This window comes from Nicotiana tomentosiformis, chromosome 2 (genome assembly GCF_000390325.3).
Source record: "Nicotiana tomentosiformis chromosome 2, ASM39032v3, whole genome shotgun sequence".
Classification (NCBI taxonomy): Eukaryota; Viridiplantae; Streptophyta; class Magnoliopsida; order Solanales; family Solanaceae; genus Nicotiana; species Nicotiana tomentosiformis.
The window spans coordinates 149,003,036-149,075,124 of record NC_090813.1 but is presented as its reverse complement, the minus strand read 5'-3'; the positions used below and the strand labels follow the sequence as shown (position 1 = coordinate 149,075,124).

General features: G+C 39.8%; 2 protein-coding genes across 2 annotated transcripts; one reads left to right on the top strand and one right to left on the bottom strand.

Annotated features, from left to right (window-relative positions):
* The first annotated feature begins 10,576 nt into the window (after nucleotides 1-10,576).
* Nucleotides 10,577-14,218, top strand: LOC138905843 (uncharacterized). Its single transcript, XM_070194359.1, has 3 exons — nucleotides 10,577-10,658; nucleotides 13,378-13,604; nucleotides 14,033-14,218. Exons 1-3 carry the CDS (start codon nucleotides 10,577-10,579, stop codon nucleotides 14,216-14,218), a joined length of 495 nt encoding a protein of 164 aa, XP_070050460.1.
* Nucleotides 14,219-34,018: 19,800 nt separating this feature from the next.
* LOC138905842 (uncharacterized) lies at nucleotides 34,019-34,357 on the bottom strand. Its single transcript, XM_070194358.1, has one exon. The coding sequence runs from the start codon at nucleotides 34,355-34,357 to the stop codon at nucleotides 34,019-34,021; it is 339 nt and encodes a 112-aa protein (XP_070050459.1).
* Between the last annotated feature and the right edge of the window lie 37,732 nt (nucleotides 34,358-72,089).

The window sequence follows — 72,089 nt, the reverse complement described above, 5'->3', positions numbered from 1 at the left end:
AAGGCAAAACAAGCTCTTATTCCAAATAATATTCTCTACTTTGTTCTTCATATTATTCTTGTTATTGTTCTCGGAGAAGTTCAACCCACAATCAGGCTTGTGTTTATTTTTAATTTATTTTCATTAACTAATTATTGTTCTTGATTATCTTATATTCTTGGATTAAATTAATTCACATGTCTATAAACCACATTACAAATTCAATTGTAGCATTTTACGGGTAAACAAGTACGTCGGGAAAGGAGAGAGGGGCACTCGAGGTGTTATTTTACTTTAATTAGTGAGTAATAATTGATGATATCAAATAGGTAAAATTTCCATGCGCACTTAAAAAAATTAAGTGATTCCCAATTTATGGAACATACACTTTTCTCTTCTTCTTTCCTGTTGTTTTCTTCTTTTTATGCTTAAAATTTCTTCTTTTTCTTAGTTGCAAAATGAGTTTGTTAAATTTATTATTTTTTTGACAATTTGATGATTGATTTGTTCTTTATGATATCTTAAAGTTGTGTTTCAAATTTGAGCTCATTTGGAGTAGATTTAGGCATTGAATCGTGTATTGGATTGTTAAAATTCGAAGAACAAGTTTATGTTTTACTACTTAAGATTAGAAATCTAAAGTTGCCTTAAATAGATTCATATTTGATTTTTGAAATTGCATTGAAGAGATTGAAGTACTTCAGATTCGAATTTCTGAAGTTGCATTTGAAAGATACAAGAATTTCAGATTTGATTTCTGACGTTACACTGTAGAGATTGAACTACTTCAGATTCGAGCGGGTATAATTTGCAAAATTTTATGCACTACAAGTATAACTTCAATGGTGACTCCAAAAGTGGGTATATATGATAATGCCCATCAAATAGGAGCTGATGAGTCATTTTATAGGGCCAGCTATTATAACCTACTTTTCGCTGTCAATTGAAATCTTAAACTAATGAAGAAAATATATTGACATCTTAAAATTGAATAGATTTTCAAATTCAATGTTTTGTTAAGCTTGTCTAATTCAAGGATCTTAAGTTTTTCAAAGTCAACAACAATAATAACAATTAAGGTAACAATTCGTAAGAATCACATGTCTCTACTGTCAAATAACACCCATGTGGAATATAATATTCCAAATAACCCTCTCGAATTTTAGATGACTCTTGACTCAATAGGATCCATTGATTGAGAGTAAAGGAATGCCAAGTTCCTTCGCAAGTCAGAAATTAAGAAAAGTAGCATTTAAGCATGAGATCATGGTCATCCAATATGCTTTAAGTGCTCTCTTTTTCCATGCCCTTTTGTTTACTAAGGTTTTTATAAGACGAAAAGTAATCTTATTAATCATCATGAGTACAATTTGATTTTTTCCTTTGATTTTCCTCTTCGGATTGTTCTTCACATGAAGTGTTCGGCCACATTTCGAGTTGATTTTGAGGAAGAATATTTCTTGATCACTTCGGCTTTGAGAAAGATATTATTTTTATGTGTTGATCTCTTTGTGACTATTTCAAATTTATTAAATTTTTGACATGAATATCTTTGTAAATATTCAAAAAGTTTATGGGAAGGTAACTGTTTATTCATTTGATTGTTGAAAGCCAATTTGGTTTGAGGAAATTACACAAACTACCTATGCCCAAATATATTATCTTTTTTTTTACCCATTTGAAAAATAGTTAAAAAAATACACCTATGTCACGACCCGAAATCCCAACCACGGGGCCGTGATGGTGCCTAACGTCTACTTGCTAGGCAAGCCAACATTAGCTACACTATTTATTTTAGCAATTTTAAAACCAGATTAATGAGAAGGTAAAGCTGTAAAACTTCAAAAGATATGATAAACTCCAAACACGCTGTCTAGTCCAATCTCAGAATTATGTGTCACAAGTACATCAACTACTAAAACTGCTACAAGCAGGGTCCGAAATAAAATACAACTGTCTGAATAAAGTAAACAGTACAAAGATAAGAAGGGGACTTCAGAGTCTGCGAACACCGAGTAGCTCTACCTCAAGTCTCCGAGTAAGGATAGTCCGAGCAAGCCTCCATTAAACGCCGTTGGGACCAACACCAGAATCTGTACAAGAAGTGCAGAAGTATAGTATAACTACAATCGACCTCATGAACTCTGTAAGTGCCGAGCCTAACCTCGACGAAATAGTGACGAGGCTATAATAAGACATTAACTATAAACCTGTACGAATATAAGTGACAACAATATAAAAATAGAGAAACAAGAATTAACATGAAAATCAGAAAAAAAAAAAAAAAGTACATAGCAGAGGACCCCAAAATATTACCTATGCTCAAATTATAATACAACCACGGATATGAAACCAACAATCAAGAACAGTCATAATATATCTTCTCTGTTGCGGCACGCAACCCGATCTAAAATAACATATCAATATTTTTTGCGGCGTGCAACCCGATCCCAAGCAATAATATCAACATTCGTTGCGGCGTGCAACCCGATTCCACACAACAATATCAATATCCGTTGTGGTGTAAAATCTGATCCCAAATAACAACATCACTATCCGTTGCAGCGTGAAACCCGATCCCAAAGAATAATATCAATACCACAACAACTACAACGTAGCTCTCAACATATGAGAAAGGAACCAAAACAAGTAAATACTCTAAGGCAAACCAATATAACAAACTAAAGCGAAATAGAAGCAAGTAAAGGCAAATAGACAATTAAAGGCATAGAAAAGGTAAAAACAGACAATAAGTAAAAATATGGGTACACGAAACATGTAGAAAAAGAGGGAATATAACAAGGAAGACATGTATTTAACAAATAAGGGCAAGTAGAAATGAAGGCATAATATGAATAGTAGCACGTGGTAAAAGAAGGCATGATGTAGTTAAAATACACAGTTACAAACCCGTCCCTTATGATTAACCCATGACAACTTATGTACACTCGTCAACCTGCATATACGCCATTCCCTCACATAAAATAAAGTAGCAAATAAACAAGTCCTAATTCCCTCAAGTCAAAGTTAACCACGACACTTACCTCTTCCCGGAATCAATTCAACAATCAACCACGACTTTTCTCTTGGAACAAGCCTCCAAACCAATAGAATCTAGCCAATTATCAATCAAACAATCCAAAATAAGCTTTAGAAACCCCTAATTTCTACCTTGGAATTTATGGATTTGATGATAAAACTCATGGAAAAGTACTTGAAATTGATTAAAAACTAGTTAAAGTTGGTTACCAATTAATTTGGGAAGAAAATCCTCTTCAAAAATCGCCTCTAGAGTGTTTAGGGTTGAAAATTGGTGTAAAATGAGCTAAGTCTAGACTTTACCATCTTTTACCCAGTTGCAGATGCCGCAATTGCAAACTCTTGTTTGAAATTGTGACCATCGCAAAAGCGAACCACTGATCGCAAAAGAGATTAGTGTCCCAGCCATCAGTGGTCGCAAAAGCAACACAATATTTGCATTTGTGAACCTCCCCCATTCGCATTTGCAATTCTACCTTTGCATTTGCGAAGGTTGCCCGATTAAGCTCCAGTCGCATTTGCGACACGTTAACCGCAAAAGCGGAGGCCACACATTTGTGATTCCATCTTCGCAAATGCGAAGCCAATAGTCCCACCCTAGTTATCGCATTTGCGAGCCCAACTTCGAAAAAGCAGGACTCGTAATTACGAATAGGTCATCGCAATTGCGAGACCCGCAGACCTAAAGCACCAGATAAAGTATCAACAGTTCAAAGTTTTCCCAAAACACATCCGATCATGCAAACAAGTGTAATTACATCATACAAACTCATTCGCTACCTCAAATCATCCAAATAATATCAAATAACAAGAATCGATCATCAAACTCAAGATTTCAACTTAAAACTCATTTTTTACAATCTTTTACATAATGCCTCGAAACGTCCAACGCTAGAAATCCCATGGTACTTGCTAGATCGTAGTTCTTCCTCTTGTGGCGGTTTTGGAGGGTTCTTCAAAGGTAAGTAACCTCAGATTTCATATTTTTCTTGTTGATTAAGCTAAGAATCAGTCCCTCCTTAATATATATTGGAGTTTAAAGTCGAAATAAAAGTGTTTACACACCAACTTGAATACAAAAGTTTATTCAAGAAAAGAATACAACTCTTATAGTGTTGTGGTGTGACTGAGGATTGTTGTGTGCTACACTAGCTCAGGATTTCATGTTGTATATACTTCCTAAGTTAATTAAATCATGTTCATTTTTGTGCTTAAGGTTAATCATGTGTTGGTTTAGTTATTTGAGTGAAACTCTACAAGATAGTAATTGACATGTCATAAGGAATGGTTATCTTTTATTGTGGGCTGTGTTGAGGCTATATATGTAGTTTGTTATGGCTGGAAATTGTTATAAATAGCTTGATTATGTTATGTCTGCTGTTTTTAAGCTTATCTATGTGCTAATTAAGTTGATTGAAGAAGATAACATGAAAAATAAGAGGTTGACGATAAAGATTAAAGTGTTAGGCATGTGGACTATATTTGAAGATAATTCTTATGATATTTTGGGTTGAAAATGATATGGTAAGATTAAGTATAATGCTGTGGATATTGTAGGAAGATTCATGGAAAAGTAATTGGATTATACCAAAAATATTGACCGTGGTCAACTCAAATCTCATTTTAAGCCAAAAATCATTTTTTCTTCAAAACGTTATGTAAAAACTTTCCAGGAAATGTCACGGACCATGCATGCAAACCAATAAACATCAAATGAAGCTACGGGAGGTCTCAGGACATGGAAATTAAGTCTAGTACTCAAAATGATCATATCGGGTCGTCATATTCTCCACCTCTAAAAGAAACATTCGTCCTCGAACGGACATAGAAATATACGTCGACTAGTAAAACGGTGGGGGTATCTATTCCGCATATCGATGTCGGATTCCCAAGTAGCCTCCTCAATTGATAGAGCTCTCCATTGCACTTTCACAGAAGGAAAACTCTTAGATCTCAATTTACGAACCTACCGGTCTAGGATAGCCACCGACTCTTCCTTATAGTACAAATTCTCGTCGAGATGCACTATGATGAAGTCTAAACATGTGACATGTCCTCACGGTACTTCCGAAGCATGGAAACATGGAATACCATATGTAACCCTACTAGGCTAGGAGGCAATGCAAGCCTATAATCAACCTCCTCAACTCTCTCCAAGATCTCGAACGGCCCAATAAACCTTGGGCTTAACTTACCCTTCTTCCCAAACTGCATCACACCCTTCATAGGCGACACTCGGAGAAGAACTTTCTCACCCTCCATGTAGGGCACATCTCAAACCTTTCGGTTTGCATAACTCTTTTGCCTGGAGTGAGTTGTCCGAAGTCGCTCTTAAATCACCTTAACCTTATCCAAAGCATCATAGACCAAATAAAGTGCCCAACAATCTAGCCTCACCGGGCTCAAACCAACCAATCGATGAACAATATCGCCTCTCATATAAGGCCTCGTACAAAGCTATTTGGATGATCGACTGATAGCTGTTGTTGTAGGCGAACTGCGCTAGAGGTACAAAATTGTCCCACTTACCCCCGAAATCCATAGAGCATGCCCATAACCTGAATAGTGCGCTCAAACTGTCCGTCGGTCAGACCATGAAATGTGGCACTCTACTCAACACCCGTGCCCAACTCACACTGCACGACTCTTCAAAAATGCGATGTGAACTGCGTGCCTCAGTCTGAAATGATGGAAATAGGCACGCCGTGCAGGCGAAAATCTGAGCCAACCGCTCTGAAGAATAGGAAGTCATCACCGGAATGAAGTGTGCGGACTTAGTCAACTGATCTACAATAACCCAAACTGCTTCATATTTCCTCAAGGTCCATGGTAAGCCTACCACAAACTATATAGTGATGCGTTCCTACTTCCACTCGAGTATGTCCAATCTCTTAGTCAATCCACTCTGTTTCTGGTGCTCATACTTCACCTGTTGACAATTCAAACGCCTGGAGATATAATCCACAATATCTTTCTTCATCCTCCACCACCAATAGTGTTGTTTCAAGTCATAGTACATCTTTGTGACACCTGGGTGAATGGAATAGCATGAACTGTGAGCCTTCTCAAGTATCGGTTCTCTCATCCCATCAACATTTGGAACATAAATTCGGTCTTGAAGCCGCATAACACCATCATCTCCAATCATAACCTCCTTAGGACCACTCCACTGCCTTGTGTCTTTTCACACTGTATATAGGTAAAATCGGACCGATAAGCTGGCCCAGTTCACGATAAAATAAATCGAGTAAGGAATGCAATGACAAGGAACCTGAATCAAGATAAGGGACTCATCGAGTTCGGCATCGGGGGCACGACGCCCACCCTCGAGTATATCGAGGCCATGACCCTGGATCGGTCCAAATCACAAGAGACTTTGGAGAGCATTATTAGGCGATCGAACAAGAATAACGGAAGGCCGTGATATCCTCGATCAACCGGGTATCATGGCGCAGATCTAGGCATGTATCAACGGGAATTTAGTAATTAGTTAAACGGGAGATTTTTACCTTTTATAAAATTGTACTTAGGGTAAAACTCCCATACTATATAAAGGGGAGTCTGATTATTCATTGGGGACATGGTAACACGCATCCCAAAGCAATATACTATTTTTTTCACTATTATTCATAGTTCTTATTCTCGTTTATTAGTGCTGGCCATGTGAGTCCGAATCGAGGGTGGATATTTCATCAAGGCTGGAATTATCCTCCTCACATGGTTTGAATTTACTATACCTTTATTTGTTTAATCTAATATAATTTATCGTTCGTATCATAATAATCCACGTATCCTTAAAACCACTTACAAATTTAACTGTTATCCATTTTTTAGGGTAAACAGTTTGGCAACTACCGCGGGGATAAGGATAATAATGGCAATTTGATAAGAATTTCCATAACGCATCCTACTTTACACTTGTTCTTTGAATTGTCTTCAATTTTAGGTCAAAGTTCAAAATGTCGAACTCCCAATCTGCACCTCTAAACGTGGATGCTGAATTCGGTCACCACGACTAGAACAACAATATGGTACCCAGTAACGAGGTGCTCTATGTCGATCCCAGCGGAGTCCCAATCGCGGACCCGATCGACGCTAACTCATATGTGACAATCAATGTGAATCTGCCTACTGATCCAGAGAATAATGTCCGTGAGGGAGTCCGATTGATAGCCTAAAATACACACGATGGTGAAAGAGGTGAGATCAACTTGTGAGTGATCTTCGAAATGCTGCAGTCCCGGCAGGCAGCGATAGCCCAACTGCAGAACCAAAGCCGCGCCCCCGGCAGAATTGAGCCTGAGCTGTCCCGAAAAATCACTCGCATAAACGAATCAATTACAGAGAGACCGAGAGAAGCTGGACCCGGGACTAACCCCGAGATCATAAAAATGCTCGAGGAACTGACTAAACGGGTAGAATCGGGAGTAAAGAAAATCGAGGCCAATGACAAAAAGGTAGAAAGCTACAATTCCAGGGTACAAATCCCAGGAGCATCACCGATATTTCAGGGTCTGGCTTCCAAGAAGTTTGTTCAGAAACCTTTCCCTCCGAGCGCGACTCCGAAGCCAATTCCAAAGAAGTTCCGCATGCCCGAAATTCTTAAGTACAACGGAACAACCGACCCAAATGAGCATGTAACCTCCCACATGTGCGCCATCGAAGGGAATGACTTGGAGGATGATGAGATCGAGTCCATCCTGCTGAAAACATTCAGGGAAACTTTGTCGAAGGGAGCTATGATATGGTTTCACAACTTACCCCCTAATTCTATTGACTCGTTTGCTATGCTTGTAGACTCCTTTGTGAAACCACACGCCAGGGCCATCAAGGTCGATATCAGGAAGTCAGACCTTTTCAAAGTGAAACAGAGATATAATGAGATGCTCAAGGAATTCGTGTCCCGATTTCAAATAGAACGAATGGACCTGCCTCCGGTTGCGGACGATTGGGCCGTACAGTGCTTCACCCAAGGACTCAATACTCGAAGCTCATTGGCTTCACAACAGTTGAAGCAAAATCTGATAGAATATCCGGTTTTGACTTGGGCTGAAGTACATAACCGGTATCAGTTAAAAATTAGGGTCAAAGATTGTTACATTTCGCGTTTTCGTATGTTAATATTTCGTCGTCAGTTAATCGACGTAGACTCGGGGATGAGATTATCTTGAGGTTATAAGCATTTATGCTATTTATAACAGGCGATAAGTAAGTGCCGTGAAGGTTAAAGAGTAAACGAATCAAGAAAATGAATTTCGTTGAAAGTTGTCAATTTGGAATATAATATGATCCGAGCCATAATACCCGGTAATTATGGACTAATGTCATACAAGGTACCCCATGACCATAATAGTAGAGTACATAAAGTGTGTTAAAAGTGAATAGTATTTTAAGTAATTTGAGATAATTCTTAATTAGGTGGGTAATTAGTTAATTATTGGTTAATGGGAGATTAACTAGTTAATTAAGGAATTGGTGGGTGATTAACTAAGGCTTTTGGGTAAGCCTTAACATTGCAGCCAAATTGTGACTCCTAAGTCCACATTATAAGGTGGCACATTAAGAGAGATTGGTGGCTTAGTCATCTTATGAAAGTGGGGCCCACCTAAAGGTTAAAGGTAACCTTTCTAATTCACAAAATCAATTGCTCACATCTTAAGAAAAAGCTTCAGCAAAGATAATTTTGCAATAGCAACGTTATTGCATTGCTCACATCTTAAGAAAAAAGCTTCAACAAAGATAATTTTGCAATAGCAACATTACTGCTTCAAGCATTTCATACGAAGACTACTTATTATTATAGCAACATGGGATTTGCGATTATAAGGTGGTACGGTACAATCTTTTTCAAGAATATCATATGGATTGTTCCCTATTTCGATCTCGTTGTTACGTGTTTCATCGCGATTGGCGTGTGTTAGAAGGATTGTTGAGAGAATCGGTTCAGGTATGTTAAGGGTATCCCTTCTTTCTTTTTGGCATGATTCATACTATACAAATGAAACGAGCAAAAGCACAGCTTTCATAAATGACTCTATTCATAGAAGTACTAGGAATGCCTATGTTCTTGATTCCCCATGTGAATTATTATTACATCTTCTGTTCATGGGTCTCAAAAAAATATGTAGTTGATAAAATTTATCCGAAGGCATATTGATCTTATGACATACCGAGAAATCTTATTAACATATTTCTTATGCATTTCATTCATTTATACATGAACATTGACCCATGACCATATGGCGTTATATACATGTATATTATATGTATATGGGATATGGGAAAAGCTTACGGCATTATATATGCACCACCACCTGATCATCTGGTGTATGTTGATGACTTTTCCCACAGTGGCCGAGATGATATGATGGGATGCCCTCAGAGGCTTGATGATGTAATGTACACCTATACCACGACATTTATATGCACGTGCATGATATTATAAATGTTTCAGGATTTACAAAGTTATTTAGACTTACAGGTGGAATTCTTTATTCCATGCTTCATTTATGTCTTTTATGCACTGACTTTCATGCCTTGCATACTCAGTACATTATTCGTACTGACGCCTTATTTCCCGGGGACTGCGTTTCATGCCCACAGGTGCAGGTAGACAAGATGACGGTCCCCCTTCTTAGGATCTTTGATCAGCGAGAGTTGGTGTGCTCTATTTGATCCGGAGCTGCTTTTGATTTTGGTACGATATGTTTGTATACATATATGGGTATGACGGGGCCCAATCACGTCCTTGTATAGTTGTATATTCTATTAGAGGTCTGTAGACAGTATGTATAATTGCCTATAGCAGCCTTGTCGGCTCGCCCTACGTATTCTACACGTATATGTATATATGTCTTTTGGACAAGTTTCCCTCACGCATGTTATTCATGTTTATATCTTAGACTCGTGCTTAAGGGCGTTCGATAGGTAGGACTCGGGCACTCGTCATGACCCATCGGTTTGGGTCATGACAAAAGTGGTATCAGAGCAGTTCTGTCCTAGGATTATCTACAGACCGTGTCTCGTAGAGTCTTATTTATGGGTGTGTTGTGCACCACACTTATAAACAGGAGGCTTCAGGATATTTAGGATGGTTACTTTTCTTTCTTATCTAGATTGTGCGATAGAACTGAGTTGTAAGTATCCACCCTTAATCTTTACCTTATTTATGTTTTTAGTGTTGCCTATTACTACTAGACGACAGGCGCAAGCCGCTAGCACAGGTCAAAAGGCTACAAAGGTGTTATAAGGAGATATAAGTTACACTATGGAGTCAGACCCATCAGAGATCATGTGTTCTATCGAGGAGGATCCATCCGAGGATCCATATGAGTCATCCGTTCGAGTAGTTTTGATCTCGCCGACCTCACCAAGGCCCTTAGTTTCATTATCAAAGCCTGTTGATCAGGGTATAAAGGGAGTGGTGCACGGATTGGCACAACCGGGTTCCCCTCAGGCTCAAAACTATGTCAGGGTATTTTCGGACACTAGCTCTTCTGAGGTTCCAGATAGTCCACAGTCTTAGGAGTCCGTTAATCAAGGTTCGTCTGTATATGTTATGGGATATGCAGTGGAAGAGGATAGTAGTCGGGCTAAGAGGAGGAAGGTAGCTGATAAGGATATGAAGATTCCACTTCGAAGTGTGTCTGATCGAGGCTCTCATATAGGACGGGGCGAGGACCCTCTACCCTAGGCTTCCTCCAGATATCAGTTTTTGGTTGGTGAGCTCCTCCTCTTCTTGGAATATTACCAAGTCAGGATTCTATATATGTTATGTTGCTTTATGAGGACATAGGGAGCCCTGTCCCGACTTACATATATTATGGTCATGTTTTCTTAGAGGTTTTGTAGACATTATCATGTGTATAATTTTGGGTATGACATGTCTACGGCCTTGTCGGCCCTTATGCATCTATATAAACCTTTGTTTTGAATGAGTTCTACGAGTTAAGTCCTAATATTGTTACGTATATATATATAGATATGGCCCGTGATAAGTTTGATAACAAATAAGGATATGGTACGTGGCGCTTGGTTGGGTAGAATTTGATGTTATAATGGTTATGGATGGTTGGCTTCTTGTTATGCTAACGTTTATTATAGATCAAAGATGGTTCGATTCTAATTCCTAGGAGAGCTTGTTTTGGAATGGAAAGATAATACGGCATCGCCGAGAGGTAGATTTATTTCCTATCTCAAGGCAAGGAAGATGATCAGAAAGAGCTAAATTTATTACTCAGTTCGGGTACAGGATGTGAAAGTAGAGTCACCAACCATTCAATCTACCCCTGTGGTTAATGAGTTTTCCGATGAACTTCCAGGTCTTTCGCCTGAGCAAGAAATTGAGTTTGCTACTGACCTACTACCAGATACCCAACCAATATCTATTCCTCCCTATTGAATGGCCCCCACAGAGCTGAAGGAGTTGAAGGAACAACTAAAAGACTTGCTTGAAAACAGCTTTATCAGACCTAGTACATCACCGTGGGGAGCACCTGTGGTATTTGTGAGGAAGAAAGACGGTTCCTTGCGGATGTATATTGATTATAGACAGTTGAATAAGGTGATGATCAAGAATAAGTACCCGCTCCCGAGGATTGATGATTTATTTGATCAGTTGAAAAGTGCCAAGTGTTTCTAAAAAAATAGACTTGAGGTCCGGGTACCATCAGGTAAGGGTTAAGGAGAAAGATATTCCGAAGACAGCATTAAGGATCAGATATGGGCATTTTGAGTTTCGTGTTATGTCATTCGGTTTGACCAGTGCCCCATCAGTATTCATGGATTTGATGAACCGTGTGTTCAGACCATTTTTTTAGATCTGTTCGTGATTGCATTTATCGACGATATATTGGTGTATTCTCGTTTAGAGACTGAGCACGCAAATTATTTGCATATTGTGCTCAAAGTTCTACAAAAAGGGAAGTTGTATGCAAAATTCTCTAAAAGTGAATTCTGGTTGAATTCTGTAACTTTCCTTGGGCATATTATTTCAGGTGAAGGTATCCGGGTTGATACCCAAAAGATTGAGGCATTAAAGACTTGGCCTAGACCCATGACACCGACAGAGGTTCGTAGCTTTCTCGGTTTGGCAGGTTATTACAGGAAACTTGTAAAGGGATTTTCTTCTCTTTCAGCACCTTTGGCAAAAGTGGTGATGATGTGATGTCTCGCTTAATGTTCCATAATAACATAAGAAAATCTATGGTACAAGCAAGTTGAAGGAAGGTTGCGAATAAGTATAAATAGATAGGTGTAGGTCGCAAGCTAAAGTATGGTAGAGCGACAAGGTTTTAGGAAGACAGGAGTAAGGATAAGAAAAGGTGAGTGAGAAAATGACGAGAATGGATAAGTCCTCGGGATTAAGCCCATGAAAACAAGAGAGCTAATGGTTTCTCTAAGTTATAGAAAGCTCAGTATAGCCTGAATGAACTCAAAGGAGTCTAAGACTAGTAGTATTTAGAAGGGATGGAATGTTGTCCTGGTAGTGGAATAAGGGCATAATTGTGATAGATAAAGGATGACGTTTGGGCCTTCGATCGAGTAATGATTTGAAGGGGGGGGGGATTTAATGAATTGTAAAAGATTAGAATACCCATGTAAGGTGACTTAGAAGGAAGCTAAGTTTCAATGGACTGATGCTTGCAAAGGGAGTTTCCAGGCATTGAAGGATGGACTAACTTCAACACCAGTTCTAATACTCCCAGAGGGAACCGATGGTTATGTTATATATTGTGACGCTTCGGGCGTGGGATTGGGTTGTGTACTGATGCAGCATGGTAAGGTTGTAGCTTATGCTTCTATACAACTAAGAAAGCACGAGAAGACTTTCTCGACCCACAATATAGAGTTAGCTGCGGTGATTCATGCACTAAAGATGTGAAGTCACTATTTGTATGGCATTCGTTCTGATATCTATACGGATCATAAGAGCCTTCAGTATATCTTCAAGCAAAAGGACTTGAATTTATGCCAAAATAGATGGTTGGAGCTACTTAAAGACTATGACGTTGATATTTTATATCATCCGGGGAAGGTGAATGTAGTAGCCGACGCCCTCAGCCGTAGATCTATGGGTAGCCTGTCATATTTACAACCAGATAAGAGGGGAATAGCCCATGAGATTCATCAGCTAGCTAGTCTTGGAGTTCGATCATTGGATTCAGTTGATACCTAAAATTACTATTTAGGACACGACAACATCTTCTTTAGTAACTGAAGAGAAGGAACGACAATACGAGGATCCTGTGTTAGCTCATTATAGGGATACAACCCCTTAGAAGGAGAAGACGCCGTTTGAGATTACAGAAGATAGGGTCCTCAGATATCAATGACGATTATGTGTCCCTAATGTTGCAGGGCTGCGTCGGCAGGTTATGGGAGAAACTCACTATTCTCGTTATTCTATCCATCCAAGGCCAACAAATATGTATCATGATATCAGGGAAATATATTGGTGGGACGCAATGAAAAAGGACGTAGCAGAGTTTGTTGCTCAGTGCCCTAACTGCCAGCAGGTTAAGATTGAGCATCAAAAACCTAGTGGATTATTGCAGGCTATAGAGATTTCGACTTGTAAGTGGAAAGTAATCAATATGGATTTCATTGTAGGCTTACCTCGTACCCAACGTAAGTTCGATTCTATATGGGTGATTGTTGATAGACTTAAAAAATCAGCCCATTTTCTGCCTGTTAGGACTACATATTCCGCAGAGGATTATGCAAGGCTTTACATTAAGGAGATAGTACGACTCATGGTGTCCCTATATCTATTATCTCGGATAGAGGAGCTCAGTTTACAGCTAATTTCTGGAGGTCTTTCCAAAAAGGATTGGGGACTCAGGTAAGTCTTAGTACGACATTTCATCCCCAAACAGACGGACAGACTGAGCGTACTATTCAGACACTTGAGGATATGTTACGGGCCTGTGTGATAGACTTCAAGGGTAGATAGGATGATCATCTTCCGCTTATTGAGTTCGCGTATAATAATAGCTATCATTCCAATATTCAGATGGCTCCATACGAAGCTCTTTACGGACGGAAGTGTAGGTCGTCTATAGGATGGTTCGATGTTGGGAAAACTGAATTAGTAGGACCAGAATTGGTACAACACGCAATTCAGAAGATTAAGATTATACAGGAAAGGCTGTTAGCAGCTCAAAGCTGTCAAAAGTCTTATGCGGATAATCGACAATGAGACTTGAAGTTCCAGGTTGACGATTGGGTATTCCTAAAGGTATCACCAATGAAAGGCATTATGAGGTTTGGAACGAAAGGAAAGCTTAGCCCTCGGTACATTGGACCATATAAGATCATACGCAAGGTAGGCCAGGTATCATATGAGTTAGACTTGCCTTCTGACTTGGAATCTGTACATCCACTCTTTCATGTGTCTTTGCTCCGTAAATGTATCAGAGATCCTTCCAGAGTTGTGTCAGTTGACGATGATCAGGTCAAAGAATAACTATCATATGAGGAAACTCCCATTGCTATACGAGATAGACATGTTCGAAGATTGAGGACTAAAGACGTACCTTCGGTGAAAGTACTTTGGAGAAACAATAATGTGGAAGAAATGACTTGGGAAGCCGAAGAAGACACAAAGTCTAGGTATCCTCACTTATTTCCTCTTCCAGAGAAGGATCCAACTGAGACATCACACCCCTAAGGTACGAGTATGGTTTCTTGTGTTATTTATTTTCACTAGTCGTGTGAGGCCGTTGTCGTGATAGATGATTGTGGCAAAATGTGGCGTTGAATTATTGAGTTCTATACATGAAGGATTGATAATATTACTGCTACAAAGTTGACTCTGCCAAAATTCATATAGATCAAGGGGAGTTAAACATTCGAGGACGAATGTTTCTAGGGGGGAGGGATGTTACATTTAGCGTTTTCGTACGTTAAAGGTTCGTCGTCAGTTAATCGACGTAGACTCGGGGATGAGATTATCTTGAGGTTATAAGCATTTATGCTATTTATAACAGGCGATAAGTAAGTGCCGTAAAGGTTAAAGGGTAAACGAATAAAAAAAAATGAATTTCGTTGAAAGTTATCAATTTGGGATACAATACGATCCGAGCCATATTACCCGATAATTATGGACTAGTGCCATACAAAGTACTCCATGACCACGATAGTAGGGTACATAAAGTGTGTTAAAAGTGAGTAATATTTTAAGTAATTTGAGATAATTCTTAATTAGGTGGGTAATTAGTTAATTATTGGTTAATGGAAGATTAACTAGTTAATTAAGGAATTGGTAGGTGATTAATTAAGGCTTTTGGATAAGCCTTAACGTGGCAGCCAAATTGTGACTCCTAAGTCCATATTATAAGGTGGAACATTAAGAGAGATTGGTGGCTTAGTCATCTTATCAAAGTGGGGCTCACCTAAAGGTTAAAGGTAACCTTTCTAATTCACAAAATCAATTGCTCACATCATAAGAAAAAGCTTCAGCAAAGATAATTTTGCAATAGCAACGTTAGAGAATTGCTCACATCTTAAGAAGAAAGCTTCAACAAAGTTGATTTTGCAACAACAATGTTACCGCTTCAAGCATTTCATACAAAAACTACTTAATATTATAGAATCATGGGATTTGCGATTCTAAGGGGGTACGGTGCAATCTTTCTCAAGAATATCATACAGATTGTTTCCTATTTCTATCTCGCTGTTACGTGTTTCATCGTGATTGGCATGTGTTTGAAGGATTGTCGAGAGAATCGGTTCAGGTATATTAAGGCTATCCCTTCTTTCTTTTTGGCATGATTCATACGATACAAACGAAACGAGCAAAAACACAGCTTTCATAAATATCCCTTCTTTCTGTTCATGGGTCTCAGAAAAATACGTAGTTGATAAAATTTATCTGAAGGCATATTGATCTTATGACATACCGAGAAGTCTTATTAATGTATTTCTTATGCATTTCATTCATTTATACATGTACATTGACCCATGACCAGATGTCGTTATATATATGTATATTATATGTATATGGGATATGGGAAAAGGATACAGCGTTATATACGCACCACCACCTGATCAGTTGGTATATGTTGATGATTTTGCCCACAGTAGCTGATATGATATGATGGGATGCCCTCAGAGGCTTGATGATGTCATGTATACCTATACCTATGCATAACACGAGATTTATACGTACGTGAATGACATTATAAATGTTTCAGGATTTACAAAGTTATTTAGACTTACAGGCAGAATTCTTTATTTCATGCTTCATCTATGTCTTTTATGCACTGGCTTTCATGCCTTACATACTCAATATATTATTCGTACTGACGCCCTATTTCCCGGGGCCTACGTTTCATGCCCATAGGTGCAGGTAGACAAGCTGACGGTCCCCCTCCTTAGGATCTTTGATCAACGAGAGTTGGTGTGCTCCATTTGATCCGGAGCTACTTTTGATTTTGGTACGATATGTTTGTTTACATATATGGGTATGACGGGGCCCAGTCTCGTCCTTGTACAGTTGCATATTCTATTAGAGGTCTGTAGACATTATGTATAGTTGTATATAGTAGCCTTGTCGGCTCGCCCTACGTATTCAACACGTATATGTATATATGTTTTTTGGACAGGTTTCCCTCACACATGTTATTCTCGTAATTAAGAAGATGTTATTCATGTTTATATCTTAGACGCATGCTTAAGGGTGTTCGACAGGTAGGACCCGGGCATTCTTCATGGCCCATCGGTTTGGGTCGTGACAAAGATGATCGGCTTGGGGCCCCTTCCGGGTTCATTTATTCTGTCAGAGCTATCGACAGATCTAAGAGAGACATTGATCGTGAACCGAGATCAAATAGGGATCTGTATCAACCATACAATGGAGACCGAAGAGGTAGTGGGTCCGGATCAAACCCTGTGAGAAGTGAAAGAAGAAGCGATCGAGGTTAAAATAGCCTAAGACTCATGAGCAAAAGTAGTTTTGAGAGGCCTATTAGACCTAGGGAAGCGCCAAAGTTATCGGAGTACAACTTCAACGTCGATGTCGCTTCTATCATATCTGCCATCAGACGCGAAGACACCAAGTGGCCTCGACCTCTACTGTCCAATCCAGCCCAAAGGGACCCCAACCTAATGTGTAAATATCATGGCATTCACAGCTACATAACGAAAGATTGCCGACAATTGAGGGAGGAAGTAGCCCGGTTATTCAACAACAGATATCTCCGAGAGTTCTTGAGCGACCGAGCCAAAAACCATTTCAGGAATGTGAACTCTAATAAGCAGATCGAGCAAGAGGAACCTCAACACGTCATTAACATGATCATCGGTGGGGTCGACGTCCCCCAGGGGCCGATGTTAAGGCGCACCAAAGTTTCCATCACTATAGAAAAATGAACTCGAGATTACGTGCTAGAAGGACCTTATCTTTCAACGATGAGGACGCTGAAGGCATCGTACAGCCACACAACGATGCACTGGTAATATATGTACTCATAAATAAGTCTCGAGTTAAGTGTGTGTTAATTGATCTAGGTAGCTCGGCCAATATTATTAGATCGAGAGTCGTAGAGCAGCTGGGTATGCAAGACCAAATTGTGCCTGCAGTCCGAGTTCTTAACGGATTCAATATGACATGTAAGACCACTAACGGAGAGATAACACTATCGGTGAACACTGTCGGAACCGTTTAGGAAGCAAAGTTCTACATGATCGAAGGAGATATGAGATACAACGCTCTGTTTGGGAGGTCATGGATTCACAACATGAGGGCGGTGCCCTCGATACTACACTAGGTGTTGAAATTCCCAATGCCAGGAGGGATTAAAACAATTTATGGAGAAAACCAGCCGCAAAGGAGATGTTCGCAGTTGACAAAGTGGTTCCGATATCCGCACTTTCTACACCAAAGGATCTGTGTTCGGTCACCAAGGAAGGAGCCAAATAGCAATCACTGACACCGGCCAAACCGGAGAAGTAGGGGACAGATGAGGAGGATGACTACGGAGTTCCCAGATCTTTCATAGTCCCCGATGATTCCAATGCCACCAAATCAACGGTCAAAGAACTGAAGCAAGTCATATTGATTGAGCACCTGCCCTGTCATAAGGTATACCTGGGCACGGGGTTAAACCCCGAGTTCAGGAAGAAACTCATTAAATTCCTTGTGGCTAACATAGATTATTTTGCTTGGTCCCACATCGACATGACAAGGATCCCGCCGGAAATAACTACTCATAAGCTGAGTCTAGATCCAAAGATCCACCCGGTCAAATAGAAAAGGAGGCCTCAGTCCGAAGTCAAGCATACATTCATCAAAGACGAGATATCTAAACTCCTTAAAATAGGGTCCATTTGGGAGGTTAAGTACCCGGATTGGTTAGCAAACGTAGTGGTTGTCCCTAAAAAGGGGAATAAATTTAGAATGCATGTAGATTACAAAGACATGAATAAGGCATGCCCTAACAACTCTTTCCCTCTGCCCAACGTCGATCGCATGATCGATACAACGGCCGGCCACGAGATCCTCAGTTTTCTTGATGCCTATTCCGGGTACAACCAAATTCGGATGGACCCCGGAGACCAGGAAAAGACATCCTTCATCACTAAGTAAGGCACCTACTGCTATAACATGATGCCATTCGGACTAAAAAATACCAGTGCCACTTACCAACGCCTAGTAAATCGGATGTTCGAAGAATAAATACGAAATTCGATGGAGGTTTACATTGACGATATGTTAGTTAAGTCCCTGCAAGCAGGGGACCATTTGAAATATTTGCAGGAAACCATCAACATATTGAAGAAATACAATATGAAGCTGGACCCGGAGAAATGCATGTTCGGAGTCGGATCCGGGCAATTTCTCAGATTTATGGTGTCTAACCGGGGAATAGAGATCAACCCCGATAAAATCACGGGCATAAATAACATTACATTGGTGGACAATGTCAAGGCCGTTCAAAGGTTAACCGGGTGCATAGCCTCTTTGGGCCGATTCATTTCAAGGTCTTCCGGCAAGAGCCATCGGTTATTCTCGTTATTGAAGAAGAAGAATAATTTCTCATAGACCCCGGAGTGTCAACAAGCCTTGGAAGAACTCAAGCAGTACTTTTCAAGCCCGCCTTTGCTTCATACTCCAAAGGCAGATGAACAGTTGTACCTGTACTTAGCAGTATCCGAGATAGCGGTAAGTGGAGTCCTGGTCCGGGAAGAAGAAGGTATGCAATTTCCTATCTACTATGTTAGCAAAACTCTGGGCAAGGCCGAAACTAGGTATCCTCACCAGGAAAAACTGGCGCTCGCTTTGCTAAGCACCTTTAGGAAGTTAAAACCGTATTTTTAATGCCATCCCATATGCGCCATGATGACTTACCCGTTGAAGAACATAATGCATAAGCCCAAACTATCGTGACGATTGGCCAAATGGGCCGTGGAAATCAGCGGGTACGATATCGAGTATCGACCCCGAACCGCCATCAAATCTCAAATTTTGGCAGACTTCGTGGCCGACTTCACGCCAGCCCTGATACCCGAGATCGAGAAGGAGTTGTTGTTGAACTCAGGGACCTCCTCCGGAATCTTGACCCTCTTTACGGATGGTTCCTCGAACGTAAAAGGGTCCGGACTTGGCATTGTGTTGAAGCCACGAACAGGTAATGTAGTTAGGCAATCTATTAGAACTGTAAAATTGACTAATAACGAGGCCGAATATGAATCTATGATTGCAGGTTTCGAACTAGCTAAAAGCCTGGGAGCCGAGGTGATTAAAGCTAAGTGTGATTCCCTCCTTGTGGTGAACCATGTCAATGGAACGTTCGAAGTCAAAAAGGATCGAATGCGAAGGTACCTGGACAAACTACATGTGACGTTACATCGGTTCAAGGAGTGGACTTTGCAACATGTATCTCGAGATCAAAACAACAAAGTCGATGCTCTTGCCAACATAGCATCGTCGGTTGATTACGATGAATTCAACTTAGGAATGGTCGTACAACTTATGAAATCGATAGTGGAAGAAGGCCATGCCGAGATAAACTCGACAAGCTTAACCTGGGACTAGAGAAACAAGTATATAGATTACCTGAAGACCGGAAAACTGCCCTCAAACCCTAAAAAATCGAGAGCTCTACGTACGAAGGTGGCCAGGTTTAGCTTGTCCGAAGACAACACCCTATTCAGGAAAATGTTCGATGGCCCACTCACCATATGTCTAGGACTAAGAGATACCAAGTATGTTTTGAGTAAAGTTCATGAAGGCACCTACGGGAATCATTCAGGTGCCAAATCGTTGATTTGTAAGATAATCAGATCTGGATACTACTAGATCGACATGGAAAAAGACGCGAAGGAGTTAGTGCAAAAATTTGACGGATGTCAGAGACATGCACCGATGAATCATCAGCCCGGGGAGCTGCTGCATTTGATCTTGTCACCCTATCCATTCATGAAATGGGGGATGGACATCATTGGCCCCATGCTATGGACATCCGGTAAGGCTCAATTTATATTATTTATTACTGACTATTATACTAAATGGGTGGAAGCTCAGCCATTTGAGAAAGTCAGGGAGAAAGAAGTTATTGACTTCATTTGGGACCACATAATATGCTAGCTCGGAATGCCGGCCGAGATCGTATGCGACAATGGGAAGCAGTTCGTCGATAGTAAAGTGAGTAAATTTTTCGAAGACCATAAGATCAAAAGGATCCTATTGACACCCTACCACCCAGTGGGAACGGGCAGACAGAGTCTATGAACAAAACCATACTCCAAAATCATAAGAAGAGGTTGGCCGACGCCAAGGGGAAATGGAAAGAAGTTTTACCCGAAGTCCTATAGGTGTATCGAATGACCTCAAAATCTTGTACCGGGGCTACCCCGTTCTTGTTGGTCTACGGTGCCAAAGCATTAATACATATCGAAGTAGGGGAACCGAGTCTCAGGTTCTGATATGTGACCAAAGAGTCAAACGATGAGGCTATGAGCTTGAGCCTGGAACTGTTGGATGAGAGGCGCAAGGCCGCTCTCGTCCGGTTGGACGCCCAAAAAAAATGGATCGAAAGATATTATAACTGGAGAGATAACCTCCGACACTTCAATATCGGGGACTTGGTCTTAAGAAAAGAGAAACTAAACACCCGAAACTCAAACGAAGGCAAACTGGGACTGAATTCGGAAGGTCTATATCGAATTATCGAGATCACCGGCAAAGGATCATACAAACTCGAAGCAGGGAACGATGAGCAACTATCGTACAACTAGAACGTGGCCCACTTAAAATGGTACTACCCCTAAGGTATAACCCCATTCGCTCTTTTCTTTACCTAATATTATGAATTGAACTAACACTTGCAGGCAACGACCAAAGAATGATGCAGTTACTAGCCTTAAAGCACACGTTGCACTCTTTTTCCCTTGGACCAGTTTTGTACCTAATGGGTTTTCTAGTAAGGTTTTTAACGAGGCAACAATAGTTCGTGCTAACTTAGAATTAAAGACCGGCTATGAACTGAAGTCGAGGGTCACATCAACAATATCCGAGCCCTCCCTACGGTCGGCCTTGAATACTGGGGGCCACCATCCTTGATAATGATTTTATCAAGGAAGGAAACGTTATATATTCGAACAGCCCGAGCTTAGTTGATAGGATTTATTGTAAGGGCCAAACAGTGAAATGAACTGTGCCCACGTAGACCACTTAATCCATAACACGAAGCTTGTACACATTTTCCATCTTGTATTTTGCACACAAAAATGAAAGAAAGTTTGTACCTTGCAGATATATATTTTGTCTCTTAAAAGCTATCACATTTTTCTCCTTAAGGACATCGGGCCCAAGGGCCACCTCTATCCGGATCCAAGGTATCACCCCACTCGGGGACTATCGCCCAAGGAAAACTCAGACGGCTCGGGCAATCGAAGCCCGGGGGCACAAAAGCCTATTAAGCAGTGCCTGATCTTTAAAAGGCTACGGCCACCCCATTCGGGGAATGTCGTCCTAGGCAATCTAGGATGGCTCTGGCATCGAAGCCCGGGTTAACAAGCCTATTGGGAAATACCTGAACGTAAAAGGCTACAGCCATCCTAGAAACAGCTCGGAGACGTTCGAAACCCGTAACCAAAACATAAGGCCTTCAAAATTTCCAAACCGGTCCAAAGGCTACCCTCGACAAAACTATAATCTTAAAACTTCTAAATAAGTACTTTGGGAAAAGCTTCTGTTCATACCAAGCCCCCACGAATTATGTCACATCGATAACGAGCCTTCTTTGAACCTCCGAACAAGACCTTATTACTACGTGCTAAGGCATTTGAAATCTTTGCAATCGTAAAGAAAAATCCAAAAGAAACAAAACTTGAAATTTCCAAAGGGAAAAAAGAAAAGCCTTGTATATATATATATATATATATATATCTTTACAAAGGCCAAATGGCCTCAACAAGACATATAAAAATACAAAAGCAAAGAAAAATATATAAGGAACCTAAGATTGATCTTCGCCGGAGCCTGCCTCATCACCGGGACCGTCAGGGTCTTCTCTGCCCTCGAATCCGTCGGAACACTCGGAGCTTTCCTCGTCCTCGGGATATGCCAATTTTTGGGTTTCGCCCTCGAGCCTCTTAACATTTTCGATCTCGACCGTTAAGTCAAAACCCCTGGCATGAACTTCCTCGAGAGCCTCCCTTCGGGACTGCATTTTTACATAATCGGCAATGACTTTTAGGCGGTCCTGGGCTGCCTCAGCGTCAGCTTTGTACTGGGCCACCATCTCTTCATCATCGGCCCTGGTTATTTCCGTCATTGACTTGGTCGTTTTAAGCTCCTTGGCAAGGGTATCCCGTTTGGCAACCTCATCCATCTAGGCTCGAAGATGCACCACACTTATAAGTAAGAGGCTACAGGACATTTAGGACTGTCACTCTTTCTTCTTACTCTAGATCGTGTGGTAGAGCTCAGTTATAGGAACTCAATTTCCTAAACTCTATCTTATTCATAATACGACGATGCCTATATCTAGAAAGACGGTTGGTAAGAGATTGCATGTGGCTGTGAAAGAGTTGAGTCAGAGGAACTCGATTTTGCATGATGCTTATGATGGATAAATGTAAGGTCTTCAGCAGATCATGTGTGTACTAAGACGTGCAAGCATTTTGATAAGGAGCCTTAAGGCAGGAATATCTATCCACCCCTATGGTGAAAGGCAATGAGAGATACAGAAGATAGATACAAGTTTCAACAAGTAAAAGAAGCAAGAGGAAGAAGGGTACGAGGCACCCAACTAATGAAGATTATTAGTATTTACAATTCAGGCAGAGGAATATAAGCCTTTTGAGTTACCTTCAACAATAATAGAGGTATGTATAATTGGCCACACCCATCTCAGTTATACCCTATTGGGGGCTAACAGCTGTAGTTTAAGAAAAAGACGGGATATCAGGATCCGGCTGGGGTTAGAGTAACCCAAAATGGTGAATGGATTGTTTGTGTTAGTTGGCATTTCCGAATGATATTACAAAGGTGCTAATAGATCTCCTTGTGAGGCACCTAGATGGTGCACTATAGAATATTACAATTAGATGTGAATACTAGTATGATCAATTTTTTTTTTTCATAAGATAGGCACTGAAAGTCTGGAAGGGATAAATATTACCTTAGTGTGGCTCACGTCCCTAGTAGAGCGTGAACGTTAAGCAACCTAAAGAGCCACTGGATGGAGCAAAGGGGAGCTAAGAACAAAAGAATGTCTTATTCGAATTTTTAGAATAAAGTGATATACATAAATGTTAGAGGGAAATAAGAAAAGAGTTAATGAAGCATTACGAGTAAGATATAATACATGGATGACAACGGTAGATCAAAAGATGACAGTAGTATAGAGTCTATAGTCAAGTGAAGGAAAAGATGAGAGGTGACAGGCCTTGAGACAGTAAAAGAGTATAGACCATAAAGTCATATCCTCATTTGGAGAAATAAGTTTGTGACTCCAACGCGACTACCAGAAGGAAAAGTTAGACCCCAGAGTAATAGAAATCAGTATGGACTGATGAACAAGGTAAACTAAACATGAACTAGGGACTGAGTAATAGTCGGCATCATGAGAATTTCAGAGATTGCGTCTCAGCGATAATAGAATGGAGGACAGAAGAATACCCTTTAAAGGTCATTCAGGAAGATGCTTCCCTAAAGCAAGCAAGGTGAGCAAAGTTAAGCTTAAGGGAATGTATGTGCCGGTTACACTAAGTGTCACCCTCGCGAGTGAGGAATTTCGTTATCCTTGGTACAGAAAGATTACCGCGAGGTGAGTAAGGATCATCGATGATGTGAAAAATGGCAAAGATAAAAAGGTAAAACATCTATACGTAGATCATCGTAGCACTAAATCTTAGTGCTCCCCTAAAGGGAGAAATATGGTGTGATGTGGCATTAAGTCAGAATTAAGTGGTTCTAGTAATTATGGAATGGTAAAGTAAGAATGCGATAAAAAATGAGAAAGGGATGAGATTGCACTCATTCAAATCCTATAGATATGCTATGATTCTAGAACATTATGCAAGCACGACGTCAATGAGAGGATGTAAGGGTTCCTACCCGAGATGTTATTGATAGATAAGGAACCAGTGTGAGACATAAGTTAAGACAAAGGAAACAACCCAAGAAAGATTACGCGGAATATTGATATGAGAATGGGCCAACGAGTAGTTAGCAGTTCATTCAGGAAGAGCCTAGTTATGGCTAAACAAGAGGACACAGTCAAATCAACAGATTGTGCAAGACGAACATAGTGAACCCTAACATGGGGAATTCAGTCTCGCAGATACGACATCGTGACCCTTGGGAAATATTCAGACAAGAGTAGGGGTAGTTAAAGGTACCGTATGAATGTTATGGAAATAAAAGATAGTCTCACTGGGAAGAAAATCAAAACTTCAGTTCAGGAGCAACCCTATAAGCACAAGTGCATGGAAATAAGTAACTACGGATAATTATAGGCGTGGAAGAACATCAAAAATTCCGTCAAGTATATGATGTAATAAGCTCGTAGCTTTACAAGAGTCAGAGGGTCCTTCCTAAATACGACAATGAAAGACTAGCTGAGGAAATAAGGAAGAAGGCTTCAACCTAAGCATAGTAACTTGAAGAAGAAATGGTCTTGTAATAACAGTCATGCTACAACGTTGTATGCACTCCATAAGAAAGTGGCACCTATCGGAGCTAATGAGCAGGAAATGAAACCAAAAGTAATATTCGAGACCATGTGAGTTGCACAAAAATTCCAACATGCGTGGGAACTAAGATAAGCTAAGTATACACGCAACAGAGGGGCAGAAAAATCAGGAAAAGTAATAGTTTACGTTTAAAGGAAGCTCAGAAGGAACAAAATGGATTATGTACTTAAGACTTCAGAGTGATATCCATGCAGCATATATGTTGACATTCATACAGCCGTAGATGACCCCGGTATAAGTTAAAAGAAGGAATTGAGCCTAGGGCATAACCAAAGGATTGAATTGTCAGAAGATTGTATCATGGATATTCCATAGCGCCCATGAAAGGCTAAAGTAATAACTAATACTAGGAGCCGAAAATTAGAAGATAGCTTAAGCCTACATAAAGGCTGATCAGAAGGAAGAGGAAACTAAAGAGTAACATCAACCAAGTAAATCAAGAGTCTGATTATTGGACCCAGAAAATTATAGAAATCGTGATTGAAAACATTGAAGAATCACCCTTAATATCAGGGATACAAGAGAGATAGTACAACAACCGTATTCCATAACGGCTCTACGAAAAAGCCAGTTAGAAGAGTACCAGCCTCATAAGAAGTCAGTATGAAGCTCCCACTAGATTGTGTATGCACCAGAGGTGCAAGTATCAAGTCGTGGATGTGAATTAGACCTATGTGGAAGGGAGGTCATAAAAGAGATAGAAGATGTGAGGCGAGATTTTAAGGTAAGTAAGGTAAAGGTGAACAACGTACGAGATACTCAAATGCAGAAGGTTGTGAATAGGTTACACTTCAGATAGAAGGCCAGAAGCGCTGAGACTCAGTATCCAGGAATGATAACGACATTGTCAGTGGTATTTTTTCTGGCCTATGGTTTCTATGTATCGAAAGTTCTAGTTAAAAGAGTAAAGAGGAGTTAGAGATGATGTGATGTCTCGCTTGATGTTCTGGAATAACACGAGGAAATCTATGGTGCAAGTAAGTTGAAGGAACGTTGCGAGTAGTATAAATAGATACGTGTAGGTCGCAAGCTAAAGTATGGTAAAGCGATAAAGTTTTAGGAAGGCAGGAGTAAGGATAAGAAAGGGCGAGTGAGAAGGTGATGAGAATGGATAAGTCCTTAGGATTAAGCCCATGAAAACAAGAGAGCTAATGATTTCTCTAAGTTATAGAAAGCTCAGTATAGTCTGAGTGAACTCAAAGGAGTCTTAACATTGAGGTAAATCAACAATGGATGGGTAAAAGCTGCAAAGTACGAGATGAGATTAGGCCATCAGTCTTAAGATGAACAGTAATGAAGAAGCATTAAAATACTTAGCTTTATGCATATAGGATAAGCAACGAGAGTAACCTGGAGTTTGGCAGCAGACCTCAGTAACGATAAATCGAAGTAAGAATTATGGTATAGTATGGCCTACTTAGATGAAGTAAAGCTAATGACGCCCAGAGGGACAACTTGACATAATTTTATATATGAACACAAAGTGAATCCTAAAGATTGGCTAAAAGATGGAGGAAAAAATAAAGGAGAGAAGAGTCGCATAGGCGCACTTACAAAGTCAAAGTCGTACAGGCTGCATGATAGAAGGTAGCAACAGTTACAAGATTGGGAGGATTCCGACCACGAGTCGTGGTGTGAGAAAGAGGCCAAAATGGGGGAATGCCCTGGCCTTTGGGATTCATTCACAGTACGGTTGCCTAGATGGCTAGAGGAGTACTAAAGTATTCGCAAGAGCTATAGGTTATGATAATGATAAGTGCATCAGTCAACATTCGAGGATGAATGTTCCAAAGGGGGGAATGATGTTACACCCCATATTTTCATACGTGAAAGTACGCCATAAGTAAATTGATGGAAGATCGGAAATGAGATGTTACATCCCGCATTTTCGTATGTTGAAGTTTCGTCGTAAGTTAATCGACGTAAGCTCGGGAATGAGATTATTTTTGGATTATAAGTATTACGCTATTTCAAACAAGGGATAAGTAAATTCATGAAGGTGAGAGTGTAAGCAAATCGATGAAATGAATTTTCGTCGAAGTTTGACATTTTGGGATAAAATACGGCCCGAGCTAAAATACCCGATATTTATGGACTAATGCCATATAAGGTACCACATGACCATAATAGTAAGGTGTACACAATGCGTTAAAAGTGAGAAGTATTTTAAGTAATTTGAGATAATTCTTAATTATATGGGTAATTGATTAATTATGTGGGTAATTGGTTAATTATTGGGTAATGGGATGTTACCTAATTAATTAGGGATATATTGGATGAGGATTAAAATTGCATTATGTGGCACCCCCCCCCCTTCAAATTAAGTGACTCATAGATCTAGTTGAAAGGTGGCAAGCTAAAGTGTTAAATACAAGACACTACATCCCTCTACGTGTAAAGACATAAAAGATTGGCATTTTGGCCTCATTTGGACTTTAGATATTCAAGTAAGTAATCTTATAATGTTTTCCTATTGCAAAGATTACAAAACAAATGTTAAGAATATATAAAGAGAATTCATAACATCTTCAACCAATTCCTACAAGGATTCCAGTGTTAGCAACCTCAAACCAACGAGATTTAAACAATATTTCTTGAAACAAAAATTCCAACGAGATTTCTTAGCACCTTAGCAACGTGAGATTTTGCAATTCTAAGGGAGTACGGTGCAATATTTTCCAAGAATATCATACGGATTTTTCCCTACTCCGGGTATGTTAAAGCTAAAACCTTCCTTCATTTTGGCATGATCTCGTAACTACATGTGTTTGATAACAAGGCATAAAGAGAAGTTCATACTCCCGAATTTATATACATTATCCTAGTCTCATAAATTACAGTATTCTCCTTATCGGGACTTCATATTCAATTGAGTATTGTCTTCTTCCAGTCAAGAGAGCAGAGAATATATATATATACAGTATTATAGTATTTTCATTTCCATTGAGCTATAATCAATGGGTAGGCCCCTATTAGGAAACCTCTGATCAGATGGTAAGTTATATACCGAGCCTACTGTGGCCGAGCGCCTATGAGCGAGCCCAGTTGGCCGAGATACAGAGCCTAGTATGGCCGAGCGCCTATAAACGAGCCTACTATGGCAAAGAAATTATATATATACCGAGCCTTATAGGGCCGCAAAAACTATTTTACTTACTATATTGAGAGAGTTGAGTCAGTATCAGCAGGTGAGTATATCTTCAAATTATCTTTGACTCCCAGTTACTTTCATTTATTATATTATCAGTTCAGTTTTAGCTTTCAGTATATTGCCTTACATACTCGGTACATTATTTGTACTGACATCCCTTTTGCCTGAGGACGCTGCGTTTTACGCATACAGGTCTCGATAGACAGGTCGAGAGTCCTCCAAGTAGGCGATCAGCTCAGCGGAAGATGTTGGTGCACTCCATTTGCTCCGAAGTTACTTGTTCGTTCAGTATGATTTAGATGTGTATTGTTTGGTATGGGGGAGGGGGGCCTCTGTCCCTACCCTTATGACAATTATGTATTCTTAGAGGCTTGTAGACAGATGTCATGTACATAAAAGATTGTATGGCCTTGTCGGCCTATGTTCAGTGTACAAGTGGTTATTTTGGTCTTATAGGCTCATATATCTTATGTATAAGTTGGTATTACATGTTGTATTCTACCTATCTCACAGCAGCCTCTCCAACTCAGTTATCTATGATAGTATGATACGAAAAGATACGTTATGTTGGTACTCGGTTGAGTAAGGTACAGGGTGCCCATCGCGGCCCATCGGTTTGGGTCATGACAGGGATTTACCTCCGTCATTTCTCCCCTCGGCTGCCACCTGCTCCTCAAGGACAGATGACTTGTGGGCCACAAAAATTCCGTCCTCCTCGGGCTCGTCCCTGAACCGATAAAGTGAGTCCGAGTCAGGAACTATGGAGATGGAGCTTTCCTTTGACTTACAAACCAACTTCATACGTGGTTCCTTTTTCTCCGAGCTCGGGAAACTCGGGGCCCCCTTCCTTTTCTTCTCTCCTGTTGTGACTCTGGGCTGCCCCGAAGTAGAAGAATCAGTGGGCAATTCCTCGTCCCCGGCTAGAGGCCTAAGCTCGACGGTCTTAGGCAAACCTGCAAAAAGGAAGTAAAAGAAATAAGAACGTGATGCTATGAGAAGAAGCCTAATGCGACTTATTCAAAGAGATCTTACCATGGGAATGGGCCTCCCAACGGACCTTCTAGAGTTTGCGCCTCGAGCACTCGGAGTAGGGAATATGTGAAACAATGCCTTCGATCCACTTCTTTAACTGAGGGATAACATTTGGGACTCGAGCAACACCTGCACCGCCATGAATACCAATGAGGAAAAGGGAGATAAACATGTAATCAACATTCAAAGGAAGGTTGTACTTGCGTGAGGCATTCCACTTCTCAGTGAATGGTCTGAACACTAGAATCAAGTCCGAGGTCCTCACCCGGACAAAGCGTCTCTGCCAGCCCCGATCCCGATCTTCATCGATGCTTGAGAATAGGGCTTTACTAGCCCAGCGCACAAGCTTTATCAGTACCCCTAGGAAGATTTAGGGACTATACAGATGGAGTAGATGATCCACATTGAGACGACAAGAGTCGATCTTGTTCACAAAAAATCGAAGGAGGATTACAATCCTCCACAGTGATGGGTGGATCTGACCGAGGCATACCTCGTACCTCTTACGTAAGTCTATTATGACCAGGTCCATCGGGCCCAGTGTGAAGGCTGAAGGGATAAGTGTAAACACTTAGGTATCCCTCAACATGGGTAGTAATGGCCTCCTCGGAGTCGGGGACCACTATGTCCTTGTCGGCCTAGTTGCAGTCCTTTCGGACTGCGGGGAAGTCATCTCAACCTTGCACCGAAAAAGGCTTCTCAACCTTGAAGTCGTCAGCAACCGAACAACCCCCGGGAATGAACATCTTCAAAGGAGGTTCAGGAGCCAGTTCATTGGTAGTAACGGTAGCGGCGGACCTCCCGAGGTCGACCATATCGGGAACGGTTTCATTAATTTCAGCAGTCGGTTGGGAGATAGAGGCGACTTTTGGGGAACAAATTTGGAGGTTTTGGACATTGTTATCTGTAAAAAATTGAAAAATATAGAGAAAGGGAGAAAGTTGAAAGCTCAGATGTGTTAGCTTGAGTAGAGGATGAATAAATATTTTGCAACGTACTGAGAAATCTTGAGTAACGAAGGTAAGAATATTGAGGGATAAAAGAAGACTATAATATCTTAAAGGATCGAGGGTAGAAGTTTGGACGTAAAGTGGCAAGTGAACGAAGGAGGGGATATTTATAGGTTTTCCATGACGTTTCGCGTCCAGGGGAAGCCAACCGATGGCTTACACGTATTTGAGGTCATTAAGATGCGACTGATGAGACATTTCAGTTTCTTTGTCGTTTTGTGTCGCAGCGTGTTGAAGAAGTGATCAAAGAACACATGTCGTTCCTCATCGTTTCCGTAAAACTTACTCTCCGAAAAATGAGGGAACTATCTGTATAAGGGTGAAACCGGACCCATAAGCCGGCCCGGTTCCCGATAAAATAAATCAAGTAAGGAACACGATGGCAAAGAATCAGAATCAAGATAAGGGACTCACCGAGTCAGGCATCGGGGGAACGACGCCCGCCCTTGAGTTTATCGAGGCCATGATCCCGGATCGGTCCAAATCTCAAGAGACTTTGGAGAGCATTATTAGGATCGACCATGATTAACAGAAGGCCGTGATATCTGCGATCAACCGGGTATGACGGTGCAGATCTCAGCATGTACCATTGGGAATCTAATAATCAGTTAAACGGGAGATGTTTACCTTTTATAGAATTGTACTTAGGGTAAAACTCCCCTACTATATAAAGGGGAGTCTGATTATTCATTGGGGACATGGTAACATTGCATCCCAAAGCAATATACTGTTATTTTTTCACTATTATTCATAGTTCTTATTCTCGTTCATCAGTGCTGGCCACCGTGAGTATGAATCGAGGGTGGATATTTCATCAAGGCTGGAATTATCCTCCTCACGTGGTTTTAATTTTCTATACCTTTATTTCTTGAATCTAACACAATTTATCGTTATCGAATTAATCCGTGTATCCTTAAACCCACTTACAAATTTAATTATTATCCATTTTTTTACGGTAAACAAACACGAACAAGTGAGGATCATCAAACTGGCGAGCCTTAATGCACTTCAACAATGATGACTGTGCCACAACACAAGCAAGAACCCGACTAGGCTCCGAAACATCAAAACTCATGAAACGATTTGCCAAATACTGAACATCCATGGCCAGCGGCCTCTCCACTATTGGTAAGTATGCTAAACTTCCCATGCTCTCTGCCTTTCTATTCAATGCATTGACCACTACATTAGCCTTCTCTAGATGATATAATATGGTGATATCATCATCTTTCAGCAACTCTAACCATCCTCGCTACCGCAAATTAAGGTCCTTCTACTTGAAAAGGTGATGGAGACTCTGATGGTTGGTATAGACCTCACATAGAATGCCGTACAGATAGTGCCTCCAAATATTCAATGCGTGAACAATGGCTGCCATGTCCAAATCATGAACAAGATAATTCTTCTCATGAATCTTCAACTACCGAGACATATAGGCAATCACCCTACCATCCTGCATCAACACTGTGCCAAGACCAATATGCGATGCATCACAATACACGGTGTAAGATCCTAAACCTATAGGCGACACTGAAACTAGGGCTGTAGTCAATGCAGTCTTGAGCTTCTGAAATATCACCTCACACTCATCAGACCACTAAAACGAGCACCCTTTCGGGTCAACCTGGTCAATAGGGCTGAGATAAATGAAAATCCCTCCACGAACCGGCGATAATACCCCGCCAAGCCTAGGATATTTTGAATCTATGTAGCTGAAGTAGGTCTAGTCCAGTTCAGAACTACCTCAATCCTCTTAGGATCCATTTTGATGCCCTCGGAAGATATAATGGCCCAAAAAGGTAATCGAGTCCAACCAGAACCCACACTTTGAAAACATGGCATATAACTGACGATCTGTCAAAGTCTGAAGTACGATCCATAGATGCTGCTCATCCTCCTCTCAAAGGTTACCGGGGCATTAGTCAAGCCAAATGACATCACCAAGAACTCGTAGTTACCATACCGAGTTTGAAAAGCTGGCTTACGAACAGCCGATGCCCTAATCTTCACCTGATAGTAGCCAGGCCTCAAATCAATCTTGGAAAACACGTTGGAACCTTGAAGCTGGTCAAATAAGTCATCAATCTTGCAACTGCTATTTCAATTCTTTCTACTCAACTGGGGCCATATGGTATGGTGGAATAGAAACAGGTTGAGTTTTCGAAACCAAATCAATGCAAAATTCGATATCTCTGTCGGGTGCCATGCCCGTCAAGTCGGTAGGAAACACCTATGCGAACCCATGCACAACCAGAACCAAATCCATGGAAGGAACCTCTGCACTAGAATCACAGATATAAGCCAAATATGCCAGATACCCCTTCTCGACCATACACCGAGCCTTCATGTATGAAATGACCCTGCTAGTGGAGTGACCAGGAGTCCCGCTCCTCTCCAATCGAGGCTACCCCAGCATGGCTAACGTCACGGTCTTGACATGACAATCCAAAATAGCATGATACAGTGACAACCAATGCATGCCTAAAATCACATCAAAATCCACCATATCAAGTAATAGAAGGTCAATCCTAGTCTCACAACTTCCGATAGTGACCAAACAAGAGTGATAGACCCGGTCCACCATAATAGAATTCCTAACATGCGTGGACAAATAAACATGAGCACTCAAAGTATCACGATACATATCCAAATATGTAGCAAAATAGGATGACATATATGAATAAGTAGAACTCAGATCAAATAAAGCTAATGCATCTCTATGGCAAACCGGAGCAATACTTGTGATGACCGCATCAGATGACTGCCTCAGGTATGGCTGGGAATGCATAGCAATGAGGCTGGACCCCACCAATCTGACCTCTCCCTCTCAGACAGCCTCTCACTAACTGGCCTCCACCTCTAGCTGCCTGACCTCCATCTCCGGCTGCCTGTCCCCTGCCTCTAGCTGGCTGAGCGGGTGGTGGGGAAACCAGTGCCGGAATCATAGCACTAGTACCCAGCTGTGACATACTGCTCTAAAGTCTGGGAGAGTACCTCCTGATATTTCAAGTAAAGATGAAATAAAATAACCAAATATCAATCTATTATGGCGTGCAACCTGATCCAAATAGAAATCATATCACGACTCTTAGGACCACATAAAAATCTCAATAACCAAACCAATAACCAGCCCTCCTAGAGCTCACATCAGCTAGAAACCTGTCAGTTTCTCACAATCCGTGTGTACACCATTAAGAAGTTGACACATACCTCCACACTCAAAAAACTCTCTCTACTAATGTGGCTGTTGAGTTTGGGACTAACCCTGATAGTCCGAATAACCACTATGATAACTTTGAATCATTGGTGCAGTGATGGGAGCTGAAGGTGCACTGTAGGCTAGCTGCTCAGGACGAGACCCATAAGAACCACGACTGCCCGAAGCACCATGTGATGCCTAAAGCGATGACTGAACCGACCTGATAGGATGGCTTCTACCAAATGAACCCCTGCCTCCAAATAAGGCACCACAGAAACCACCAAAATGACGAGGCCTCTTCTCGGATGCCGCATCTCTACCCTGACCACGAATATGCTCAACACTTTTAATGATCTCCACAACTCGGGTGAAAGAAATATCATCCTCAATCTCTTTGGCCATCTATATCCTGATGCCATAAGTAAGGCCATTTATAAATCTCCTCACCCTCTCCCTCTCAGTAGGGATCAAGATAACTGTATGGCGAGATAAATCCACGAATTTGGTCTCATACTGAGTAATAGTCATGTTACCCTTCTGGAGGCACTGAAACTGGCTGTGGAAGTCCTCTCTCTGAGTGAAGGGGATGAACTTCTCCAAGAATAGCTGTGAGAAATGATTCAAAGTGAGAGGAGGTGAACCTATTAGTCTACCCCGAACATACTCCTGCCACCACCTCTTGGCAGAATCGTGCGTCTGAAACAGTACGAATTCGACTCCGTTGAACTCCATTATACCCATGTTGCGCAAGACCTCTTGGAACGGCCCAAGAACTCCTGGGGATCCTCAGAAGGTGTACCACCAAAGCGAGTGGGAAAAAAAATGGTTAACTTTTCCAACCTCTTCAGCCCCTCGGCCGACATCGCAGATTCCTCCCCGGGCTATATAGCAGTAACAGGCTGAACTGATAAAACTAGCGTAATTGCCGGAGTCTGATATCCGTGATCCATCTGCTCTAGAGTGTGAGCAGCGGGAGTCTGGGCTCCTCCCCCATCCCGAGAGACAGTTGGTGCCATAGGGAACACACCGGCCTCGGTCACACTCTCCATAAGGCCAACCAGGCAAACTAGAGTGTTCTGAAGTACTGCAATGGCAATGAGTCCCTCTGGGACCTGAGCTGGTCCAACAGGAGCAGTCTGAACAAGGATATCCTCCTCCTGCTCGATCTGAGGCTCTTTTATAAGTGTAGTTGTACGTGGTCTAGGATGAGCTCTCCTATGCCTTTGGCTCTCCCTTGGCCCCGACCCTTACCCCTAGTTGTGGCTGCAACCTGGGGCTCTAGCTCATGATCAGCTATGGATGTGTAACGACCCGATCGGTCAGTATGTGTAATTACATCCCCTTTCCCCCCTTTGATACTTCAAACATGTGTGTGTATGGTTTTATGTCTTACGGGGTTGATTAGTTTTATTTCGGGAAGACTTCGGGTTTATTTAGACCCTTTGATTCTTGACTTAGAAGATTAAGTTAGAAATGTTAACCAAACTTTTACTTTTCTAAACACGACTCTGGAACGGTATTTTGATGGCTTCGACTGCTTTATATCGTGACTTTGGACTTGGACGTATGCCCATAATTGAATTTGGAAGTCCATAGGTCGATTTGTGGTATTTGCCAAAATTTGGCAATTTGAAGTTGAAAAGTTTGACCGTAGGTTGACTTTTAGCTTGACTCCTCGATACTCAAGCAAATCCTCTTTTTTGATGACTGAATGCATTTCTACAGTCCCATATAGGGCTCAGAATTTGATTTTAGCACTTGGAATAAGTCCGTCATTCTATTTAGAACTTGTCTGCAAAATTTGGTATCAATTGGAGTTGAAGTGATAGGATTCAGACGCTTAGTTGTAATTTTAGTAGTTCTTGAACTTTACTTTGAAATTCATGCATTTTAGTGTTCCATTCATAGTTCTAGATGCTATTTTTATGTTTTGATCGTGCGAGAGAGTTCGTTTAAATTTTTTAGACTTGTGTGGATGTTTGGTTTGAAGCCCCAAGGGCTTAGATGAGTTTCAGACATGTTTTGGAATGAGTTAAACTAAAAATGAATTATTGGTGTTGCTGGTGCTCTGTTATCACAATTTCAAGCACCAGCCTTACAATTGCAAAGGTGATTGTGGGGGGGGGGGGAGGGGGAGTCTCTGATGTCGCAATTGCATCTTTCTCTTTGAATTTGCAAACTCAGTAGGCCTGAGGGCTGGTTCGCAATTGCGAGCAATTGGCCGCATTTGCAATAGTGGCCAGCTTCACCATTGCGAAGCCTTTGCCGTAATTGTGACTTCTGTGGAGACTGTCAGGGTTCACAAAGGCGATCCCTGATTTAAAATTGTGAGGATTAGCAAATACAAACCATGTGTCGCAAATGCGACATCTGCAGCTGGTCATAAGGGCCGGGAGACGAGTTTTTTCAACATATTCTCTAATTTTAGAACCCTAGACTCGATAGGAGGCGATTTGGAGAGGGGATTTTTATCTACAAATTCCAACTAAATTACATCAATATATCTTAGATTTAACACCAAAGTCATGTGAATCAAAGTGAAAATTTGTGAAACGTTGTCAAGTTTCTGAAAAATAAAAATTTGAGTTTTGAGAGTCGATTTGGACTCGAATTTTGAAATTCATCTTATATATGGACTCGTGGGGTTATGAGTAGTCGAAATCTACCCTCGGACCCGAGTTTTGACTAGGCGAGCCCCGGGTTGATTTTTTTGGAAAAAGTATAAAGATCATAGCTTTATCTATTGTAATTATTTTCCCTTGCATTGATTGATGATATTAAGTTAAGTTTTGTTAGATTTGAGACGCATGGGGGCGACATTTAGGGGAAAAGCTATTTATAAGGGTTGAGTTGGCCTAATTGAGGTATGTATCTTGCCTAACTTTGTGTGGGGAAATTACCCCTTAGGATTTGGGATTGATTGTGTTATTTATGCTATGTGAAAGCCGTGTACGCAAGGTGACGAGTGGGTATATGGGTTATACGTGGTATTTTACCGGTTTAGGCTACTTATACTCTTTCCATACTTTAATTGAATTGTCATATTATGTTTTAAATTCTCATAGTGAATCTACTCTTACTTGTGGTAGTCTATCCTCAGATGCCTTAAATGACTTTGTTAACACTTGTTCTACATCTTACTTGATATTTTGCTCTTATGCTTAGTGAAAGTTGTTGCCTATTTCATTATTTCATGTTATCTCTTCCATTATTGATTTGTCATTATTTGAAGTCATTGTTACATGTTATCTCTTCCATTGTTGATTTATCATTATTTGAAGTCATCATTACACGTTATCTCTTCCATTGTTGATTTATCATTATTTGAAGTCATCGTTAGACGTTATCTCTTCTATTGTGAGTTATTCTTATTTTATATCGTGGTTAAACATTATCTCTCTCATTGTTGAGTTATTAGTGATGAAGTTGTAAAAGACGTTATCACATTGAGGCGAAGTTGTTTATTGTTGAGATATCCTTCTTGTTGAGAAATTTACATTCATTGTTATTGTTAATATTCATATACACATTGTGGTTGAGCCATGAGATATTGTCGTGGAAACATTGATATTTTTTATTACTGGCAAGTTGTGGCATATGGACACTTGTGGCGTGAGTTGTTATTGTGATGTGATATTGATGTGCATGCGGTGATATAAGTATAGGGGTTAATGTGCATGCGGCGACATAAGGTGGGTCTTATGTGCGTGTTGCTTGTAAGGGAATTACTTGAAGCCATGCGGCGTCATAAGATGGTCTAAAGTGCGTGTAGCTTTTTCGGAAAAAATGTTTTCAAAACTATTTAAATGTAAGGCTCACGCGGCAGTATAAGGAAAGATTGAGATTGAAATTGAGAAATATTTATTTTGCATACAAACTAGAGGTGCGAAGCGAAGGTGTGGTCCAGCTGCAGGAAAGACCAATCCCAGAGACAAATTCAAAGAGATTCCCACCTCCGGGCGGGGGTTCCCAGTGGGGCTATTACACGTATTCCCCCCGGGCTTATCGACAAGCATAAACTAGTTTATAAAATTACGTAGAGTGATCAGAGAAACTATTCGTAAAACTTGCGCACCCATGGGAAAGTTGAAGCTTTTGAGAATGGAGAACCCCGGACGGCGGTGGAGGCCTGAAAACAAGACAGTCCAAAAAGGGGCCTTCTGTCTACACGCTTTCGAGAACATAATAGATGAGACGGTCATGATTGACAAAGTAAACAGGCGGTTGCATATCGACAAATGTCATTATTGTTACGCCGACCACCGGGTTGTAAGGCTTTCCCAATGGATGTTTTTTATTTACATTCCCGTCTCTTAGAAAGAGCGGCTAAACGATCAGACCAGACAGGCACGCGTAGCTTGACCGCCTTACCCGTCATTGAAACACAAGCGGGAGACATATCAGCCTGTATTCCCACCAATGTGATCCCCATTACTGATAGACAAATCTATTTGGAAACAGAGCTCTTTTATCGCGAAATTAGACCTACGATTAATGTCGGCTTATCTGTCAGTTGCGTCGGGTATGCCGCTCAGTTGAAAACTATGAAACAAGTCTGCAGTAGTTCAAAACTGGAATTGGCACAATATCGCGAAGTGGCCGCCCTTGCTCAATTTGGCTCAGACCTTGATGTTACGACTCAGGCATTACTCAATAGAGGTGCAAGGCTGTGTTGCTTGTAAGGGAATTACTTGAAGACATGCGACGTCATAAGGTGGTCTAAAGTGCGTGTAGCTATTTCGGAAAAAATATTTTCAAAACTATTTAAATGTAAGGCTCACGCAGCGGTATATGGAAAGATTATGATTGAAATTGAGAAATGTGAATACGAGGCAGTACCTCGGTTGTGATTCTTGTTCTATACGAGGCGATACCTTGGTTGTGATTCTTGTTGTGTACGAGGCGGTACCTCATTTTTGATTCTTGTTGTTTATCTCATGTTGTAAAGAGTTATTGGTGAAACACTTCTTGTTGCTTTTATTCATCCTTGTCTTTTCAGTTTGGATCCGTATTTGACTATGGTGGTTCTCTTTTATTTCTTCCTTTATGTTATCTCTAGGCTTACAATTCCGACATTAGCTTATGTTATTAACTTGTTTCGTATTAATTATATTATCTACCTTCTATTACTTCTCGTTATTATGTTTTCATTCTGTTTATTATGTCCTAGTAGGTATCTTGACCTGGCCTCGTCACTACTCTACTGAAGTTAGACTTGATACTTACTGGGTACCATTATTGTGTACTCATACTACGCTTCTACACATCATTTTGTGCAGATCCAGGTACGTCTGCTCATGCTGGACGTTAGTGTTTGTTTGTAGCTGTTAGCCGGAGACTTCAAGGTATACTTGCTAGTCGTCTGCATGCCTCGGAGTCACCTTCAGTTATCTTTATAGTAATGTTGTTTTACTTTATTAGACATTGTTGTAGTAGGTATTTTGGAACATTCTGTAGAAGATTATGATACAGTCTCATCGAGTTTTGGGAGCATTGTAGTTGTGTTTAATTTATCAAGATATTTATGAGAATTGTTAGTTTATATCATGTTTTAGCCGTTGTTTCTATCATAATCTCTCATTTGTTAGGCTTACCTAGTCTTAGAGACTATGTGCCATCACCACATCCTAAATAGGAGAAATTGGGGTCGTGATAGGATGACGTGCTTGTCCTCACCATCCGTGAGAGAACAAGAATAGAATGATTCAAACTCAATGACAGAATAAAGTCACACGATAGAGAAAGAAAGAAGGTGGATTTTCCTAAGGCCTTATATCCTCCAGAAGATTAGTAGACGTCTCTGTACTGATCCTCCAGACTCTACTAAGCTTGCTCATGACCCGTGAGACCTAAGTAATCTAGTGCTCTAATAACAACTTATCATGACCCGAAATCCCAACCACGGGGCAGGATAGCGCTTAACATTCACTTGCTAGGCTAGCCAATATTAGCTACACAATATTCATTTTAACAATTTTAAAAGCATATTAATGAGAAGGTAAAGTTGTGAAACTTTAAAAGATATGATAAACTCCAGACATATTGTCTAGTCTAATCTCGGACTCAGGTGTCACAAGTACATGAGCTACTAAAAATACTAAAAGCAAGGTCCGAAATAAAATACAACTGTGTGAATGAAGTAAATAGTACAAAGATAAGAAGGAGCAACTCTACCTCAAGTCTTCGAGTAAGGATAATATGAGCAAGCCTCCCCTAAACGTTGCTGGGACCACCACCGGAATCTATACAAGAAGTGTAAAAGTGTAGTATGAGTACAAATTACCCCATGTACTCCGTAAGTACCGAGCCTAACCTCGGCGAAGTAGTGACGAAGCTATTACAAGGAACTCACATTAAATCTGCACGAGTATAAGTGACAACAATAACAGAATAGAGAAACAAGAACTGCATGAAAACCGGAACAAAAAGAACATAATAGAGGGCCCCAAAATATTACCTATGATCAAATTCAAAAGACATCACATATAACCAACAATCAAGAATAGTCATAATATATCCTCTCTGTTGCGGCGTGCAACCCGATCCAAAATAACATATCAATATCCATTGCGGCATGCAACCCGATCCCAAACAACAACATCTATATCTATTATGATGTGTAAATCGATCCCAAACAACAATATCAACATCCATTGTAGCGTATAACCCTATCCCAAACAACAATATTATTATCTATTACGGCGTGCAACCCGATCCCAAATAACAATATCAATATCCGTTGCGGCGTGAAACCCTATTCTAAATAAGAATATCAATATCCGTTGCGGTATGCAACCCGATCCTAAACAACAATATCAATACTACAACAATTAGGGCATAACTCTCAACATGAGAGAAAGGAACCAAAATAAGTAAATACTCTAAGGCAAAGCAATATAACAAACCGGAGCGAAATAGAAGCAAGTAAAGCCAAAATAGATAATTAAAGGTATAGAACAAGTAAAAACGGACAATAAGTAAAAACATGAATGCACAAAACATGTAACAAAAGAGGGCATGTAACAAGAAATACATGTATTTAACAAATAAGGGCAAGTAGCAATGAAGGCATGATATGAATAGTAGCATGGGGTAAAAGAAGGCATGATGTAGTTAAAATACACAATTAAAAATCCACCATGCATGATTAACCCATGACAACGTGTGTACACTTGTCATTTTTCACATACGATGTCCCCTCACATAAAATCAAGTAGCAACTAGACCAATCAAGTTCTAATTCTCTCATGTCAAGGTTAACCACGACACTTACCTCTTTCCGAAATCAATTCAACAATCAACCACGGTCTTTCTCTTGGAATAAGTCTCCAAACTAACCGAATCTAGCCAATTATCTATCAAACAATCCAAAACAAGCTTTCAAAACTATCTACGAATTAAAAAGGTTCAATTTTGATCATTTTTGAAAAGGTCATGAAAAGTCAACCCTGGACCCGCTTAGTCGAAATCCGAGATTTGGACCAAAACTTCAACTTGAGGTCTAAATCTCAATTTTACAAAATTCCTAAATTCTATCCAAAATCCCTAATTTATACCTTGGAATTCATGGATTTGATGATAAAGTTTATGGAAAAGTAATTGAAATTTATTGAAAACAAGTTAAAGTTTCTTACCAATGAATTGGGAAGAAAATCCTCTTCAAAAATCTCTGTAGAGTGTTTAGGGTTGAAAAATAGTATAAAATAAGCTAAGTCCCAACTTTTCCATCTTTTACCCAGCTATTGATGTCGCAATTGCGAACTCTTATTTGCAATTACGACCATCGCAAAAGAGACAAAATTTGCATTTGTGGACCTCCCGCCATTCGCATTTGTGATTCCACCTTCGCATTTGCGAAGGTTGCCCGGCTAAGCTCTAGTCGCATTTGGGACACAACAACCGCAAAAGCAGAGCCCACATGATCACATTTGCGATACCATCTTTGTAATTATGAATCCAACAATCCCTCCCCAGTTATCACATTTGCGAGCCCAACTTCGCAAAAGCGGGACTCGCATTTGTGAACAGGTCATCGCAACTGCCAGACCTGCATACCTGAAGCACCAGATAAAACATCAGCAGTTCAATATTTTCTCAAAACATATTTGAAACTCACTCGAGCCCCTCGGGCTCCAATCTGATCATGCACACAAGTGTAATAATATCAGACAAATTCGCTCGCGACCTCAAATCATCAAAATAACATCAAATAACAAGAATCGATCATCAAACTCAAGATTTCATCTTAAAACTCATTTTTCATATTCTTTCACATAATGTGCCGAAAGGCGCTCGGGTCACCCGCGACCCCAACCAAACATGCGTACAAGTCTAAAAATAGCACACGAACCTACTAGAATTGTCAAAATACCGATCCGAGCTTGACAATGACCGTGGTCAACTGAAATCTCATTTTAAGTCAAAAATCAATTTTTCTTCAAAATTTTACATAAAAGTTTTTCGGTAAACGATACGGATCACGCACGCAAACCAATAAATATGAAATGAAGCTATAAGAGGTCTCGAAATATGAAAATTAAGGCTATCATTCAAAACTACCTATCGGATCGTGACAACCTATCCAACTAAAAGTTATTACCAGACCTACCCATCCTTAAGACCAAAAGTCTCCATCGGAAAAACTCTCTTCCTTTCTCTCTCATATCAATTCTATATTTGTTTCTCTACTTCATTCTCTTGATTTTAATTTTAACTCACCCAAGTATCAATTTAATTTGTCGACTATTCAAATAAATAAATAACTTTTTGTTGTGCTATTAAGATTCATCATAGTCTTATTATTGTAACATCTTCCTTGTCTTTAGTTAGGGACATAATTTAGTTAACATTTCAAAAGTTAAATATGTGAGATGTAGATAATACTTAGTTTTGAGAAATTGCTAGCTTATCGAGTATTTAAATTAGCTGGGCACATAAGTAACCTATGCCAAAATTTCCAATCTTAAGAAAAAAATTTCAAACTCCATGTATGCGTTTAAAATTTCAAATATGAAATTTTCGTGTTCTTTGAAGAATTTTGCTATTCAAATTCGTTGGGTGTTGTTCTTTGATGTGCAGATTGTAGTGTTAACGCTAATTTTTAAAGAATTATTTTTTAAAAAAATTAGATCCCCCATTAAAGGACCTTGAAGTTTGAAACTTATAAACTGGATTTGTTGAGTTTGTGGTTATTTTGATGCGATTTTGGTTGGGGTGTGCTCGAAATATTAATTGGAGGCCATGGCTAAATTTTGATTCAATTTGTTAGATATTTAGAATAGAGTTTTGAAATTTGGGTCAGAATAGAGCTGAAACTAGCGAAGAAGACGGATTATATTATGTATACTGAAATGATATATTGTATACCATTTAGGTATATGATATTTAATCAATAGTATACAATATATTAAAATAGTATATCGCTATAGTATACAGTATATTGTAACTATTGGCCGTTTTTTTTTTATTTTTTTAAAATTTTAAACTTGATGCTCTTTAATAAGAATTTTCAACTTGAAGATTTTGTTGTGTGATTCAAAGTGAGTGTCACAATATATCATCTATAGTATATTTTGGAAGTTTATACTGATATTTGGTTGCTTTTAGAGCTTAATGGAGGTGATTATTGGGATTGAATTTCTGAAGACCCACCATGTTTGAGTTTGAAGCCTTTTAATCTTAAGAAGAAATACAATTAGCCGAAAATATACCATTATGGTATAGAATATACTATAAAAGTATAATTCAACAACATAAACTTTTGCAATAGTTTCTCTACAATAATATTATTGCTCCCAAACGCACACGCTACGTGATCGTACAAGTAATAAAATGATAAGCCGCATGTCAAACCCATAGAGACTTGTGTTAACTACCCACTAGTTTCACCAAGATTTTTATTCAGTCAAGTCAATCAGAGTTCAAAAGTGTGATTATTCTAGCAATAATTCAAACAAGTAACTAAATTATCGAGCAACAAAATAGTTGTTGTGTGTTCAGTAGAGACAAAAGGTTTTGATCGATTCACCAATCCTATTGTGCTCTAATTAACTCTCCCTTTAATACAATTCACTCATGGTTGCTAATTAATCGAACAATTGCTCTCGTAGTATTTTCCTGAATTCCTACTCGCCTATTCAAAATAGATTAATGCCTATATTCCTATGGAATCAATCTATTAAGAATGTATTAAGATTACGATATTTAATTAAGCACGGTGACTAGGTATATTCCTATCCTAACAAAAAATTTGCCCCCACTCAGATTTAAGATCATGCTCTTTTCAATTCTTCTCTAATCTAAATGTAGCTTTCCCAAGCATAGCATATATAGTAAATAGAACCTAACTGTTGACCAGACAATTAAGAAATTAATCACATAATTGAAGAAACAGTCATATATTAGTGAATTGTAATTAAGGTTAAGTCAACTTTAAACAACAATATTTATGGCTAAATCACAATCCCAAAACTATGGGTTTTAGCCACTCATGATAATATCAAAACAAATTCACATGTGTTGAATAATTGAGAATACTAAGAAAAGATGAAGAAAACTAAGATATCATTGCTCCCGAATGTTCCTTGTATGTATTTTTGCTTCAAAGTGGTGCCCCCCTCTCCAAATAGGTTAGTCTTGCTTTTATACGCGTTGGGGAGGTCTTGGGATTAAATAACCTTGTCCCAGGCGAAATAGGAGAGATTTCCCATCACCAGCGCCCAGGGTAGCATAGGGTACTATCCATGGAGCTGAGAAAATTTTGGTTTCTGACTTCTGCGCCACATGTAGCACCCCACGCTGCCTGTGGCGCTACAAATTGCCATTTTCCAAATTTTCTCCTTTTTGGCTCTAATCTCGCACCTTTCGCCCCATATTGCCTCCAGATGATTCCTCCACATAAAAACACCACGAATTAGCATAAATTAATACGTTTCACATTCGAAATCTACGAAACACGAGTAAAGTGCGAAGCGGTATACATATAAATATATATACTTTATGCTAAATATCAATACCCCACACTTAGACTCTTGCTCCTCCTCGAGCGATGGGACTATCAACTACACCCCCAACAACGTACACATCTCAATCAAGTACAAACATACAAATTTCACATTCTTCCTGTTTTAAACATGCCCATGTATAAACATTTCAATTCAATAAATTCAAACAACCAATCCGTCACCACCCTACCTCAAGAGCCGACTCGTTACCACGAAGACCCTCAACTCACGCACTCACCCAACAAAAGAAGTTTACAACATCACCAATCCTTCATGAGATCATGTGCCCTCACCAACAAATAACAGAGTGAATATAGAATAGTCCACACATTCAATTATTCCTTTGAACATAATTTAAGGACATCACACAATTGGAACAAAAAATCGCTCACTCTCACAAAGAATTCATGTGCATCCCGTGGTCGTACCATAAGCTTGCCCGTAGTGTACATATCTACTAATCTAAACTAGCCAAATCTAGGATCAATTAGGACTTTAAGGTTGTAATGTAGGCTAAGGGACAGGTAGGATACATTTAGGAATAGTGACTAATCCTCCTAAGTACTTTAATACACTACACTCAAAAATCGAGCACATCTTCTTCTCAACCAATTCACTCGCCACAACCCATATACAACATAGCCTCTTTTTTCAATTAAGCATTTCTATACTCCCACTATCACGAATTAGTAAGATTAGGATGTGTGTGTTTCTCTACATTATTTGCACTATCATTTATTTTCTTCTCGTACTTTTTTCTTTTCTTTTCTATACACCCTCCATAAATTAAGGTTCATCGGCTAGTGACCTTTTTTCACAACTTTAGTGCATCTTAAGGGCCCTTCCATGGTTCCACTCGAAAGCTACTCCCCAATCTCTCACCTTACTTCTTTTAGCGACTAAGTGCCTTAGGAGGTAAAGGTTCAACAATCTCAAATTAAGAACAAAATAGTGATACGACTTGTAATGTGGGTGCCAAAGAAAGGGTCTATAGGCTCAAAGGGGCTAGCAACAGAGAAGTTTATTTTTAAGTGACAAGCACATCTATGATCAAGCAAGAAATACATACGCCATCTCCTAAACTAGCACAACTTAATGATTTTGCTTCGATTAACACATGGGATAAGTTCTATACTACACAGGATAGCACAAAAAATCACAAATCCTCACACACACATTGCACATGACTCAATCGAGAAGGTTCTGTTCAACACTGAAGTCAAGCAAGCACATATAATTGAGAAATTTTAAGCAATATTGTACTATGTGGCATACAAGTCAAACAATTGAGAAAAGGCGTCACAAAGTAGAATATTTAATTTACCCAGGCATCATAATTCAAACCAAATGTACGGAAAGACACAACGCATGCCATAACCTAATGTGCCACCACCAACAATGTCAATAGGTACCCCAGAGCAACTCTGTTTCCTCCTAACCTAATCCTAAACAAAAGTGCCCGGTTTGAGCTGCACCCTTGGAAAAGAACCGGCATCCAGAGAAAAACCAAGGGACACTACCTAACTATCATAAAAAAAATCTTTTTGGTGTTTTTTAATCAGACATTAATCCCTCAAGAAAATTGTCCAAAAGATCCATCGTCGGGAAAAGTTCGAGCTTTTTCTGATTTTTTTCTTTTTTTCTATTTTTGTATTTTTTTAAAAAACTAGTCTAAGCCTACTACAGGTTCCTACAAAACAAAACTACTAAAAATAAACATATTTATACAATTTACATCACAAGAAGTAGTTCCCCCACCTCACACTTAGCATATGCATAGTCCCCGATGCCTGTAAGAATTTAAAGCAATGTAAGGTAAAAAGAAAAACTCCCTGCTAGTCGGATTCCTCCTCCATAGAATACCCGCCAGCCGTAGCTCCGGGCTCATCATCATCATCAGCTCCTAGGGGCACCAAAGCCATGGGCATCGTGACTTTATCACCAATCTCATCCTCAGTATCGGAGCCTTTGTGAGTGTTCTCATCCTCTGACGGGTGCACGGGACTGCCAGATGCAATTCCCAACATCTCTTTGTAAGAACTAGACAAATTATTGCGTAGATGCATATGCTCTTCGTCCGATACACCCAACCTGCTCATGATCACATTTAGGGAGCTATAGTGATACCTGTTGAAGTTCTCGTCCCTCTCATTCTGTGCCGCCTGGCTAAGCTTAGACGTAGTCTCCAACAAATATGTGATGTCCATCAACCCCTTAGGAACCTCCACAATCTCGTCATAACCGGGGTATTCAGGAACTTCTCGCGAAAGCATGTACTGCGTGAGCAAGTTTCCAAAGGAGAACCTCATAAGTTTTCGCCCAAATCACGTGCGGGCCATCTCCCCTAGCATGATCTCACCCATATTGATGGGTTTCCCAGTCATCAGAAAAATTATCACACACACTCGAGCTCGAGTGTATTCACTGTTGTGCTCAACTGGCATGAGTGTGGCCTGCACGAAACTTTGCCACACCTTGGTGGTCTTGTGAAAATCAAAGCGGATCATCTCAAGATGGGCATCACCCTTTGTTCTGGTCCACTTGGCATTTGAATCGATGCCACAAAGAGTGTGACGTATCTCCTGATAGCTTGGGTATTTGACAAATTTTTGTAGCCTCCACGGGTTAGAGTTATCAACTCCCAAAAACTCACATAAAGACAGCCTATACATTGGCACCTCCTTTCCACGGACCCATGACGTGAACAAGTCTGCATTCCAATTGGCATACATGTCTTGCACCATGCTCAAATTTTCATGGCTGGGGCACTCTAGGAACTCATCCATCTTCATTTCTCGCAATCGGACAAGCATGCCCGGGAAGTTCTTCTCCAAAGTTTTCACATTAATACCCATCTCGGAGACGTACCGCCCATATGGCACGAAGTCCCTATGCCATTGGATGGAATCATCATAAACTAGATCCAAATGTGGCCTTGGTCCCAATGGTGCCTTCTTTGATCCATCGGCAACTTGTTTCCCTTTAGTTTGCCTAGATGATCCTTCCCCTTGCTTGTGCTTTTTAGGCGCGGGAGTAGTGATTGAGGACTTCCCGACTCCCTTGCCCTTATTCGCACTATCACGAGCCATATCAACCTACAATGAAAATAATCATGAATGTGAGAATGCATCAAGAAATCTTCCTAAGGTTATCGTGAGAGTCAAAGATGACCCCACACTTAAAATCGAAGACTCACTATAATAGACTCATAATCTTGGTGTTAAACGCACAGGTGTTGCACCACAAGGCAATGGGTACTCAAGACTTCCCCATGCCACACAATTAAAATGCATTAACTATGCCACACAAATCAAGTGGTCGATCATGGCGAAGTGCTTTAGCCTTAATGCAAGCAAGTGGCACATGGTCCTTAATCTCTACAACTAATATACTACACTAGATAATTCTATCAAAGTGCTACAACATACATAATACAAGATACATGGTGTTGGTGATATGTACACATTAAAGCCAAGCTCCGAATTATGTAATCCCACCCCCAAACACCCCACACTTAGCCCAATATCACATACAACTACACTCGGTTACTCAAACTTCACCGGTGCAAAAAGTACTCATTCAAACCTTTTATCAAATACATTGCGGGCATGAAGTGTGTGCAACTTACTTCAACAATGGTGGCCCTCCCAAATTTCAACGAAGTAGAGGGAATTCTAGTTTACTACTCCGTATATAATACAACAATCAAGTTTTGTCAAATAATTTTATTGCACAATAGGCCACCCACCATAGAAAGGATTTTTAAAGAATCAATTATGGGGGAATTTGGGAAGGGGGGTGTTTATTATCATCTACCAAATAAAAGAAAAAGAAGAAGAAGAGAACATACCTGAAGGAATTACGATGAAAGCAAGAGAAACTTGAAAACTTTAGAGAAAGAGAGAAAGGGAGAGGCGCGGGCAGAGTGCTTTCAGAGAGAGAGAGAAATTAGATTTAAGGGGGTTAGAGTTTGTTTTAATTTAAGGGAAATATGGATATGGGTATTAGGAGATGGGTTAAGGGGTGAGTAAAAATGAGTATTTGGGTCGGGTTGTATGTGAATGGGTTAATAAATAAATAAAAAAAAGAAAAAGAAAAAAGAAAATAAAAAACTTACATACATGACCCCCAGCCTAGCGTTCCATGCTAGGCCTGGCGCTAGGGGAATTGGAGACATTGTAAAGTGCGGCCCAGGTAGCGTTGGGAGTTGTTCTGCCGATTTTAAATATTTTTTTTGAATGAAATTCCCGATCCCCCGAGCACTTTATATATCCAATTTACAGACCCCACACCATTCTATCTATGATTTTTATGCCTAGAAAGAAAACAAAAACTCTAATCTACTCTAACTAAAAAATTGAAAAACTAAGTTATGAAAGCAATAAAATTGGGTTGCCTCCCAACAAACGTCTGATTTAACGTTACGGCATGACGCATGGCCTCACTTACTCATCAGCGAGTACTACTTTGGTCTTCCAACAATCAATGATTCCTCCCTAATAGTGCTTGACTCTTTTCCCATTCACTAAAAAATTTCTTTCACCATTTAAAGCGCGCATCTCAATTGCACCATAAGGAGTAACTCTCACCATCTTAAATGGACCTGACCACCTCGATTTTAACTTCACAGAAAACATCTTGAGCCTAGAATTGAACAATAGTACCTTTTGGCCCGGTTCAATGTGACGTGTCTTGATACACTTGTCATGCCATCATTTTGTCTTCTCCTTGCAAAGCTTAGCATTTTTATAAGAGTGCAGCCTGAACTCATCTAACTCATTCAACTGCATGAGCCTCTTCTTGCCCGCGACTTCAAAGTCCATATTCAACATTTTAATGGCTAGTACGCCTTGTGTTCAAGTTCAACAGGCGAGTGACATGCCTTCCCATCAACAAGCTTATACGGCGACGCCCCAATGGTGTTTTGTATGCTGTTCTATATGGCCACAAGGTATCATCTAACTTTGCAGCCCAATCCTTCCTATTCACACTCACTGTCTTCTCTAATATTTGCTTTATTTCTCTGTTGGACAACTCATCTTGTCCACTTGTTTGCGGATGATATGTCATGGCAACTCTGTGGTGGACCCCATATTTAGCTAGAAGGTTATTCATCAACCGATTGAAAAAATGTGTCCCTTCATCACTAATCAAGGCGCGTGGATTCCCAAACCTCGAGAATATGTTCTTCTTCACAAAAGCAGCTACCACCTTGGCATCATTGGTTGGCAATGCGATCGCCTCTACCTATTTTGACACGAAGTCAACCGCTAGCAAGATATATTTGTTTCCTCTAGACAATGGGAACGGTCCCACAAAGTCTATCCCCCACACATCAAAAATCTCTACCTCCAGTATGTTATTCAAAGGCATATCATGCCTCTTTGTAATGGTTCCTATTCTTTGACACTGGTCACACTTCTTAACAAATGCATGGGGCATCCTTGAACAATGTTGGCCAAACAAATCCAGATTGTAGCATCTTCGCAACTGTCCTATCGCCTCCATGATGGCCCCCATAAGGCAAGGCATGACAATCATACAACACTAATTCCACCTCTTTTTCCGGAATGAACCTCCTCATCAACTGATCAGCACACTATTTGTACAAGAATGGCTCATCCCAATAGTAGAAGTTTACATCATGTAGAAATCTCTCTCTCGCTTCAGTTTCAATTTCAGGAGGAAGTACCCCACTCATAAAATAGTTCATATAGTCCGCATACCATGGGGGAAGGTCTTGGGTGATAGCAAAAAGTTGCTCATCATGAAATGCATCCTTAATTTGTCCACCTTCATCCACGTGCTCATGCTTTTCCAGCCTTGATAGATGGTCGACTACTTTGTTTTCTGTGCCCTTCCGATCTCGTATTTCTACATTAAATTCCTACAACAAAAAAACTTAGTGCATCAATCTAGCCTTGGATTTTTTTTTGTAAGTAGATACCTGATTGCTGCATGATCGGTATGGAATATGACTTTTGTTCCCACCAAGTATGCCCGAAATTTCTCAAAGGCCCACACAGTGGCCAACAACTCCTTTTCAGTGGTGGTGAAATTCAGTTGTGCATCATCAAGAGTCTTACTCGCATAGTAAATAGAGTAAAACATCTTGTCCTTCCTCTAGCCTAGCACTGCCCCAATAGCATGGTCACTTGCATCGCACATAAGTTCAAATGGTAAGGACAAACCCAGTGCCACAATAATGGGGCAGTTACCAACTTCTTGTTGAGCTCCTCGAATTCCTTCAGGTAGGCTTCATCAAAATTGAAGGTCACGTCATTTTCAAGCAACCTTTACAACGAAGTAGCAATTTTTGAAAAATCTTTATTAAAGCGTCTATAGAACCGTGCGTGTCCCAAGAAACTCCGGACACCCTTCACAGAAATGGGTGGAGGTAATTTTTCAACCGCCTCCACCTTTGCCTTATCAACTTCAATGCCGCTCCTTGACACTCTATGGCCCAACATGATGCCTTCTTGTTCCATAAAATGGCACTTTTTCCAATTTAGCACTAGATTTGTTTCTTCACAACGGGTCAACACCTTGCCCAAATTCTTCAAACAGTCATCATAAGAAGACCTGAAGATTGAAAAATCATCCATGAAAACTTCCACAAACATTTCCACCATATTAGTGAAAATAGCCATCATGCACCTATGGAAAGTGGCCAGTGCATTACAAAGACCAAACGGCATTCACTTAAAAGCAAAAGTACCATAAGGACATGTAAAAGTGGTCTTCTCCTGATCCTCAGGGCATACGACAATCTGGTTGTACTCCGAATAACCATCAAGGAAGCAATAATATTCATGGCCTGCCAGTCTGTCTGATATTTGGTCAATGAATGGAAGTGGGAAGTGGTCCTTGCGGGTTGCCTTGTTGAGCCTTCTATAGTCAATGCAAACTCTCTACCCCGTCACGGTGCAAGTAGGAATTATCTCATTTTTCTCATTCTCTACAACAGTCATCCCTCCCTTTTTAGGCACACATTGCACTGGGCTTACCCAATTGCTGTGAGAAATAGGGAAGATGATACCTGCATCGAGCCACCTAATTACTTCCTTCTTTAAGACCTCTTTCATAATGGGATTTAATCTCCTTTGTTGGTCAACACAGCGGCGGTGTCCATCTTCGAAAAGATTTTATGCATGCAAAAGGATGGACTGATTCCTTTGATGTCAGTAATTGTCCACCCAATAGCCTTTTTATGCTCACGAAGCACTCTGAGCAATTTTTCTTCTTGCACATCTGGTCAAGATGGATGAGATGATCACTCGCAATGTCTCAGACTTCCCCAAATAAGCATAGCGCAGATGTGCTGGAAGGGGCTTAAGCTCTAGCTTTGGAGTTTCTTCAATAGATGGCTTAGTAGGGGTCAGAGTAACAGGTCTGTCCAACTCCTCAAATCTCCCAAACCCATAGAGATAATTGTAAGACATGTTAAGTGCTTGCTCAATTTCTTCCATCATCTCATCTTCACTGTCTTTTTCATCCCCAATCAAGGCTCGTTCAAGAGGATCTATGGGGTTCATATAAGTAACTAATGACGTCACATCACTTTTTGCCACAGAAATCATGGATAGCTCTTCATAGTGGACTGACAATCTGAGTTCTTTATAGTCATTGAATACCTCCACCCGATCACCCACTCTTATTGTCATCTTTCCTTCGCTTATATCAATAATAGCTCGGCCCGTGGCTAAGAATGGACTCCCCAAAATAAATAGGAGTTCCTGATAAGGCTCATAGTCCAAGATAATGAAATCAGCGGGATTATGAAAGAACCCACTTGATATAACACATCTTCAATCACTCCTTAAGGATGAGCAATGGAGCGATTAGCCAACTGTAAAATCATAGTGGTTGGGCACGGCTCACCCAACCCCAACTGTCTGAACACAGATAGCAGCATCAAATTGATGCTCGCCCCAAGATTATACAAAGCTGACCCGACGGCGTGCTTACCAATCGAGATTTGGATAGTGAAACTACCTGAATCCTTCAATTTATGAGGTGGCTTGCTTTGAATTCTTGATCTACATTCTTCAGTGAGTGCCACCGTCTTGAACTCTTTCAACATCCTCCTATTTGCCACTATGTACTTGATGTATTTGTCATATTTGGGCACTTCATGCAAAATGTCCACCAGCGGTATATTGATTTGCACTTGCTTCAAAATATCAAGAAACTTTTTATAAGTGGCGTTACCCTTCACTTTCTGCAATCTCTGAGGGAACGGAGGTGGTGGCCTTGCAACTAATAGTGGGGGTTGCTTAGCCACCGCCTCTTCAATTGGCTTCTCTAACTCCTTTGTTTTTTCTGATTATGCTTCTATGGTGGCTGGTTTTTCATTAAAAGTCACTTGCTTTCTCTTTTTCGATGAGACTTCTTCTAAATGTCTCCCATTCCTCAGTGACACATCATTAATAGATGCCTTAGGATTAGCCTCAGTGTCGCTTGGAAGAGCCCCAGCTAGTCGAGTATTTTGGGCACTGGCAAGTTGCCCCACTTGTCTCTCCAAATTTCAAATCGCTGCAGCGTGGGCTGCTGCCTGCGCATGCTGGTCATCCATTAATTTCTTTAGTATCTCTTCAATGTGACTCGTCGGGTTTGTAGGTTGTTCAGCATGAGGTGATCTATACTGCTGTTGAGGAGCTTGTGGCCTATACTGATTCTGAGCACCTTAGTTTCCACCCCAAGAAAAGTTTGGGTGGTTCCTCCAGTTAGTATTGTAAGTGTTCCCATACTGATTTGTCTGGCCCTTATTTGCATTACCCACAAAATGGACAGACTCTGGATTAACTAGGCATAAGTCTCTCGTGTGACCCTCTCCACAAACTTCACAAAATATTTGAACCTGTTGTACTGGCCGAGCTTGTTGCTTGTTAATAACCAAGGTCATCTTATTGACTTGGTTGGCCAATGTGGCAACCTGTGCTGATAATGCAGAGATGACATCTAAATCGAGAACCCCTGCAGATATTTACACTGTGTCTTCCCATCTCTCCTTTCCAATCAAGATTGCTTTTGTAGAATTTGTTCAATAATGCATATATCTCATCGAAGCTTTTCTCCAACAGTTGACCTCCCGCTGCACCATCCACCACAATCTTTGTCTCAGGATATAGCCCTTCTCTGAAAGTGTGAGCTAACACTTCATTTGTCTGATTGTGATGAGGACAGTCTCTGAGCATCCCCGTGAACCTTTCCCAAGCTGAGTATAAAGACTCTCCCGATTTCTATTTGAAGGCGACTATCTCACTTCTGATCTTTGCAGCTTTGCCTAAAGGAAAGAACCTTGCCAAATATTTCCTCGCCAGATCATTTTATGATGTAATAGAATTAGCTGATTCCGCCTTCAACCATCGCTTTGCTTTGCCCAATAGAGAGAACGGTAATAGTGTGAGTCTCACATAGTTTGGAGTGACTCCGTTATTGATATAAGTATCACTAATCTCCAAGAAGTTTAGGATGTGCTATTGTGGATCCTCGTGTGGAAGAGCCATAAACTGCCCATTCACATGTAATAGCTGGATCATGCTCTGTTTCAGCTCATAGTGCCCAGTGATTCTGGGCTTCACGATGCTGGAGGTGACATTAGCAATCCTTGGCATTGCCACCTCCTGAACATCCATATGTTGCTCCTCTTCCATGTCCACAGGAAATTGAACAAGTGCCTGGGGATTATCTGTGTCCCTTTCTTCCCTCAACCTCTAGTGAAATATTCTCTCAGGTTCGGGGTCAAAGCCTTGAAGTTTATCCTGGCTTCTGACCCTTCACAGTCAATCAATGTTCTGAAAGTAGAGCAACCAATAAGAAATGTTAGACTTGACGAAATATACTACTAAAGTAAAAACTAGAAAGTAGTCAATATTCAAGTCCCCGGCAATGGCGCCAAAAACTTGTTGCTCCCAAATACATACGCAAGTATACGTTGTCGTACAAGTAATAAGATAATAAGTTGAGTGTCGAACCCACAGAGACTTGTGTTAACTACCCACTAGTTTCACCAAGATTATTATTCAGTCAAGTCAATCAGAGTTCAAAAATGTGATTATTCTAAGCAATAATTCTAATAAGTAACTAAATTATCAAGCAGCAAAATAGTTGTTGTGTATTCAGTGGAGACAAATATTCCAGGGTTGTGATCGATTCACCAATCTTATTGTGCTCTAATTAACTCTCCATTTTATACAATTCACTCATGGTTTCTAATTAATTGAACAATTGCTCTCGTAGTATTCTCCCGAATTTTTACTCGCCTATCCAAAATAGATTAACCCCTATATTCTTATGGAATCAATCTATTAAGAACATATTAAGTTTACGATATTTAATTAAGCACGGTGACTAGGTATATTCCTCTTCTAACCATAAATCATCCCCTCACTCAGAGTTAAAATCATGCTCTCTTCAATTCTTATCTAATCATAAACCTAGCTTTCCCAAGCATAGCATATATAGTAAATAGAACCTAACTGTTGGCCAGACAATTAAGAAATTAATTACAGAATTGAAGAAACAACTATATATTAGTGAATTGTAGTCAACTTTAAACAACAATATTCACGGCTAAATCACAACCCCAGAACTATGGGTTTTAGCCACTCATGATAATATCAAAAAAATTCACAAGTGTTGAATAATTGAGAATACTAATAAAAGATGAAGAAAACTGAGATATCCTTGCTTCCGGATGTTCCTCATGTGTATTTTTTCTTCAAAGTGGCGTCTCCCTTATCAAAATAGTCTTAAACTTGCTTTTATACGCGTCGGTGAGGTCTTGGACCGAAATAACCTTGTTCCAGATGAAATAGGAGAGACTTCCCATCACCAGCGCCCAGGGTAGCGTGGGACGCTATCCCTGGCGCTGGGAATGTTTTGTTTCTGACTTCTGCGCCACAGGTAGCGCCCCATGCTGCCTGTGGCGCTATAAATGGCCATTTTCTATTTTTTCTCCTTTTTGGCTCTAATCTCGCATATTATACCCTATATTTTCTCTGGATGATTCCTACACATAAAAACACCACAAATTAGCATAAATCAATACATTTCACATTCGAAATCTACGAAACACGAGTAAAATGCGAAGCGATATACATATAAATATATATACTTTAAGTTAAATATCAAATAAACAATAACATTATACTCTAATAGTATTCATTATGCTATAATATTATATTGTAATAATATATAATGTACTACAATATCATACTATAACAGTGTATAATATACTACAATAATATACTGTAATATTATATAATATTCTACACTAACATATTATATAGAGGACTGAGTGTATTTTTGGAAGGAATAAATCAAACCTCTATGCTACCCTGTCAGTATATGACATATACCATATTGGTATCATAGAGTATTGGGTATCGTTTTAGAAGGAATGATCTATACCTCTGTGATACCCTGTCAATATATGATATATACCAATGTGGGTATCATAAAGGACTGAGTGTATCTACAAGGAATGAACTAGACCTCTATGATACCCTGTTAGTATATAATATATACTTGTTGGTATCATAGAGGATTGAGTATTTTTATGGAACGAATGAACTAGACCTCCGATACCTTATCAGTTTATAACATATACCATGTGAGTATCATAGAGGACTAATGAGTATTTTTTTAAAGAAATGAACCAGTCCTCTATGATACCTAGTCAGTATAAGATATATACCATGTGGGTGTCATAGTATACTATAGCATACTTTAACTGTTACTAATATATTATTTTCGGTATACCATATGTTACAATAAGTTATTTTCTCATAATTAATATAGGAAAAAATAAAAAAAATAAAAAAAACTATATCAGTTGTCTTTTTTATTGATATAATAAAAAGAAGAGAAGACAAAATAAAAAATAACAAAAATAAAGGAGCCAAAAAGGCGTGTAGAATTAGATTATAAAAAAGGAAATAGAGAAAAACTAATTTAGAAATAATAATAAATAAAATTTAAAAAGTAGAAAAAAATAAAACGAAAAAAGAGAATAGAAAATATGTATAATGTATAAGTTGTTCTAATAACTAATTTAAAAAATGATAAAAAGACACAATGTATATTATATCAGTTATATTTATAAAAAGGTGAATGAATGTTTACTATATCAATTTTTTTATTGTATTACGAAAAAAGAAGAATAAAGAAAAGAAGCAAAAAATGAATGCAATTAGATTATGGAGGAAAACAAATAAAATAAAAAAGAGTTCAATGAAATTAGAAAAGAAATAAGAAATAAAAAAATAAATAAAAGGAAGAAAAAAATAGAAATAAAAAAGAAAAGAAAAGAAGAAGCCAAATTGAGTACGGAATCAGATTATGGTGAAAAAAGAAAATAAAGAGTAATATGATTTGGGAAAACAATAAATGAAAAAAAGGAGAAAAATGAGATAATTGAAAAAAAAATGAAATAGAAATAAAAGGAGAAAAGAAGAAAAAAAGAAAAGAAATAAAGAAAATAAGGAGAAAAAAGTGGCAATTATCCACAAAAGTTACAACGAGTAGGAAGGGTAATTAGTTTGATGGGTAGAAGAGTAAATGAGTAAGCAAGGGTAATAAGTTTAGGGTTTTTTGGGTAATTATATAATTTTGGGGAGGAGGGGGGGGGGGGGAGCCAATTTGGTGGCCCAAAATAAGTCCATCTGAGTAATCAAAAGAGACAAAGACCAATAAGCTCTTCTTCTACATTGCGTCCATTTTTCAATCCCTTTGTCCGCCCTTATACGTTCCATTGTTGACAACTAGCATCCCCTGATGGCTTCCTTTTAGAAAATTGCTGCAAATATTTGTTCCCTTTAAGACTTATGTTTTCCTTTTAGTTGACAAAATTACTTTACATACTTTCAACAAGATAACATGTTACTAATATTATGTAATCAATGTTCTTATAGCGATAAAGTTTAGATAAAAGACTTCACATGACAATCGAGTCTCAATATACAGTACCATTTCGGGTTACAAATCAAGGTAAATTGATTAAAATATTGTATATTCAATTTCTCATATTGTAATCTAATCGCATATTTTTCCTTTTAAATATAACGAGTTAATGGTAAAAACCCCTGCATCCGCTTAACAAGAAGTGTAATATGACTAATATGATACAATAACAATAACAATAGGCTTAGTAAAATCTCACAAGTATGGTCTGGTGAGGATAGTGTGTATGTAGACCTTACCCCGACATTGAGAAGGTAGATAGGCTATTTTCGGTAGACCCTCTGTAACGATACGACTAGTAGTTTTGAGCATTTGCATTTTGTTCGATGGTTCGAGGGCATAAGTAGCTTCTTATGATGTAATATGACTTGCGTGTATCGTCGGTTTTGATTTTCGGGTGATTCAAAATTGATTTGGAAGAATGATTCTCATTTTAGAAGCTTTAAGTTGGAAGAGTTGACCAAGTTTGAATTTTGTGTATTTGATCCCGGATCGGAATTTTAATGCTTCCGTTAAGTCCGTATGGTAATTTTGGATTTGGGCGTATGCCCGAATTTGTATTTTGATGTTTATAGAAGGGTTCGACACTATTTGACAAAAGTTGGCAATTTGAAGGTTTGAAATATTCATAAGTTTGACCGGGAGTTGACTTTGATGATATCGGGTTTGGATTGTTGTCCCGGCAGTTAGAATAGGTTCGTTATACCATTTGGAACCTGAGTGATAAATTTGAAGTCATTCCAAGTTGATTTGATATGGTTCGGTACAGGTATTGGAAGTTGAAAGTTCAAAAGTTCATTAAGTTTGATTTGACGTGCGATTCATGATTTTGATGTTTTTATGTGAGATTTGAGGCCTCAAGTAGGTCCGTATTATATTTTGTGACTTGTTGGCATGTTCTGAGGGGCTCCGGTGAGTTTTGGATGAGTTTTGGATCATTTTCATGTTCTTTGGCACTACTGGATTCTGCTGGTTCTGGTCTTCTTCACGATCGCGAAGCTTGAGTCGCGATCGTGTAGTGCATTGGGAGCTGCTTGATGTTTATTCTTCGCATTCGCGCTATGGAGATCGCGTTCGCGGTGGTTGAGGCTATGGAGATCGCGTTCGTGACCATGTCTATGAGTTCGCGTAGTGTTGAGCAGGGCTGGGCAGACTTGATGGGTTCTTCTTCGCGTTCGCGAAGGACTAGGAGTGTGTTCATCAGTTATATTTATAGTTTGTGCTTCGCGAACGCGAGGCTTCTTCCGCGTTACTGAAGGGTAGCCATGGAGCAGTGTATAAAGTACTCTATTTTGAAGGTTGGGTCATTTTATCATATTTTGAGTTATGGAACTCGATTGAGTTGCAGGCGATTTTCATCAAATGGATTGGGTAAGTATTTTTAACTCGATTTTGATTATATTCTATGATTCCATCTTCGGTTTTGGCATTTTGATTATGAATTTAAAAGAGAAATTGGGGATTTTTGCATAAACTTTCCTAACGTGAATAATTGGGTTTTGAACATCGATTCAGAGTCAGACTTGAGTGAAATTAGTATGGTTGAACTCCTAATTGAATGAGTTGTCGGAATTTTTGAGTTTTGTCGGGTTCCAAGAGGCGGGCCCGGATTGACCTTTTGGTTGACTTTGAGTGTTTGATTAAAGATTCGACTTTTTTTTGGTTTGTTTCCCTTGGCATTATTTGATAATTTTGAGTTGCTTTTCGCTAGTTTCGAGCTGTTGGGAGATCGATTCGTGGGGGATGACGTTCTAGAGTATTGTTTGGCTTGCCTGAGGTAAGTATCTTACCTAAACTTGGTTGAGGCACTAGTTGCCTGAGTTATTTGTGATGCACATATGTGTGGAGACTGAGCCAATGTGCGAGCACTGGGGTATTTATTCATGCTCAGTGTAGTACTTAGGCTATGTCATGCCTTGAATTGACCGATAAGCCTCATACTGTGATGTATTTCTTCTTTGTACCCCAATGTTATGAGCTATTTGAGCCATGTTTGAGGTTGCGTAGAGGTTAATCTCCTGATTTAGCCTGATTGCTGCTATTTTGTGATATATTCACCAGTTGTGAGTTATGATATCATACTTGCATATGCATATACCTTAGCATGTCACTTATATCAGTCCATGATCATGAAATTTGATGTTCTTTGATCTTGTATATGTATCCTTGCATATCTGCTTTATGTGTGATATAGTTTGTACTGGTAGTTTGTGACCACGCCAGACGGATTGTGATATTGTGACTGTGATCACGCCGAGCGAATTGTGATATTGAGCTCGTGACCACGCCAAACGGATTGTGATTAGCGGTACATGAGTTGTCCGTGCAGTTGTTATATTTTTAGCACGTGAGTTGTCCGTGCTGATCCAAATAATAATATTATTGGCACGTGATTTGTCCGTACATGTCACGACCCAAAATCCAACTAGTCGTGATGGTACCTAACCCAACCTGTCAGCTAAGCCAATAAACAACTATTCAATTTAATGAGATTTAATAAGAAAAGAAATGATAATACAACTGCTTTTATACAAGAATTTTCCAAGGACTAGTAGTACAAATCATGAGCTTCTAAGATATAGAGTTTACAAAGCTGGTTTAAAATAAAATATACCATATGTCTGAAATATATATGAACAGATCTGAAATACTAAAGCTACCAGATCAAAAGGCAGCTATGACTGGAATGCAGGTACATCTTCAGATCCAGCTCCCACCGTACGCTGCTACATCAGCGTCCAACATCTGAACGCAAGGTGCATAAGTGTAGTACAAGTACAACCGACCCTATATACTCAATAAGTAACAAATCTAACCTTAGGTTAAAAGTAGTGACGAGCTGGGATAAGGGTCAGAGTCCAACTCCAATAACCACTATCAGCTCATAACAATATAATAATGATGGTACAAGAAATAGCTCAGCTCGTTCACCGTTATGAAAAATATGCATGCTTTTCAAGTATAATAGTAGATACCATATATTTCACCGAAAACCTCGTAAATATATGAATAAGTTTGAAAACTGTGATTTTACCAAAAACCTTTAGAAGAAAACCTTTCAACAATAAATAAGGTATTTGATTTTCAGATAGCATGAGAAAAATACATCTCTATGCCTATATGTCAAAATACGAGTGAAATCACGAACGTCATCAAAACCGGGTAGCATGAGGAAATGCATCTCTATGCCTGTATCTCAATTACGCATGTCAAATGCAATGCATCTCAATGATGAACTTATGTACTCACACTCTCAGAGTACTCAATCTTGCTGTACTGTACGGGGCAGGTCCAGCCCATGGAAGATCCATCCCTCAATATAAATAGCAACTGACAGTCAGTCACGCAGTACTGTATAGGGCTAATCCAGCCAAGGGAACTCCATCCCAAATATAAAAGTATAGGGCAACTCCATGCCCAGGGAACTCCATCCCAAATATGAATATATAGGGCAACTCCATGCCCAGGGAACTCCATCCCAAATATAATATCCCGCGCTCACTGTCGGTGTGCAGACTCTGAAGGGGCTCCTTCAGCCCAAGCCCTATAGTAAGCCAGGTCCAGACATAAATAAATAGAAACCTGATGTGGCGTGCAACCCGATTCCATAAATATCACTCACAATTAGGCCATCGGCCTCAGTCAATCATCAATATCTCCAGTCTCTCGGGCTTACAATGTCATGAAACTAGCCCAAAATGATGAGATGATGTATCAATAAATAACAATATAGACAGAGATATGATATGCAATGAATGAATATGACTGAGTACGAAATTACAATTTAAACATATAATTCGATAACAGATATGACATCAGTGGGTCCCAATAATACCAACATTTGCATAAGCATGATTTCTAACATGAGTCACAACTCAGTTTCTCTAACACATGAAACATACATGGAAAATACAAGTCAATTGACTACACAACTCTACGAAACCGACCGAGTCTCAATTTCTACGGTGCACGCCCACACGCCCGTCACCTAGCATGTGCGTCACCTCCAAACAAATCACATAACACGTATAAGCTGGGTTCATATCCTCAGCTCCAAGTGTAGAAGTGTTACTTACAATGCAGGCGAAGCAATGCTCCAAAAATGCAATCCCGCGCGTACCGACCTCTGAACGACTTGAAACTAGCCAAAAGCAACTCAAATACATCAAATAATGCCAAAGGAAACAAACTCAATCGATAAAGGTTGAATCTTTAATCAAAAGCCAAAAATCAACCCAAAAGCTCAACCCAGTTCCACGCATCGGAACTCGCTGAAACTTATAAAATTCAATGACCCATTCAATTACGAGTCCAACCATCTCAAATTTATCAAAATCCAACACCAAATCGTAACTCAAATCCCCAAATTAAACTCTCAAAATCTCTTGCCTCAAACTCCCAAAATTACACAAAAAACATATAAATTAGGTGGGAAATTCAATGGGGAAACATAATTAGTGAGCAAAATTAGCCACAAGTGACTTACCTCAAGAATCCCTTCGAAATCCCTCTCGAAAATCACCTAAGCCTGAGTTTGAAATGTCCAAAAAATGAAGAAAATCACGACATCCTTGAACTTAATACTTTGCCCAGCACTTTCGCACATGCGCCTCATTTAGTCGCGCCTGCGATCTCACAGGTGCGAGAAATCCTCCGCTCCTGCTGTTTGCCCAAGGCTCCACTACCTTCGCTTCTGCGACCACACGCACGCAGGTGTAAGTCCGCACCTGCGAAAATCCTTCCACATCCACGCTCCACAGTAACCAAGTCAATTCCCGCTTCTGCGATCGCTGCTTTCACTCCTGCGCACGCGCAGGTGCGCCTCTTCCTCCGCATTTGCGAAGACTCGAAGCCTAGTCTTCTTTCACTTATGCGATGACACTGCCGCTTTTGCGGCTCCGCACTTGTGCCCATAGCTCAGCAGGTGTGGTCACACCAGAACCTCTGCCAAACCAGCCTTAGCCAAAATTTCCAAAACTGATCTGAACCTTGTCGAAACTCACCCGAGCCCCTCGGAACCCCGTCCTAATATACCAACAAGTTCCATAACATAACACAGACCTATTCTAGGCCTCAAATCATACATAACAACATCGAAATGATGAATCATACCTCAAATCAAACTCAAATTAACTTTGAACTTTAAACTTCCAAAACTCGCGCCGAAACATAACAGATCAACTCGGAATGAACTCAAATTTTGCACACAAGTCCCAAATGACATAACGAAGCCATTCAAATTCCCAGAACCACAATCTAAATCTGATATCTACAAAGTCAACTCGCGGTCAAACTTATAAAATTTCCAAACCTTCAAATTTTCCAATCTAACTAGTCGTGATTGCACCTAACCCAACCAGTCAGGTAAGCCAATTAACAACTATCCAATTTAATAAGATTTATTAAGAAAAGAAATGATAATACAATTGCTTTTATACAAGAATTTCCCAAGGACTGGTAGTACAAATCATGAGCTTCTAAGATATAGAGTTTAAAAAGCTGGTTTAACATAAAATACATTATCAGTCTGAAATATACATGAACATATATGAAATACTAAAGCTACCAAGATCAAGAGGCAACTATGACTGGAACACAACTATATCTTCAGATCCTGCTCCCGCCGTACGCAGCTACATCAGCGTCCAACATCTGAACGCAAGGTGCAGAAGTATAGTACGAGTACAACCGACCCCATATACTCAATAAGTAACAAACCTAACCTTAGGTTGAAAGTAGCGACGAGCTGGGACAAGGATCAGAGTCCAACTCCAATAACCACTATCAGCTCAAAACAATATAATAATGATGGTACAAGAAATAGCTCAGCTCATTCACCATTACGAAAAATATGCATGCTTTTCAAGTATAATAGTAGATACTATATATTTCACCGAAAACCTCATAAATATATGAATAAGTTTGAAAACCGTGATTTTACCAAAAACCTTTATAAGAAAACCTTTCAACAATAAATAAGGTGTTTGATTTTCAGATAGCATGAGGAAAATACATCTCTATGCCTATATGTCAATATACGGGTGAAATCACGAATGTCATCAAAATCGGGTAGCATGAGGAAATGCATCTCTATGCATGTATCTCAATTACGCATGTCAAATGCAATGCATCTCAATGATAAAATTATGTACTCACACTCTCAGAGTACTCAATCTCACTATACAGTACGGGGCAGGTCCAGCCCATGGAAGATCCATCCCTCAATATAAATAGCAACTGACAGTCAGTCACGTAGTACTGTATAGGGCTAATCCAGCCAAGGGAACTCCATCCCAAATATAAGTATAGGGCAACTCCATGCCCAGGGAACTCCATCCCAAATATGAATATATAGGGCAACTCCATGCCCAGGGAACTCCATCCCAAATATAATATCCCGCGCTCACTGTCGGTGTGCAGACTCTGAAGGGGCTCCTTCAGCCCAAGCCCTATAGTAAGCCAGGTCCAGACATAAATAAATAGAAACCTGATGTGGCGTGCAACCCGATTCCATAAATATCACTCACAATCAGGCCATCGGCCTCACTCAATCATCAATATCTCCAGTCTCTCGGGCTCACAATGTCATGAAACTAGCCCAAAATGATGAGATGATGTATCAATAAATAACAATATAGACAGAGATATGATATGCAATGAATGAATATGACTGAGTACGAAATTACAATTTAAACATATAATTCGATAACAGATATGACATCAGTGGGTCCCAATAATACCAACATTTGCATAAGCATGATTTCTAACATGAGTCACAACTCAGTTTCTCTAACACATGAAACATACATGGAAAATACAAGTCAATTGACTACACAACTCTACGAAATCGACCGAGTCTCAATTTCTACGGCGCACGCCCACACGCCCGTCACCTAGCATGTGTGTCACCTCCAAACAAATCACATAACACGTATAAGCTAGGTTCATACCCTCAGCTCCATGTTTAGAAGTGTTGCTTACCTCGAACAAGCCAAATCCAATACTGAGCAGGCCAAGCGATGCTCCAAAAATGCCACCTCGCGCATACTGATCTCCGGACGGCTCGAAACTAGCCAAAAGCAACTCAAATACATCAAATAAAGTCAAAGAAAACAAACTCAATCGATAAAGGTCGAATCTTTAATCAAAATCCAAAAATCAACCCAAAAGTCCAACTCGAGCCTACTCCTCGGAACTCGACAAAAACTTATAAAATCCGATGACCCATTTAATTCCGAGTCCAACTATACCAAATTTACCAAAATCCAACACCAAATCGTCAGTCAAATCCCCAAATTAAACTCTCCAAATCCCTAGCCTCAAACTCCCAAAATTACACCTCAAAAATACACAAACTAGGTAGGAAATTCAATGGGGAAACATAATTAGTGAACAAAATTAACCACAAGGGACTAACCTCAAGAATCCCTTCGAAATCCCTGTCAAAAATCACCTAAGCCCGAGCTTCAAATGTCCAAAAATGAAGAAAATCACGAAACTCTTGAACTTAATACTCTGCCAAGCACTTTCGCATCTGCAACTCATTTAGTCGCGCCCGCGGTCTCGCAAGTGCGAGAAATCCTCCGCTTCTGCGGTTTTTCGAAGGATCTACTGCCTCCGCTTCTGCGACCACATGTGTAAAGGTGCGAGTCCGCACATGCGGAAATCCTTCCGCATCCGCGCTCCACAGTAACCAAGTCAATTCTCGCTTATGCGATCGCTGCTTCCGCTCCTACGCACATGCAGGTGCGCCTCTTCCTCCGCATTTGCAAAGACTCAAAGCCCAGTCTTCTTTTGCTTCTGTTATGACACTGCCGCTTTTGCGGTTCCGCACCTGCAGCCATAGCTCCTCAAGTGCGGTCACACCAAAACCTCTGCCAAACCAGCCTTAGCAAAAATTTCCAAAAATGATCTGAACCTAGTCCGAACTCACCCGAGCCCCTCAGGACCTCATCCTAATATACCAACATGTTCCATAACATAACACATACCTATTCGAGGCCTCAAATCATACATAACAACATCAAAATGAAGAATCACACCTCAAATCAAACTAAAATGAACTTTGAACTTTATACTTCCAAAACTCTCATCGAAACATAATAGATCAACTCGGAATGAACTCAAATTTTTCACACACGTCCCGAATGATATAACGAAGCTATTCAAATTCTCGGAACCACAATCTAAATCCAATATCTACAAAGTCATCTCACGATCAAACTTATGAACTTTCCAAACCTTCAAATTTCCCACTTTCACTAATTAGTGTCGGATCCTTTTAGAAAAATCCAAATGCAAATCCGGGCATACGCCGAGTCCAGATCACCATCCGGACCGAACAGAACAATCAGAACTCCGTTCAGGGGTCAAATTCACAAAAGTTAAATTTTAATCACTTCTTCCAACTTAAAACTTCAACAATGAAATTCATTCTTTCAAATCGATTACGAATAACCTAAAAACCAAAATCGATGATTTCCACAAGTCATAATACATCATACGGAGCTACTCATGCCCTCAAACTACCGAGCGATGTGCAAATGCTCGAAATGACTGGTCGGGTCGTTACATCCTCCCCCACTTAAACATACGTTTGTCCTCGAACGTGCCAAGAGTCGTTCCAAAGCCATCAAATCACTATGTAACCTTACCACACACGTACCCGGGGGTGATCCCACATCACCCTATTCTGCATAGGCCTGACAACGTAACATAACTGATTATCATTACTTCAACCTTAGCCCGTAAACCATAGATTCCCATTTCCAACATTCGGAGCTTCCTATAAGATCTGAATCTCGCATCTACACACTGTATAAGTGTGAAAAAGCTGTATCAAGCCATAAACATAACCCAAGATTCAATCACATGATATACCACATAACTCAAATACTCATAGCAATAATTTTCTACCACAATAACTACTCGAAGCAAACCCGGTACCGGTAATAAACCTCATATCAAACAAAACCTTGTTCTAAAACCTTCGTACACTGCCAATGATGAAAGAAACACGCAAAAACTCATAACCACTTATCAGATCAATAATCCATTGAGCCCCCTCTCCTTCGACAAGAACAATAGCCAATTTCTAAGCCGATCAGCAACATCATCCTTCCAAATATACCGCAACCAAATCCGATAGCACCCATTCTAGGTCCAACGACCTCATCTTATCAAATATAAGCCACTCTACTGACATGCCACACTAATACTACCCAGAGCAATAAACCTTACAGTCCGTGCACCAATACACAATAATTCAAATGTACTCAAAGAAAGAAAATGACTTCAATGAGAGAACCGTCCCGCAAGCTCAACAAGTACCACCACAGCCGCAATGCTACAAACCCATCTTACATAGTAGAACCAAGACACACGAACCTAACACCAAGGATCATATCCCGACATAACCCAGCTGTAATGCGTGACCCCATTCAAACACTGGTCCACATGAAATACCTCAAGCCACAATGCTCAAAATCAATAACCACGCGTAATTCGACATCAATTACACGACGTGTATGACCATAACTATGGAGAGGAAAATAGCACAATATACCATAGTCCGGAGAGAACATAACCAAGGCGCAATCAACCATTCAACACCCCAATAACCATCTTGCTAAAGTCCCGCTATAAGGCCCAAATAGAACCGCACCATACATGCATATAACCAATAAATCACAACTTCTCGTAGCATAGAGAAGTAAAACATAGATCATATCAAAACACAAATAAGTTTAACTCTAACAAAATAATACATCCCTCAACAATAGCTGTGATGTGGGTCGGAGAGCCATGATGTGATTTCTATTGGGATCGAATTGCGTCGCGCAGACGATTGATATTTGGTGATTGCATTTCATCTTTACTTGCAATTTCCTTGATTGTTTACCGTATTTACTTGCATATCTTCCTTAAAGGATGGATTGTCGACCGAGCAAAACACTTTAAAACAAATTATGAGCACCAAGGTGGTTTTATCTGTATTTTTCCCGATTTGATCATATATATGTTCTATACTTGTTGGAAATTTATGAACTTGTACAGATGAGTGGTGAGTATCATTTATAATTCTTGATTCTATTACCTCGCTGAGGTTAGTTATGATACTTATTTAGTACATGGGGTCGGTTGTACTCATACTACACTTCTGCACCTCGCGTGTAGATCCTGAAGCTGAGATGTTGTGGATGATGGGAGTGGTCCACATCCAATCCGTACTCAATAGTGAGTGGAAATGATCGTTGGAAGAATAGTACCCAAGAAGAGTTAAGGTCGATTTCCACAGGGAGTTACTAAGGGTGTTAGGAGTGTACACTTGACGAAAGCGAAAGGAATAGCTAAATTGCACTTCCACAACAGGTTTCGATTTCTAATTCTAATTTTACTCTAGCAATTATAAGCTAAGAAAAGAAACTAGAAGTGAATCAGTGTTTTTGGTATTTTTCCAAATAGTTTAAAGGCCTAGGGCTGTGACCATAACTAGGTGTTTGCCTAATGGGAAACAAACGTTAATGCTTGTTTTGTTGATTGGGGGTATATTATAGATCTCAACTCTACATTATCAACCAAAACAATTGATAAGAGCTCAGGTCGGGTTCTTACTATGTCTAGTTTGAACCCTTTAATTAGGTTAATCAATATCTCAATTAACCCAATTCCTTGTTAGCTAAGTTATCCTAGACTAGGTCTCTCTTTCTCAAGTAGAGACTAAGTCAAATAGGCATGAATAAATATTTGCAACCATTAATTCTAAAATTGATGCATGGACTAAGCTAAATAATCAATACCCAATCATAAACAGGCACTAAATTAATTACCCATAAGGTTTACACACTAGGGTTGGGTCACAACCCTAATAAAAATCTAGCTACTCATAATGGAATTTGCAGAAAATAAAGAAGAAAAGCTAATTAAACTCATAATGGAAGATTAAAATGATGAAATCTTAATGTTAAAATACTCAAATAAACTAAAAATGTCCTAAAATATCTAAAAGAAACGGCTACAATAGCTTTGTACGTTCAAACTTGACCTAATTTTGTGAAACTCGTCTATTTATACATGGCCAAAAATCACGGACAAAAATGCCCCTCGGGAGGTTCTACGGTCACACAATTCCATGTGCGGTCCGAAGATTTCTTCAGTTGGCAGGAAGGAGGTTTTAGTGGCCACGCATTTCTGGACTGCGGCCGCGAGGCAAACTTCTGCGGCCACAAAATTCTTGTGCAGTCCGCACTTCACAAAGGCTTCAGGACATGGTCTTCTTACATATTCTCTGAACTTTGCATCTTTGTCAATAACAACCTGGTTCTGCGGCAGCACAATTCATGTGTTGTCCGCACATTGCTGAAAGTTTTGTTGAATTTTGCTTCTTGGTTTGCGGCCGCAGATAGAATTCTGCGGTCCGCAATTTCTTCTGCGGACTGCACATTTGTACTTCTGCGCCCTTTATTGCCTTATTTTTCGGAACACTCCTTTTTGAGTCGGAATTCATGTCGGGAGACCAAACTTCCAACATTCCTGCAATTTGCACAATTTTATTAGTTTCGAGAACACAATTCAATACTTTCAGAACAAAACAAAAGCAAAAAGGTGATAATAAGCAGTCAAAATCTCCACTTATCAACTCCCCCAAACTTAAGTCTTTGCTTGTCCTCAAGCAAATAAATTAGTTCCCACCTCCAAAAGTTAAGGGTCATTTCAGCGAGTCAAAGGTGAGCCATTCACACATCAATTGGGACCAACAATTACCCACACTATTCATGCATTATTAACAAGGTGACAAGTTAAACATTCATGCACATATAGTTCTAATATGACAATTGAGCTTCAAGAATTGACTTTACTCATCAAGGACACTTGCTCTATCATGTAGGTCATGGTGTACTCCAAACTCTTACTCCTCTAATTTCCATTTTCCTAGCTCACTTAAGAAATTTAGAACTCAATCCAAAGATTTATGAAAGGTTCACTCATCTCTCTTAACAGAATGTCACAAGTACGACTTCAAGTACTTTAGGCTTGCCCCTCATGTAGATCGCCACTAATGTAAGCTTACTTAATTTGAAATTAAGTAGGACTTATTTCGGAATCTAATAAAGGCTTTTGGGTTAGGGTAGGATACCATATGGGTAAGTGGTTACAACTTTCCTTAAGCACTCCATCTTTTGTTTCTCGGCTCACAATTTGCCAGTTCTTAGAGGCACTTTCTTTTCATTGGGTATTAGAGAGACTAAGCATCACTCTTTCTTGATTATTTAATTCTTGTTGTCCCTTTTTTATTTCTCCATATTTGGGGTCACTACCTCTTTTCGAATCCATTCAACCCTTCCATTTATTCACTTTTTGCATTTTTCTCTTTGTTCTTTTCCTTTCTTGCCTTCTCTTCTCATAGAGATCATTTTTTTTCTCTTTTTGTGCCTTTATACCTTTTTCCAAGTTCCTCATCTCTCCCCCAAACTTACGTTTTAAGCCATTTGTTTTACAATAGTATTAAGGAAAGCTCGGGTGCCAAGAGAGGGTCATGACAAAATGGGTAAAGGCTTGTAACATGGTTATCAAATGAGAAAGGCTAGAGGCTCAAAGGGGTTGACTAGGGATAATGACATTGGTTGGAAATAGAAAATTCAAACGGGCCAAGGAGAGCCTACAATAACTTCTCAAATCAAGCAAAACTTAGGATTTCTCCTTGAAACACATTCGGGGCACGTTCTAGACCCTTTGCACGGATACTTGGACTAGAAACAATTCATCTCACCCCTCACACAACCGTATTGTAGAAGAGGATAGTGTCGATGGCTCACAACGACCACATTCAAGTTTAAACATCATTATGGTCCAATTAAACCACTCGATGATTGCCAAAGTCAACACAAGAGTCATAATGTCACTAACTAAATCTATTTCTTTCAAAAACCTTGTTTCTAACCATAAACACACAGTTTAGTGTGTTGGTGCCAATTGAAGCATGGTTGACTCTTCGAGCATGACTTAATTAGGTATTTTCATTCATTGCTACTATTATTATTACCTAAACACAAAAACGAACTCATTCCTTTAAGAAGGTTGTCACGCCATCCATCGTTGGGACAAGTCACCCGGTTCACACAAAAACTACCTTTGGAAAGAACCGTGGCATTAAGAAAACCAAAGGCTTATTAACTACTAAAATATAAAAAAAAGCTAATAAGTAAAAACAAAGATAAATAAGCTAATGAAAAAAACTACTAAAGATAGAATGAATATACATAGTACGGGAGAGAAGATATATACATACAAATAGGAAAAGGGAGAATATCATCAAATTATTACAGGCCAAATGTATAAAAATACCAGATATGTCAAATAGACTCCACCCCCATGAATAAAAGTAAGCATTATCCCCAATGCTTAGAAAAATAAGAGTAAAAGAGGGAAGAGTGAAGAAAACTCCCTATGGCTCTTTGGGCATGTCTGTGTCCCCAGTAATGTCATCATCCTCAGGATCAGCCAACTGAACCTCATCATCCTCAACTCTAGGTGTGGGTGGGTTGGCGAACATCTGAAGCACAGCCTCAGCAGTGTCGACAGCAAGGTCTAGCTCTTCAGACTGGCCAGCTGGTGCCACCGGTGCAGATGGTGCTATAGGATCTGGGGCGGAATGGTCTGGGTCAAGCAGCATGTCAAAGGGGAGATCTTCGGCTGTAGCATGGAAAACTCACGTGCTGATTATCATAATCCGTCTGGCGTGGTCACATACTACCAGTCCAAACCATATCACACATATAGCAGATATGCAAGGATACATACACATGATCAAAGAACATCAAATTTCATGATCATGGACTGATATAAGTGACATGCCAAGGTGTATACATGTGCAAGTGTAATATCATAGCTCAAAATTGGTGAATACATCACAAAATAGCAGTTATCAGGCTAAATCAGGAGATTAACCTCTATGTAACCTCAAACATGGCTCAAATAGCTCACAACATGGGGCAGGGGGTATAAATAAGAGATACATCACAGTATGAGGCTTATCGATCAATTCAAGTCACGACATAGCCTAAGCACTACCCCGAGCATGGATAAATAACTCGGTGCTCGCACATGCGCTCAGTCCCCACACATATGCGCATAACAAATAACTCTAGCAACTAGTGCCTCAACCAAGTTTAGGTAAGATATTTACATCAAGCAAGCGAAATCAAATGTCGCGCAAGCCGAATAATACTCTAGAACACCATCCCCCGCGAATCGATCTCCCATGGCTCGAAACTAGCCAAAAGTAACTCAAAATCATCAAATAATGCCAAGGGAAACAAACCCAAAACAAAAAAGTCAATTCTTTAATCAAACACTCAAATTCAACCAAAAAAGTCAACCCGGGCCTACCTCCCAGAACCCGACAAAACTCACAAATTACGACAACCCATTCAATTAGGAATCCAACCATACAAATTTCACTCAAGTCTGATTCTGAATCGATATTCAAAACCCAATTATTCATG

What these genes read in the sequence shown, in the direction of transcription:
- LOC138905843 (XM_070194359.1), top strand. Translation starts at nt 10,577, where the DNA reads ATGGGATATGCAGTGGAAGAGGATAGTAGTCGGGCTAAGAGGAGGAAG. An exon ending in TATGAAGATTCCACTTCGAA is followed by an intron (nt 10,659 to 13,377) that starts GTGTGTCTGATC and finishes CTAATGTTGCAG; the next exon opens with GGCTGCGTCGGCAGGTTATG. An exon ending in TTTCGACTTGTAAGTGGAAA is followed by an intron (nt 13,605 to 14,032) that starts GTAATCAATATG and finishes TCCAATATTCAG; the next exon opens with ATGGCTCCATACGAAGCTCT.
- LOC138905842 (XM_070194358.1), bottom strand. Translation starts at nt 34,357, where the DNA reads ATGGGTATAATGGAGTTCAACGGAGTCGAATTCGTACTGTTTCAGACG.